At 41.6% G+C, this 62,063-nt stretch overlaps 2 protein-coding genes across 3 annotated transcripts; one reads left to right on the forward strand and one right to left on the reverse strand.

The window, feature by feature from the left end:
* The first annotated feature begins 10,895 nt into the window (after nucleotides 1-10,895).
* Nucleotides 10,896-44,912, forward strand: SMAD5 (SMAD family member 5). 2 transcript variants are annotated; one of them, XM_069484072.1, is made up of 7 exons: nucleotides 10,896-10,969; nucleotides 28,901-29,472; nucleotides 35,075-35,326; nucleotides 37,484-37,603; nucleotides 40,389-40,610; nucleotides 42,726-42,982; nucleotides 44,484-44,912. In XM_069484072.1, the coding sequence occupies exons 2-7, from the start codon at nucleotides 29,070-29,072 to the stop codon at nucleotides 44,625-44,627; spliced, it is 1,398 nt and encodes a 465-aa protein (XP_069340173.1). In that variant the 5' UTR covers nucleotides 10,896-10,969; nucleotides 28,901-29,069; the 3' UTR covers nucleotides 44,628-44,912. The 2 variants fall into 2 exon arrangements, with proteins under 2 accessions (XP_069340173.1, XP_069340174.1); XM_069484073.1 differs by having other exon boundaries at nucleotides 10,954-10,973.
* A 13,504-nt stretch (nucleotides 44,913-58,416) lies between these two features.
* SMIM32 (small integral membrane protein 32) lies at nucleotides 58,417-58,728 on the reverse strand. Its single transcript, XM_069483580.1, has one exon. The coding sequence runs from the start codon at nucleotides 58,726-58,728 to the stop codon at nucleotides 58,417-58,419; it is 312 nt and encodes a 103-aa protein (XP_069339681.1).
* Between the last annotated feature and the right edge of the window lie 3,335 nt (nucleotides 58,729-62,063).

Raw genomic sequence — 62,063 nt, forward strand, 5'->3', positions numbered from 1 at the left:
CGGCCTGAAGGCTGCTAAGAGTCTCCAAAGGCAGCAGCAAGAAACTGCTCAGCACACAAACCTGTGTTCAGCGTGTTTTCCTATGTTCGTTTAGCTGTGGGGCATTAGCCTCCTCATGAAACTACTCATGACATCCTAGTAGTTCTGCTGGGGTCTTTAAGATGAAATAGCACAGCTAGATGAAGACATGGCTTGTTTGCGAGTCAGTGGTAATTATCGGCACCCCAGGTGGTAAATCCTTCAGGAGTCAATGCAGGTGTGGGTGCTTAGGAGTCTGGGTGCCTCTAGTTACTCCTTTTGTGTGTGTGTGTGTGTGGCTATGTCAATGTTACAACAATAAGCAAGGCATGAGTGTGTCCATTTGCTCAAGGTTGGTTATGGAGCTCAAAAATGAATTCCAGGCATGTGATGATGAGGTGAGTAGAGGGAGGGAAAATTGCAGTTTAAAAAGTTTATCTCGGGCCGGGAGCGGTGGCTCACGCCTGTAATCCTAGCACTCTGGGAGGCCGAGGTGGGCGGATCGTTTGAGCTCAGGAGTTCGAGACCAGCCTGAGCAAGAGCGAGACCCCATCTCTACTAAAAATAGAAAGAAATTATATGGACAGCTAAAAATATATATAGAAAAAATTAGCCGGGCATGGTGGCGCATGCCTGTAGTCCCAGCTACTCGGGAGGCTGAGGCAAGAGGATCGCTTGAGCCCAGGAGTTTGAGGTTGCTGTGAGCTAGGCTGACGCCACGGCACTCACTCTAGCCTGGGCAACAGAGTGAGACTCTGTCTCAAAAAAAAAAAAAAAAAAGTTTATCTCGGCCAATGCTGAAGAACAAAGGGGTGTTTGGGGATCGTCTCAGGTAGTGAGACTAGAGATGAAGCGATTTATGTTCATTTCCCAGACTGGACTGCATAGCCCCTGCCCGGTTTTGCTCTCTGGAGTTCCCAGTGTCTAGCCCAGGGCTCGCCACGTAACAAGCACTCAACAAATGTTGAGTCAAACATTTGTTGAGTGAATAAATGAGTCAGAAAGGAAGTTGTAATCATGATAGCAGAGATCAGAATAGAGAACGGACTGAAGGAAGAGGTAGGGAAAGAGGTTCAAGGACGGAGGTGCGTGTGCTTTTCTGCTGATATCTTTATCTCTGAATATCCTTGTTTTCATGAATAAAATGGAATGTATGAGATAATTTCCTTACCGTTATAGCTCCCAGCATATGATAGAGACTTATCCAGCAATCATAATCAAGAAAAATAAGTATTTTATCTTATGTGAGAAATAGACTTCTTTCCTGTGGTCCTGAAAACCACGTTGTTTTTGCTCTGACCTCAGAGACATCACAGGCCGGACCACATTGGAGCTCAGACGTCGTACAAATTCTCATTTCTGGCAGAAGGACCCAGCAGGGGCTCCTTCTACTCTATCCGTGACACATTTGGAGCAGGGGACTTTGTTGACTTCTTACCTTGTTTTTAAAACATGTGAATATTGGTTTTTAGTATCCAGTGTGACAGTGCTCTGTAAAAGCAGAATTATGGAGGTGACACAGATGAGATCCACACTCCTGGGCTGCTTAGCACGGCCCCTCTGTGCCGCGGAAACCGTGCACGGCACGAGGGGCAGCCAGGGCTGACTTAGAGGAGCTTAACTGATTGGATTCATCACTTCAAATCGCTTCTAATGCGGCACATCAGTAATGCCCCCATATTGTAAACGATACGTCGCCAGAAGCATTAGTCACTGTACAAACAGAATGAATAGGTTTCACTACGCTTCAGGATAAACATGTCGGAACACTGAATCCATTCACTCAGGGCCTTTGGAGCCTGCTCAGGGCCTTTACCTGGCTGTTAGAATAAATAGAAAGTTTTATGGCCTGCTTGCTCTGTGTGACTTCACCATCACCCAGTGATACAGATCCAGGTTAGAAATCGCATTTTTACGCCTTGACACATTCATTTATTTATTCTCTTGCTTAGCAACCTATTGTTTTCCCAGCTTGGTTTACTGAGCATTATGGCTCCTTGACGATTCTCGTAAGATTCCTAAGAACCGTTGTTTTGGGGTGCAAAAGTTTAGCATGGTTCCGTGTTTCAATGAGAGTGAGTCAAGAGAACAGGTAGTATGTGTAGTGGTTAGAGCAAGAGTCTGGGGGTCAGACTCACCTGGATCTGAATTCTAGTTCCATCAGTGATTCTCTGTGGACACTCAGGGATTGGCTTCACTTCCCTGAGCTTCCGTTGCCTTATCTGTCAACCGGCTGTGAAACCCTCGCTCTCACCACCTCTGCATGGCACATCTCTTCCCCTTTGAATGCACCTTCCGGAAGGGCAAGCATCAAGAAAAGATCCTCTAGTGCATCAAGAAAAGATCCTCGAAGGTCAGCCAGGCCTCACGAAGGAGGAGGAGGAAGGAAAAATAGGACAGGCCGTGGAAAGGGACATCTCCTGCAGAGGTTACTGTGGAAAGCAAAGGTGTGTTGACCAGATGTGCTGCCCAGCGGGGAGGTGGGAGCAGTGGGGACAGCAAGAGACAAGTTTAATGGCAGGGGAAAGGAAGGCAGGAAGTGGGTGCCAGGAGAGGTTGGCAGGAACTGCGCTATGGAAAGCAGAGGATGCTGGATTCACAGAATGTGCGAAGGGAGGAGGGGGCTTCGTGTACAAAGTATTTCAAACAAATCCTGTTATATCCACCAATGATCAGCAAAGCATTTTGCAAACACCAGTTCTTAAGAAAAGACACCTTCCAAGGCAGGGTTAGAAACACTTTTGGGAGTTGTAAACTCACACAGGCTGTAGAAATTCACACATTCACAACAGCTAGATCCTTAATGGCTTGTGCCTTAATTTCTTCATTTATGAAAAGGAGGATGATGATGTTAGTAACAATAACCACAATGTAAGGTTACTGTGGCATTTCATAAAATATTTTAAGCATATTGCTCTGTAGTTTGCATAAAGTGCTTGGTCAATATTAGCTATGATAACCTATTTATATATGCATGGAGAGATGTCTGGCAAGATGTAACAGCAACTTATTTACCATGGTCACTTCTGATTCATGGGATTTCAAGTAATTTTTACCTTTTTTGGCCTTTTCTCTATAGTTTGCATTTTCTCAACAAACATGGATTATTTTTGTAAAAACTACAAAGCCGTTTTTTAAAAATGCAAACTCAGCATGAAACATTTCAGGAAATGTAGTTGAGGGGGACGCAGCTCTGCTTGTCACGGCCTTTTGAGCCATCGCACTGAACAGTGTCACCCTTCAGTGCTAAAGATCTCATTTCAAAAGAAGGTTTTTGTTCTACATTTTCATAATTAAATGGTCTGTTCCGAGTGGGAGCTTTGTACAAAATGAGGAGGTCCTTCACGTAAGAAGAGTCTCCTCCACTGAGAATGCCTGGGCTAACAGCTTTAAAATGACAGAGTTTAATTTTCAGTTTCCGGGTCTTCCATTTAGTGTTCAAGGATGTTGAAGACAGAAGACAACCACACATCCCCCAGGAGACTGTTAGCTTCACCAGGGTTGAGAAAGTACCACTTACCTGTGTATTTCCAGTGTTTGACACAGCTAGGCCCATGGTGGGTACTACATACGTATTTTTATGTTGAATGAATAAGTAATAGTAAATTTAAAGGCTGAGGCTCTGCTTGGGAGGTGGGGGGAGTCACACTCTATTACATACTGAAGTTGGATTGGGAAATTTAGAAAAATTAAATGGGAACAAAGTGATTTTAACTAGGAGCAAAAGTAAGACCAAAATGGAAGTAGAAAATTCACTGGCTCTGTATTGAGGATGTTCACCACGCCAGGCCCTGTTCTAAGCAATGAGGATTCAGTCGTGAAAAGGAGCTTAATTACAGTGGGGAATGCAGACTTTGATCAAGTCAAGACACGTGAGAAGAGAGTCCCGGCAGAGAAAGAGCTGGATGCTTTGGAAGTATATAACGGGGGGACCCAGTCTAGGCGTGGTGGGGTAGCAGATGTGGCCAGAGGAGGCCTTTGTAGGAAAGTGGCATTTACCCTGAGAACGAAGGTTAATAAGAAGGAGCAAGACAAGTCAAGTCAAGAGCGGTAGGCAAAGCATTTCAGATGTCTCCGAGGTGGAAAGAGAGAACAAACGAAGGAATTGCAAGTACAAAAATCCTAATTTGGGGGGGAGCTTGTGGCATATGAGGGACAGAAAGAAGGCCAGTGTGAGCAAGGCACATGGGAGAAATTGGCGATGGCAGGGACCACATCACTCAGGGCAGGACCATGGAGGGAGTTTGGATTTTATAGTAAATGCAATAGGAAGATCTTGAAAAACTCCCATGAGAGAGTGACCATAATCTTAAAATTTTCAACATGGGTGATAAAGGGAGTGGACGCAGAAGGGAGTCCACGGGAGAAATGACAGTGACCTGTACTAGGACCTGGGTCTGAGCATCTGTAGCTGGTAGCCATGGAGGAAAGTGGGTAGATTTGAGCTAAGGTTTGAAGGCAGAACCGATGAGACTCGGAGCTGGATTGAAACGGGAAGGGCAGCCCTCCCTAACCCTGACAGCCCCGTCTGAACAGCAGCCATCGTTCCTCTTCATCCCAGCACTCTCCCCTCTGACCTCTGTGTACGATTTTATTTTCCTTTTTCTACCAGATACTCCTTACCATGTGACATACTAAATTTTACATTTTTTTTCATATTTTTAAAAATTAGCTGTTTATTATAGCTTGGATTTTTTTCTGTTTAATGTTTTATTCCTGATGCCCAAGACATTCTTGATACATATTAGGTATTCAATAAATATTTATCACCTTATTGAATGAGGGAGTTAATAAATGAATAAATAAATGAGGGTGAGAGATGGGGTGAGTGAAGAATGCTTCGGTTGACTATTGCTTCATAACAGAGTCCAGAATCTCAGTGGTACACAACAAGAAACATTAATTTTTCTCACTCGTGTGTCCACGAACCCGCTGGGTAGCTGGGCTTCAGGCTGCAAGTGTGTTGGGCTAGGCTCCAGATTGTGGGCTGGGATCGGCTCTGCTCCATGCATGTTGTCATTGGATCCGTAGCTACCCGGAGTCTCTTCTTCTAACAGTAGAGATGGCAAAAACACGAAAGATCAAGCCAAACCATCAAGCACCTTTAAAGATTATGGTCATGTCATGTCTACTGGCCAAAGTCATCATGGCCAAATTCAATTTCAAAGGGACAGGGAAGCATATGCCACCTTCTCTAGTTGAAGACACTGCAAAGTCATATGGCAAAGGGTGTGAATGTATGATTCCACAACAGAGTGAAGATTTAGGAACAATAACCCAATCTACCAGAATGACTGCCAGGTATGGCTTGAGCAACCACATGGATGGAACGGCTATTTATTGACATGAGGAAGACTGGAGCAGGAACAGGTTGGGGAGGGAGAATGACAAATATGAGTTCAAATTGGGACCTGAGAAATCCAGTGAGACTGCCAGTGACAGACGTCACAAGCGGTAGAAGTGTCATTGGAAGGTCCGAGGAAGATCTTTAGAGCTTTATGTACAACTGGATTCAGAGACTCAAAAGATTTTGTCAGGGATTTGTCTTCGCTTCTGTTTCTCAGTTCTGCTTCTCTCTTTTGGCTTCGTTTCCAAGTGAACTCCCTCCACAAGTGGCAAGATGGCCTCTGGCAACCTCAAAGCCACCCTTAGCTTAGCAACGATAGTGACAAGGAGGACATTTCTCTCCCAACATGCACACAGCAATCTAAGGGATGATACATGTCATTTGCTTAGGTCCTATGCCTATCTATGAACCAATCATGGTGGCCTGGGTAACCTGGGCACTCTGATAACTCTCTTGGCTCATGGTGCCCATCGCTGGGGTGGGGTGTCGGATGCTGTGGTTAACATAGGAAGGGAATGGTACCACAAAGGAGGCAGGAGAAAGAGGACAGAAAGTATGAAGGTGGACAAAATCTGTAACTACTGCAATCCAGTGGAGATGTTAAGAAAATAGTTGAATTTAAATGTCTGGAGTTCATCAGCCAAGTCCAAGATGGAAACAGAAATCTGGGAATGTCTGTGTTAGATGGTACCAGAGGCCTGGGAGTGGATGAAATCACCTATTGGAATAAAAAGAGAAGAAGGCCTATAGTCCTATAACACATTATGTGTAACAAAGGAATTTGCTAAGAATATTTTTAGAAGTTGCTGGAGTATCAGAAGAATTCATGTTTTTCAAATGAACACCTGTATAGCACTTAATATGTGCCAGGTATTGTTCTAAGCACCTTGCAAGTCTCTATGCATTTAAACCGCAAAATAATTCTACTAAGTTGACACTACTGTTATCTCCATTTTACAGATGGGAAGACTGAGGCACAGATTGGTTAAGAAACTTATGCATGGTGACACAGGTAGTAAGTGAGATAGTTCCTGTTCAGACCAAGAAGCCTGGCTTCAGAGTTCTCATGATTAAGATTTCATGCTGTTAAAGGGCCTCCCAGAGAATGTGAAGGTTTTGTCTCTTTCTCCTCTCCCCAATTCCATAGCACTCCCAGAGTTTCACCTGCTGTTCTGGATTTGTGGTGGGGTACACATGTGATGTGGCTCATCTGAGACTACATCTCTGAGGATGAAAACTGAGAACGTAGAACCCTGGAGGTTAGGCACGTTAACTTGGAGTGTGTCTGCAGTCAGGAGAAACAGATGCTGTTTAAGTCAGGAAGAAACGAGTGTTCGCTGCAAGGCCTGCCTCAGAAAGCCTCTTTGTTTTATGACTCTGGGTGCAAGCAACCCTTTTAATTTTGTGTCTTGGATTCCAGCCATAGGAGGCCTTCTTTAATGTAGCAGATGGCTGGAGACAGGCAAGCCAGGTTCCTACACTCTACATCAAACTGCCTTCCCTAGAGAGGAGTCTCCTAATTAGGTTGCTCTGAAAAAGAAAAGAAAACAAAACAAAATGGACACATTAAACTTGCACCATGTGTAAGGAACCACTGTCTTAAGCATCTGCAAACATGTGGAGGTCAGGAAACCTTTTGAGAATCTGATGAAAGATACTGGCTTTTTCTGCAGAAAATTTATACGTAGGTATATACACAGAAATGTGCACATTAATTCCAGAGAGCTCATGAGTTCTCTGATATCCATCCCTGAAACTTCAAGGAGTCTGTGGCAGCCAGAGTCCTGTGCTTTGAGTGGAGGCAGCTGTCATTCTTTTACTTTAATTTTCTTTTTTCAATACATTAAGATCTCAATTTCTGAGTTATGAAAATAAAGGATCTGTGGATTACTAAGGAAGAATTTCACACCAGAACACCAAGATTTCACTGGAAAAAAAATCCTTTCAAATATTGGACAAAATTTAGCATATTCTCTAGTCAGCATGGAACCTTGGCTCGTTCTGTTAAAGTCTAACATGAAGGTTCTTCTGACAAACGTGAGGAAATTTTTCTCTCTGGATCATGGGGTGTGTCCCTGCACATCATTTCTTTGGAACCTCATGCTCCTCAAAACTTCTCGGTTGAGCTCTGGCTCCTGCACTGTTTCAACACTAGGAATCGAGGGCAGGGGGAAGTCTGCCGATTGAAGAACATACACAGAATTCTCAGAACTTGGAAAGGAAGCTCTATTGTTTCCAAGAACCCTGTCTGGAGGAGTCTTACAAATTTAGACATTTCTTCCTCTGATGTCCATTCACCGTGATTATCTGAGGAAGTAGAGGAGTCCTTGAGGTAGCTACCAGGACACTTTATGGGGCTTTGTGATGTCATTCACTGATGCCCCTACGCTGGGCGACTCTTCCTAACATCATCACGTTCTTCCGATTCTCCCAGTAGCACATGCGGTCGTCATTTAGGGAGAACCTTCTGAGCTACAGCGAAGTGTGGAGTTGAGACATTTATTAAGGATATTCAGATCAAAACCAATTTGTCTCAGTTGCCCTACATTTAAAAATAAAACCTAAAAAATATAGAAAGACTTTAAAAATTATTCCAATTCCTCATGTTCCATATATTGTTTATTGTCCCACCTTTCCTAAAAATCACCTCCTTTTTGGAACTGAAAAATTTAAGGTGGGAGTAGGTCATGGGCTAAATATTTAGGCTAATTCTCTACACCAAGTGAATAACTTAAACAATTGTTGGAAAAAGTCAAAGAATAGGCCCATTTCCTCCCTAACCATCAACCCAACTAAAGCAAAGCCATTTGGGATTTAAATCAGATTTCTCAACCTCAGCATTATTGACATTTTTGGGCTGAATAATTCTTGATAGATGGAGGATGTTCTGTGCATTCGTGTGTTGTAGGATGTCCAGCAGCCTCTCTGGCCTCTCCTCTCTAGATGCCAGTAGCACTTTCTCCCTAGTTGTGACAACTGAGAATATCTTCAGAGATTGCCAAATGTTTCCTAGGGGTGTAGTTACCCCTGGTTGAGAACTACTGGCCTAAATTACCCAGATATAGATTTCTCTAAAAGTAAAGTAAAGTGGGAGTATTGAAGCTGCTTTTATCTGATGTTCTTGATCAGGTGAAGGGCCAGACTGAAAAAGCAGTTTGTCTTTTTTGATATCCGCTAATGACTATGTCTATCTGTTCAGGTTATCCTGTTCTATATTTTTTCTTAGCTTCCATTTGATTGCCAAAAACAGAGACGTCCTTTTTCCATTCCTATGGCTCTGGCACAGTGTTCATTTGGTGTTTGATAATCTTTTTGACTATATAGATATTTAATGATCCCTCTGATTTTCTGTACCCTTTTAGGTATGGGTAATTTCTTAGTCCTTTGGAAGCCTTTTGCTGTGCTGCTAAAAATTTCCATTCCTCCTTTCCATATCATCATCTCTTCCAACTCAAGACCTAAGCTGAGCCCACATAGCATCTCAGAGAGTTGGGGTGTCTGGCTGATTGATCAGCATGTGGACACACAGTTCACGAAGGACAACTGTTGGCTTTGAGATGACATATGTGATTATGAAAAGGAATCCTGCAATCACAAATTGTTCTTACATATGTGCAGTGACTGCAAGACAGCAAACAATTTGTTTTGGGAAGGATTTTACTGGCTGTTTGAAGTGAGGAGTGACTCTAGTGTACAAAATATTTAAACCAAATTGTTATGTCCTGTAGTGTTCAACAAAGCACTCTGCAAACATCAGTTCTGAAAAAAAAAAGCATCCTCCAAGGCAGGGTTATAAGCACTTCGGGGAGTTGTAAACCCATGCAGGCTCCAGAAATATGTGCCTTCCAAGGGCTGGAAACTTCTGAATTAACAACAAATAATCAGTGAGTGTAACAAAGAGTTAAAGTACACAGACTTTGCTTTCACAAAGTTTATGATGTAGTAAAGAAGTTTAACATGTAGACCTGAGATTGCAAACTGATGGCCAGCAGGCTAAATCAAGACCATGGATTTGTTTTGTTTGGCATGTATATAGGGTTGGCCTCCAGAATGTCTATGAGAGGGAGGAAAAGAGGGTGTGTGTGTGGGAGACAGAGAGAAGTTGCTGAACAGATAAAGCTGAGATTTTTGCATAAAAATCCAAATTTTCAGCTTTTCTTGAAAAATTAGAGAATCTGCCAACACTAGGTCCTTATTTGCACGTTTCCCTGTGGCGACAGTTGGCTGCAGTATGATAGCAGTGCCCCCTTTGATCAGAGCGGGCACTCTCTGGTTCCCTACCCTGGCACACTTCACTCCCTCACTAGGCCTCTGTCATCGTTTGAGATGGTCACCCCTATTGCAGAGGTTTCTGTAACACTTGTTTAGTGTCTTCCTCGTGGAAGTCAAGTGCTGGATCCTGGAGCAAAATAGCAGCTGTGCTATTTGTGTGTCAGGTGAGATGCTCCCAAAATTGAGGTGACGGGGAATACTCAGAGTTAGATGTATTTTCAAGGTAGAGTTAATAGGGTTTCGTGATAGATTGGATTAGGGTGTCAAAGACGATTCCAAAATGACTCCAATTTTGATTTTTAGTTTATTTTAAAAGAAAATCTATAATGGAATATCGGAAAGCCAGTATTGACATTTTAAAGTAAAAGCAAAATTATTTGAAAGCTTTTTCTCACAAATACTTTCCAAATTGTGTGCCTTCTGTGGTACCAATATCATACTCTGGGAAATGCGTACAGTTTTGGGCATTTGGAGGAAAAAGCATTGAGAAGAGCCCTAGTTAGTAAGAAAAGAGAGTCCAGGAGATGGGGTGCAGGCAATTAGCCTACGGACAGCCTCTCCGCACCACAGCGGCCCCACCTGTCCAGGGGCCGAACCCCAGGGATCTCCCTCCCCGCAGGGGTGGAGGGGACGTGCGTGGGAACAGCTGGGGTTGCGCCCGGCGCGGGACTGTCCTAGAGCTGCGGGGCCGGCGCTCCCTCCACTTCCCAGGCCCGGGGCTCCAAGATCGCCCTACGGGAGGCTTCATGGCCGCATCTGGTAAGAAGCTGGGAGATGTTCAGAAACATGTTTTGAAGCTACTTTTGCACAGAAAGGACTCTCTCCATTCAAATTTATATTACAAATCAATAAAAGTAGCGAAGATGTCTTTATTTACATTGTACAGGTCAGAAAATCCCCAATTGTCCATATCGAGGACAATTACTTAATTTTATTATTTGAGTGCTGATTGGGTTACAGGAGGCTACGAGTGGCACTCGTGGTGGTGGTAGGAGTTGGCCGAATCCTACTTGCAGGCGGGGCCATCGAGGCAAAAGCCTCCGGCCGATCGGAAGTCAGAGTTTGCCGGCGCGGAGCCAAGCGCCGAAGTTTCCTTCAGCCGCCCGGGCAAGGCGGCGCTCCCCTCCGCCCCGCAGCGGTCACTCGGCCCCTGGCGCGCATGCGCCGCCCCAGCGGGCGTCCTCCCCGGCTGCTTCCTTCCCTCCCTCCCTCGTCATCCGGGTCCTGGGCGAGCGGGCGCCGTGCGCGTGTCCCGCGACCGCGCTGCTAATAAAGTTGCAGCGAGGGAAAGCGCAGCGACGGCGCCGGAGAGCGCGCCCGGGCGGCCCGTGAGTGAGTGAGGGTCCCCGGAGCGGGCGAGCGGGGCCGGGGGCTGCAGGCTCTCTGCCCGGACGGACTCGGGCCGAGGCCGGGGCGTTCCGCCGCGGGCGGAGCGGAAGCGATCCGGGGCCCGCGGGACGGGAGGTAGGCCGAGTCCTGGCCTGCGGGGTCCCGGCGGGCGGGGATGGTGCGGCCCGGCGGGCTGCGGAGGCCTCGCCTGCGGCCCAGGGCGTCCTGAGGCGGGGCCGGGGCTGGCCCTGGTCCCAGCCCCGCCGTTAGCGCCGGGACTGCGGAGGGAGGCGTTTGGGACGCCCCGGAGGGGATTCCCCGGCCCCTCTTCTGTCCCGAGGAGCAGTTTGCTCCCCCGTGCACCGCCCTCGACACACACCCCTGATAGGACCGCGGTGCTCGTCCGAGCCTGGTCGGCCGCAGGCTGCGCTGCAGAGCTGCGCACGGCGGGGTGAATCAGTGCCGCCGTCGCTTTGTGTTTCAGAGATAAGGATCCGCGCTTATCGGTGGGAATTACACTCCGGGCAGTTGCGACCTGCTACTGCTCACAGCTGGTCGTTAGACTCGGTTTCCGCCCCTTGCCGTGCCAGCTTTAACCGTTCCAGAGGTTTCTGCTTCGCGTAAACGTCTGTATGCTGCACGGAGAATGCCACGGCGGTAGCAGCGTCTTTTTGTTTTCACCACCTTCAGCTCCTGCCCGGGTCTGCACTTCGATATCGGTGCTCAAATCCATATTCCAGGCTCTTCCCCTCCTCCCCTTTTCCCCTCTTTTCCCTTTCAGCTGCCGCTGTTACGTGGAGTTTGGAGCCTAAGCTTTGAAAACTCCCATGTGGCGCCTGTCTTAAGTCTGAGCATGCTCAGTAGTCAAAACAGATTTGGGTTGCAAAAAGAACTCGGGCGAGGACAGTCGGGGTATTTGGACGTTTGCCCGTTTCCTAACCAAATGTTCCGATTCTGGGTTTGGTGGCACTGGAGAAGGGAGCTTAGGCCAGCCTGTAGGTGAGGAATGCCTGGACACCCCGGGCCAGATCTTTGTCTTGATTGTAAAGACAATGTTTCCGGACCAGCTGGAGGTCTAGAGAGTGGGGAAAACAGTTTTGGCTGCTTGTGCTTTTAAATGGGTGTGGTGCTAAGTGTATCTTGTTTACCTTATCTTTCTGTGGAAAAAGTTTTGAAGTCTGGTTGGGTTTGTCACATCAAGCCTGTTGCCTAGCACTACCAAAAGTGTTCTTATCTAGCAACAAAGACTGGATAGGTGGAGGTTGTGGCTTGGCCTCGCAGAAGTTGAGAGGAAAGGGCACTTGTGTTGCGTTTTTAAAAATTCTTTTGAAAAGCGAGAGTACTTTAACTTCCTTGGAGTACCTGAACTGTCCAGAGTGAGTGAGTTTTTAATTTTAATTTGAAAGCCGAAAGGTTGAAAACCTTTGTTCCAGTGGATTTAGTAACGTTTCAGATAGCTTGAAGTTTCTGCTGGGTGCCTGGGCAGTAGTCTGTTGTGGAGAAAACGGTATCTGCATTCAGTGTGACAGTTTCACGTTTATCGATCCGAATGTCATTATGAAATTAGGGTGTTTTAAAATCCGCAAGTGAGGAGCTACTTGGCGCATCTGTAACAGTAACTATTTTTTTCCTCTAAGGTGAACCCCCAAACTATAAAAATACAAAACAACTCAGAAGAAACACTTTAACAAACTTTAACCTTCATATAGGTTGTACATGTTATGTTTGGATTTTTAAAATTTAATTTTTATGATTGATTGCGTGATTGTCCCTATAACATCCTTCTTTCCTTCCCTCTCTACATTGCTGCTCTCTTAGTCCTTTTTTACATAACTGCTGTTATTTACGTGGGTATCTTTGTTACAAATATTCATTTATCTTTCTGTGCTTCCATTCTTTCCGATTATAGCTGAAATAGGCAATAAAAGTTAGATGAACCTTCACAACTGACTTTCATCTTAGGTTTTAAATGCATCCACGTGATACCTTCTACTTAAAGGAGGAAGAGAGAACTAGAAAAAAAGAATAAAATATTTTTGCAGGTTCTGTACAGATCTGGTAGTATTATCTGCTTGTCTGGTTCACTGTGGTAGGCGCCACAGAAATGGGTAGATTGCTATGTGTTGCATTTCTTTCCCCTCTGGCAAAGTCAGCTATTAATTTCAGTGGGAGACAGTGGCAGAATGTTGTTACTAATGAGGTTTGAATCAGATTGTTGTTTACTGTTGGTTATGTAACGTGCTGCTGGGAGTATTATTAAAAGTTGCATTCTGTAGCAAGGTAGAGGCAAGTCAGTTCTGCTTACCCTCTTCACTGGGTTTTGATTCTTGGCTGAACCTGAAGGCACATTAGACTACAACCATAATTATACCTGGGCAGGCTGTCTGTTTCCTGTTTTCATCATGAACCCAAACATTATGATTTGCAGTGATGATCTTTTTTGTCCTTTGCATTAAACAGAAGCTGTGTGTTTTCTCTCTCTACTGAAAACAGATTTGTAACTTGGTCAAATCAAAGATTTTAGTGTTTTGAAAACTAGGCAGTAAAATACCAAACAATTTTTCATTTCTTAGTACAGTAGCTTAAGTTGAAGTACCATTGAAAAAAATCTATTTGATATATGTTTTTTGTGTTATGTAAATTTTAATATTACCAATAGTTTGTAGAATCTTTGAATTAAGAAAACTCTTTTTGTTTACGACTTACCAGTGTTTATTATCACCAGATGTATATGTTGGTTGAGGCAATGAGCCACACATCTGGGTGAATTTCAGAGCTGACTTGAGTACACTTTAAGATACAGACATCTTTATTACTGTGGTTTGTCAGTCTTCTCTTTATTTCTAGAGGATCTGTGTTCCTTCTCTGTCTTTTTTTTTTTGTGCTCTGTACTAAGCACAAGGAAGAAGCCAAAAATAGTTGATTTCTTCAGATGTTACAGGCAGCTTATATCCTGTGGTTTGCCAGTCTGCCCATGAGGTCAAAGACACTGGAGAAGATTCCCTTTTAAAGTGACTCTAGTAGCCTGAGAATTCTTATCCCCCGCAGTGTGGATGTTGTAGAGAAAAGAGTATCTGGGAAGGTAGGACCTAAGAAAACTGGGGTGCCTAGATATAGGGTGCTTTGCACCAAAGATGATGAAGGACCCCAGGAAGCTGATCATGTCTTTTTCCACCTTGTTTTTCCCCTTCTGAAGTTAATAGAATAATAGTAACTGAAATTTTTAGTGTTGGATTATCCAAGTCATTGCCCCTCGCACACCCTTAACCTCTAAGCAGAACTCCGAATCTGCGAGGTGTGTCTACTAAATGGAAGGTCAAGACTTACAACTCTTTTGGAAGAATTGTTAAAAATTAAATTGTTGTTAGGACCAGCTAATTTCCCAATCTCATAGGTCACCTTCATATTCTAACAGCTTTTATTGTTTCACCACTTGGAAAAATGAGGTAATTATAGAGTTCTTAGGCTTTTCATGAATAGTCAGCTAGTTCTAGGCTCTTTATTTAGTTTGGGTTTATTTATTTATTTATTTATTTTGCTTTGGGCAGCTAGGTGGGAAGGTTTTGGCTCAGTTCTATTAGAGTGGTGCATACAGTGACTTTTCTTTCTCCTTTTTCTGTGTCCTAATTTGCTTGAGATAATATTTTGGAAGAAAGAGTTCATTATTAGGACAATTCTCTGTGTGCAATACTATAATTATAATTTACTTTTGGAAGCTAGTTGTTAAAGTGCATTTTGTGAGTAGGTTTTACTCTTGAATCCTTTGGCATCTCAGTTCCTGTCTATAATGAGTATATAATTTATAGACTGGTATTCTATGGAAATTCTCTGGAAAATGGTTTGACCTGTTGTAGTGAGATTTTAATTGGAATTTTCCTTTTGATATCCATATATATTGTTTTGTTATATTGAAAATAATAGAAAAAACCTCGTGTCCCCTTCCTAGCCTTTCTGTGAGAGTAGCAACTGGAGTCTTGGGAGGAGGCTCACATTTTTCAGATTTAACTATGATCTCAGAATATGGCTAGTACTTTCAAGGCAAGTTTTGTTTTGTTCTGTTTTGTTTTCATGGTATGTTAGGATCTGCCTAGCATCCTATCTGCTAGGCTAAGTAACTCGAGATCTAGTTATTCTGGTTTGTGTGTTTCCAGGAAGAGGGGTACTGCAGAAACATTTCAAAGCCTGTCTTCTGTTTTCTTCCCCTTTAATCACATCTTCATGCCCACTTAAATGAGTGTCTGCTTAACTGCTTGACCATTTCTCACTCGTTGGAGTTGAAAGTGTAAATTACATGAATGATGACTAGAGCGGAAAAGGTACTCAGAGCCATATTTATTCCCTTTTCTTCTGAGTAGAGAACTTGAACTTTGGAGTGCACATGAGCTGTCTGGAGAACATCTTCATAATGCGTTGGAGTATATGTTGTGTACACAGGTTAGTTCTTTGTGCTCCGGAGACAGATTTTACAGTAATGATTTGTTATCTGCACTTGATGATTTTATAATTTAAAGGAAAACAGTGTAAAGATTGACCAGGTCTTTATCTAATCCTGTGCCTACAAGCCTATACAAACATACTTGAACACATCTGGTAGGAATGTAAGAAATCTTGCAAGCTTGTTAGGGTGAGTGATACATCTAGATCAGGCTCTGCTTAATTGGAGAACTTTGAGGAGCACTCTTTAAGCAAACAGTGATTAAAAACTGTGAAACAAAAGTCTGGATGTGGGAGATAAAAAAGTAGAGAATTCCGTGGGCACAAAGAGAATAGCCAAGAAGATTATGCCATTAGAAGTGTCAGGGATCATAAGTTCAGCTCCTGAAAGGCTTTGAAATCCGCTATGAGAACTTCTGATGTCTTTGGAAATTGGGAGCCACAATTAATGAAAGTGGTGATTTAAGTGTTTCTCTAGGAAAATAATTTTGGTGCTCATGTGATTTTATCTTCTCTTTCTTATAGATGTTCCCATAAAGAATAGGATTTCTGAATCCAGAAAAGCTGTTGGCATACTTGCTTTTGGTTTCGTTCTTTTCTCTGCCTGCAATCATGGATGTGGCTTACAAGTTTTGTAGTAATTGTATACCTGGATCTAGGGTTGATTTGATGGTGATGATGGTTGTCTACTTTTGCTGACACTTGATGGTTACTAGTAGAACCACAGGGGTAAGATATTTTTGAAGCTTTACCATCACAAATTCCCCCACAAGTTACCCTTAGATGTATGCATGCCAGTGGCTTTCTTCCATTGCAGGTGATCTTGAGCACCTTGATTCCCAAACCTGCGGCATAGCCTGCGATTCTTGTTAGAAATGTCTGAGGTAGGGCCCTTCTCCTAAGCCTAATGAATCTGAATTTTGAGGGATGGTTCTGAGGAATTTGTTTCTTTAAAATTTCTGCCTGTAATTCTTTTTTATAAGTTTGGCTTAGATGATGGTGGATTGTGACCCATATGGGCATTTATTTATTTGCATGGGATGATGTCCTCAGGACATTTTGTTGTAGCTGGTGGCGTTGGGGAAAATTTGGGGATTGGTTTGCTTGTCTTTTATTTTGGATTGAAGCAGAAGGTGAAGGAGCTGTTTCTGTGAATTTACTTTAGAAGTCTGGATATGAGCAATCTGTCTTTCTGAGGGAGGATGTTGAGGGTGGTTTGTGTGGTGTGTTTATGAGAGTTGGTGAGGATGTCCTGCTTCAGTAGCTTGAGGTAAGCACAGGACCTTTGGTTTATTGAAATTACTGTGACTTCATTTGAAATGGAAGCCTTGTGAACTTAGCATTTTATTTGTACATTTAATGCATATAAAATTTAACTCCTGATCTTCCTTTAGCTTTCTTATCAGCATTTCCGAAATCAGTTGATGACAGACTCCATTATTCCAGTTGCCCCGGCTGACACCTTGGAATCACTATTGACTCCTCGTTCTCATACACTTTGTATCTCTTTCATCGGGAAACCTATTGTCTCTCATAGGTCCTCTACTTCTCAGCACCTCTCACCTCTGCGCTGCTATCACCCTGGTCTAAGCTGTCATCATCTCTCGCCTAGATTACTGCAAGTCTGAACTGGTCTCTGCTTCCACCCTTGCTGTCCACCCCTTCCCCCCTTTTATTCTCACCACACCAGCCAGAATAATTCCTTAATAATATAAATCTGAAAATACCATGTTTCCGCTCAGAGGTCTCCATTGGGTCCACATTGTACTTAGAGTACTGTAAAAGCTCAAGCCTGGGTATCTAGCACTAGCATTCTGGCTCTCTTACCTTTTTGACCCCATTCCTTACCTTCTTCTCCTTGTTTACTTCATTCTCAGACCACACTGGTCGTCCAGCTCCTTGCGTATGCCAGGCGTGCTCCCACCTCAGGATCTGCACACTGCCTGTTGCCTTTGCCTGGAGTAGTTTTCCCCCAGATATCTGCCTGGCTCAGTCTTATTTCCTTAAAATTTTGAGTCAGTTGCCACTTTCTCAGTGAGGCCCAGCTCAGCCACTCTGTTTAAAATTACACCTCTCCCCCAGGATTTCCCATCTACTATATTTTTCTCTATAATGTATAATAATAATATAATAATAGTAATAAATAGCGCTTTATTGTTCTCTATGGCACTTTTCACCTGAGAAACATGTTATTACTTATATTTTGTCTGTCTCCCTCTGCTGGAATGTAAGCTGCACGAGGACAAGTGTTTTGATCTCTTTTATTCACTTCTATATTCCCAGCTCCTAGAATGCTACCTCAATAAATATTCTTTTGAGTGAATGACTTGAATGAATTTACCAGGTTATTTCAACATGCATGGTACTCTTCCTTAAAGATTTCATTCTACAAGGAGAGACAAAAATCAAGTAAATGAACAAATTATGTCAAATCAGTTAATACAGTGAAGGAAATGAACATAGTATGGATTAGAGATTGGGGAGAATCTGCTTTGTGGGTTGATTGGGGAAGGCGTCTGGGATGTTAGCTAAAAATGAAACATGAATGATGAGAGAGCTTGAAATTAGTGGTTGAGGCTTGAGGAAAGTGATCTAGGCAGAAAATGACATTTATACAATCTTAGGTGTTAATATTAGTCATTAAATATGAAACGTCCCATTTCGAATCAAAAATGTAGTTTATATATCTCAAACAAGAAGCAGTACAATTAAAGTATGTGCTTAAACTATCGACACAGTTTTGCCATCTTAGCAGTAGTTTGTTTATGCCAGCAGCCAAGAAGCCTGGAGAGCAAGTGACTATGAAATCGTGAAACTTGTTTTCCACAGCTTGTTGAGAACTGAATGTTTCTAGAGTTTTGTTTCATTGTTTTGAGGAGCAGCATCTCATTTGTAGTAAAAGGACACACTGTGACAAGTGCTAGATACCTGGATTAGATGCCCTTTCTCGGTTTCTTTTCTGTGTCCCTGTAATGCCTTGAGCATATCTCATTGTACTTACATACAGTGAGAGAGTTTGGTGTCTATGGTGCTGTTTAACTCTGAAAGGAGAATATGTACCATTTGCATTTTCATTATTCCCTCTGCTCACTCATGTAGTATCTTTGTATGGGACTTAAAAAAAGGAATCCTCATTTATTTATTCCTCCACCCTTACATAGTTTTGGTAAACACTTGCATGTAGCACAGTGTCTGGTAGATCGTAGGTGCTTAATAAATCAGTGCATGTACCTTTATAAGTAGATATATCGTATGATAATAATTTCTGGTTTTGTGTTGACTTACGTAGAGTACTGTAGTTGTGAAATTATTTGCCCCTAGTTTCTGATTGATTTTTCTTAAATTAATTTCAACCTCTAAATTTGCATAACCCTAAATGTATTGGAGAGAATTCTTTTGAAGTATGAATGACTCTTGGTAATGTGAATATTCTCTTCAGTAGAGATTTACTATAGCTGAGGCACAGCTGCACTTTGGTTTTGAAATCTGTTTTTTCCTCTGACCCTACAAGAAATGTTTATTTTAAAAAGTACAGAATTGTGTAAAGCAGAAAATGAAAAGTACTTCTAACCCCACCCCCAGAGCTAATATCCTTTCACAAGATCTATGCACATTCTCTTTCGTTCATTAAACAAATATACGAGCGTATGTATCACTAGGCTTACAATGATGAGTGAAAACAGATATGGCTTTTCTCATGGAATTTACGTTCTTGTGGGGCCGACTGGACAGATATATGTAAAAATATAGTTATGGTAAGTGCTACAAAGTAGAGGTGTGTAATGCGGTAAGTTTATAAGAGGGGGATTTCACCTAGCCAGGGTGGTCTGGGAAAACTTCCCAGAAGGGATGCTTCAGCTGAAAGACAGGTGAGGGGTATGTCTTGTAATGTGATAGGTTCTTTTGTAATGCATGATAGCTCCTCATTTCATAGGGTTTTCACTTATGGCTGAGGTACCACTACATTTGTTTGGTTTTCTGAGTGACATTGTATGTTGTTCAATCGGTAGTTGCAGTTTTTCAAAAGAAATTTCAGGGAACCTCACACACAGAGGATCTTCTAAATTTTATTATCTTTGTTGATGTTATAGCTCTGAGGTCATTTTCCTAAGAAATGACAAAATATGTCAATAAAAGGGTATCATTAAGTCAGATCTTCATAAACTAGAGGTAAACTATAAAAGGTCAACATGATAGCAGGAAATGGGTTCATAATTGTTGAATCCCTGGTGTAAGAAGTAGCACAAATTCTTGTCTGCTAATGACTGCTAATGACTGGCCCTCTGTGCTTGCTGCATATATATTTTTTTTTTTTTTAGTCTCTATTTTATGCCCAGTCTCTGTTGGCTGTCGTGTGGGAATAAATCTAGAGTAAAACCAAGTGATGAGTTAAATGGCATATGAAACTCTTCTAGTGCCTTCTCTTTTTTCCCATTACTCTCTAAGATCTTTGAGATTGTGGACAGTGTCTTTTAAACCTGAGTTCTAGCGTGGAGTGTTCCTGGCATACACGAGTAGGCACCCAGTAAATTTTGGGCAATTATCTGTTGTCACAGACTCAACTCTCGCTTTATTCATATGATCCTCCAAATACACACATTTATGCCTTCCCTCTTGAGCTTAACTTTACGTGTTTTTTGGGTGTATGTCAGTGTGTGCTTCTTTACATCTCTACGCTATCACCTTCCTGCCCCATTTTGGCCATAACTGGAATTCCCCTTCTTTGGTAAATGATGTCCTATGTCTTCATTTTTTAGCTTCTAAACCTTGACCTTTCTAGCTTGGCCCCTGTTTCTATTCTAGTTGGTCACAAAGTCCTATTGATTGTTTATTTGTAATGTCCTTCATATCTCTTCCTTTTTTATCTCTTCTACAGTCACTACCCTGGTCTGTGTGCCACCAGCGTGGTTTGTGTACTCCGCTCGCAGTTGGCTTGCCGCCATGTTCTCCAACTTCCTTCTTTGCCCCTCTTGTTAGTTTCTTACTTGGTCATCTGCTGTTGCCATTTTGTTTTGAAATGCCTCTTAGAGCACATCTTTTGGTATGGATAGAACTCTACACTGCACATAGGATTCCTTCTAGAAGTCTGACTCCTCAGCCTTGCATTCATTCTTTCCCCGTTTGGCCTTCATTCTGTGGTGTTGCCTTTCCCTTTGATTCACAGTCAAGTTGGCTGATAGGTACCTCCCCACCTCCTCTGCCTCATTTGGCTTAGTGATACTTGGTTTTCCTTGTTCTTGTCCTTTCTTACTTAGTGGACGGTAAATTATAGATTGTCATATTCCTATTTGGCACTCAGTAATTTGGTAGTACATCAAAATTTGTGCAAATAATGATAAGCATTTATCTATACCTTATCCTTAAGGCTTTTATTCATTTAGGTGTAGTGTGTTTATGTTTGGCAGGAAGGAGTAGACTCTGTCCAAACTAGGTATTTTTACACTTTTGCTAACCCCCTCCACTTTTTGTCTGTTACTGGCTGCTTGCAGTATAGTTAATTCCTTAAGCAGTCTTGTTCACAAGTATATAATCTTTTCACTTTTTTCTTCTCCCAGTTTCCAATTATAATGGTATAATTCCACTTCCTTTCTGTTCATTTTGGTCCACTAAATAGATGTGAATTTGAAAGTGTTTGATCAACCAGATTTAATTATATTCATTCATACTGCAGTTTTGATGACAATTGTCGGACTCACCTAACACAAATTGTCCTGTATGTTTCCTAAAGGGATGTACATTTTGGGGGATTCTCTAGTTTTCAAGCTAGAAGTAGAAATTCCCTGAAAGGTGTCTTGGGTACTGTTCAGTTTAGTTCATGATTTTTGTTTCATTAAATTCTTGGTTAGCCCACTATGAATTATTGTAACAACACTGGGCTTTTAAAGAAAAAGGCTCAGTTTGGCACTGAGCATTCTAACAGATTGGTTTGATATGGCCTCAGTAAGAGCCAAAAAGAGCAGAATTTACCTTCTATTCCTGATTGTGTCATTGAAATAAGACTTTAACATTTATAAAAAACTGTTTAATAGCTTTTTATGGAGGTTTGTTGTAAAAGAAAATAACTTAATGATTTAAGTTCCTTGAAGCCTACTGATTTTTTTAGTTTTCTTAACAACTAAATATATCACCTCTTAATAATAACAAATATATGTTATTCCCAGTGATGTGCTTTAGAATAAGTGTGTTAGGTGGCTCAGGATGAGTGTGGCAGAGGTGCAAATAAAATCCACGCAGAAGCCGGGTTTTTGTCTGGGGCATTGTCTTAGGTATGCGGGCTGTGAATGTATTTTCCCTCGACTTGGTAGAGAACTCAGAGGTAAGCAAGCATGGAGCGCTTGAAAGTAGCAAAATATACAAATTACATACTCTGCGCTTAATGGCTGCTTCTTGAGACAGAAGGAAAGTTCATTCTCATCAGGTAGTTTGTCAAGTGTTTCCAAAACAACACTGAGGAATGTAGAAGCTGTGAGACAGGCAGGAAGAGGAGGCAAAGAAGAGTCAAAGGCAGGAGAACAAAAGAGGGAGAGAATGACACATACTGCTGGGAAGTGATGGGAGAACATCAGAAAGGACTTTGAGAGAGAAGAAAAGAAAAAGCTGCCATATTTCTTCTAAGATGTACAGTTCTTTTTTTTTACCTCAGAACATCTCTAAAATTGGGATGTCTTTTAATCGATGGCATCTGAATATTGCTTTTCGCCAAGTGGTAGTTTTGATGTAGCTGTCATTGTATGTGGGTGGCTCTGCCTTTGCTGTTTCTGTTGTCGTTTCAGTCTTGTTATGGGCAGTGTTGTAACTTCTCATGTTGAGTAATTGCAATTTAAAATGTTTTCTTGGTTATTGTTTTCAAATTGTCATTTATATCCTCTGGGAAGATCAAGCAAGCAGTATCAGAACTTGCAGGATGGGTGTCTGGCTTGAAAGACAATCCTAGAGCAATATTGAAATGCTTTTCATACCTACAGTCTCGATGGTAGAAGGATGATACTGTAAAGAAAAATTTTAAGTGATATTAATAAGAAAGCATTGTGCAGTAGTTTAATTTGCAGCTTTTTCTTCCTTCAGAGTTCATAAAAATGATGGTGTCTCTTAAAGGAGATGACTTTGTATATTTGTTGAAATAAAGCAGCCCAGCTGGTATATTTAAAATCCTCAGCCTGATATCAAAATTTTTTTGATTATTACAACAATAATAAGTAAAGTTGCCCTTTACTGAGTATGCACTATTCTGAGTTGTATTTATCTCATTGAATTCTCAGAACTTTTTAGGGCTATGGTTTCATGATACAAAACAGGAAAAATGGAGATTTTAGGTGTTTTAGATCCAGTAATGTCAAATCTTGCTGCTAATTCATGCACAGATTGAGATGGATTCACTTCTACTACAGCTTTCAGCTCACCCGCCTTGGTCTTGGGTCACACACATGGCTCAGTTTCAAAATTAAAATCAGCAGAATGGGACTTCTCAAACCATCAATGTACTGTGCGTTCATTAGCCACATCCTTCCCAAACACTTCGTTGATAATTTCGAGCTGTCTGTGCTGCATTGGTTCCACCACAGAACTCATGTTCGAAAATAACACGAATTTTTGACTTATCCATGGTTTCACAAACATTGCTCTAAAAAAAAAAAATTCGAAAGATAATCACAAACCAGAACGTGTGTTTGAAAGACTGAGGTTGTACCTTCACAATAAAAATAAAACTAGAAGTGTCACAGTGAAAATGAAACCACTTAAAAATGTAGACCCATATCTCATACTACCTGGTAAGTAAAAGGTCTGACTGGTATTTTATCTTGAAGGATGAAACTAAAATTTTGGGAAAACATCAGGTTATAGTAATTGTAAACATGCATTAATTGTTATAATGAACAAAGAATGAATCCAGTGTGAATGGATAGACTTAATTTTTCTCAGAAAATAATTTAGTAGCATGATATGACATCCTTCAGTTTGACATTTGTGGCATCAGCATTAAGAAGATTCCTTTTAAAAACTATTAAAATATATATATATTGATTTTCCCCCAAGGACCTCTGTTAATCTTCTGATGGTCAAATTACTCTTACATCCCACAAAGAATGGCTTGCTTAATGATTATTATAATAATGGTAGATTCCCCAAGCTCAGCCTTCCTCATTGATGCGTAAGGACCATATCACATTATTCCTGTGGGCCGTGGGGACAAAGAGAACCTCAAATATTGCTGACGCTTACACACTGCGTGCTGTACCATGAGCAATAAAGTCTCTGACCCAGGAGTCTCAAGTCCTTTGTCAGCATCCAGGAAACAGTAACAGACTAACTTATTTGCTTATAAGTAGGGTACAGTCAAGTCCTAGGTGCTACATTGTTTGCCATCAATTTTATAAACTTAGGAAATCTTGTAGTGTTTTGCAAAATTTGTAGTTTCATGGTTTATAAGCCATTATGGCAAGGGAGACATTGTGAATGGGGACTAATTTTATAAGTGATCAGTCACTAGTAAATTTTTAAAAGATTTTTAAAAATCTTTTAAAATTAAAAAAGATTTTTAAAAATTTAAGTGTATCATAAAGTATACACATCTTAAGTGTGTAGCTTGATGAACTTTCACATATATTTGTGAAATATGTATATGACACCCATAGATCAAAATGTAGAAATATATACAATTTTTAGCTCCCAAGAAGGCTCGTCAGTGACCCTTCTTAGTCCTCTGCTGACCTCTGATACCATAGTTTAGTTTTGCCTGTTTTTGAATGTCATTTAAATGGAATGATACAATATGTAATCTTTCTTTCCTTCAGTATTGTATTTATTAGATTCATCCATGTTTTACATGTATTAGTTTGTTCATTTTCATAGCTGTGAAGTATATCCATTATATGAATTTATTACCATTATTTACCCATTCTACTGTTGATGAATATTTGGGTTCCAATTTGGCACTATTATAAATAAAGTTGCTATGAACATGTACTTGTCTTTTGGTGGACATAGCACTCATTTCTGTTGGATATATACCTAGGAATGGAATTGCTGAGTTATAGGGATCTATGTTTAGTGTTAGGGGGATACTGTCAAAACAATTTTCCAAAGTGGTTGGGTTAATTTATAGTCTTACTAGCAATATATGAGATTTCTACTTCTGTATTGTCATGAACATTTTTTTTTTAAGTGTACCCATTCTGGTAGATAACGAGTGATATCTCAATGTGGTGGTTTTTGTTTTTGTTTTGCATTTGTCTGATAACTAAAGATGTTCAGCCCATTTTGCTATCTAATGGCCATTTTAATATCTTCCGTGACATGTTCAGATCTTTAGCCTATTCACTGGTGAATTTTTGTGATGAATTTTTCTTTCTTTTATAACTTTGTAAGTTGAGACTTAGGTAATGAGTACTTGGGTAATTTGCCCATACCCTGTTACTTATTTGGAAAGTATATGAAACATTTTTTGAAAGAATTCTATCAAATGTGCTTAAGTTTTTTAATCATTCCATATTTAAAGAGTTGAGTACAAGGTTTGTACCCCCTCCCTGGGCCAGTTTTAAAAAAATACTAGTGAGTGTGAGGTTTTTAAATCTGACACCCATTGTTCCTTCTGAAGCTAATCTGTTCAAGTTTATTTAATGGCATCCCCATTCACCAAAGTCACTCTTTGTTCACATTCTCTTTAAACTCTCTTGTATGTTTAATCTTTTGCAGTACCATTGTATAGTTCTTAGCCTGTCTTTTTAACAATTCATTATCTGTAATTCTTTCTCCTCTTTCTTTTTTTTTTTTTTTTTTTTTGAGACAGAGTCTCACTCTGTTGCCCAGGCTAGAGTGAGTGCCGTGGTGTCAGCCTAGCTCACAGCAACCTCAAACTCCTGAGCTCAAGCGATCCTCCTGTCTCAGCCTCCCGAGTAGCTGGGACTACAGGCATGCACCACCATGCCCGGCTAATTTTTTCTATATATATTTTTAGCTGTCCATATAATTTCTTTCTATTTTTAGTAGAGATGGGGTCTCGCTCTTGCTCAGGCTGGTCTCGAACTCCTGAGCTCAAACGATCCGCCCACCTCGGCCTCCCAGAGTGCTAGGATTACAGGCGTGAGCCACCGCGCCCGGCCTCCCCTCTTTCTTAACGTTGAATGTTTCCTAATATTTAGGCGTTTACTTGCTGTTCTTTTCACTCTGTTGAAAACCTGTTCTTTCTTATTGTTTCAGCTGTTTGTAAAAATCTTAAATCTGTTTCTCATCTTCACCTCGCTAAACTTGTATCTCCAGAAGTCATGACCTTTTCCCAATTTGAAGTTTACAGTCATCTCTATTGACAAAGCTACCTTCTGAATGTCCTGAATTCTGTTAGTTTTACTATCTTAGTCATGTGAGTTTAAAACTGAAGTTATCTCTAATTTCAAGGCACAGTTGATAGAAAAATCAATGACCGTTCATTAAACACACTCATAGTGTGTGGTACTGTGTATGGAATAGTGCCAGGTGCTGAAGACTTCCTCTTGGAAGGATTTTATACTGCATTTGGGAAGTGAAGGTATGTTCTTATTAATGTCTTATTAATTAGTTTTTATTATAAATAATCCATGATCATAGCTTCTTCAGAGAGGAGTGGTGAAGGAAGTCTTCACAAAAGGGGGTGGATTTGAGCTCATCATTAAGGATGACTAAGATTTCTCTTGGAAGACACAGATGGACAGAGGTGTAGGGATTTGGGCTGGATCAGAGGTGTGTATAGTGGTGGGTAAAGTTAGGTAGGACTAGATCTAGCCAGTCTCTAAGTCTTGACTCTTCTTTCTGAATTCTAATGATCATAATTGATGTTTGAATATCACACTTTAATTTGTAAAGTATGTGTTAGATATACATTATTATTTTATTACTCAAACATTTCAGTGACTTAGGGACCATCATCTCTGTTAAAGAACAATTAATAGGCTTTGAAAGAGTGATACCTAGTCTTGGTCCTATACCTAGTAAAGGACAGAATCTGATCTCCCTTCTGTTTACATATTACTCTTAAAAATTAAAAATAGTGATTTTTTTTGTTATGAAATATTTAAATACACAGAAAATAACATGTCTGTGTACCTTGACAGCTGATTTGCCATATTTGCTTCAAATCTTGTTTTAAAAAAAACACAGAGCTAAAGTTTTTTCCATCCTTCTTTCCCTGCTCACTAAAGACAACCAGTATTTAGTGTCCCGAGATTGGTGTGTATCATTTCCATACATATTTTTATTTTCTCATATTTGTAGATATCCATAAATAATATATTTTTAAGAATTTTATACAGATATTCTTAAAAAGGGTATGTATATTTTTGCAAATGGCTTTTTTCACTTATTTTACCGACTATTCTCGGTCCAGGGGATCTGGCAGTTGAGAGGGAAGATGAGACTACCTGCTTACTAACATTTCAGTGCAGAAAACATGCAGTAAATAAATACAGTCTATAATACGGTATCAGGTTAGGGTAAATGCCATGAAAGAAAATTGAACAGGGTGAGGAGATAGAGATTGATGTGGGAATGGAGTGTGTGTTGTTTTAGATAAAGTGGTCAGTGGTCTCCTCTTTCAGGAGATGACCTTTGAGCAACTAAATGAATTGAGAGAGTAAGCCATCTTAAGATCTGGGAGAAGGGAATTCCAGGGCAGGGAACATCAAGTTCATAGGCTTTGAGGTAGAAATGACCTTGATGTACTTGAGAAATGGAAAAGAAATCAAGTATGGTTAAGTGCAGAGTTAGCTGGAAGAATGGTTAAGCAATGGGTTAGGAAGAGAAGCCAAGGGCCAGGTCGTGTAGACCCTATAAAATAAAATCCAAATAAGTACTTTGGATTTTGAGTGAAACAGGAAGCCACTGGATGATTTTTGAGCAGGGAAATGAATGACATGATTTGACCTACTTATAGTACTACTCACACTGGAATTCTGAATAGCAGAAAGGAATGTGGAAGCTTTTTCTATACCGATATGGAAAGATCCAAAGATGTGTTGTGCATATATTTTTCTGTACCTTTTTTCAGTATGCAACTATTTATGTAAAAAAATACAATGTATTTTTTTTTATTTGCTTGTTCATTTATAAAATTTCTCTGGAAGAATATAAAAGACATATAAAAGGGATTACCTGTAAGAAGGGAACTGATGAGGGAGAAAAAAATGGAAAGAAAACAGACCACTGTATACATAGAGTTAGGGAAGACAAGGCATGTCCATACATAAAGAGCATATTAACTTCTGGGCACCCTTCGCCCCAGGGTTCCAGCCTAGCAGACTGGATAGCCACTAGTAGTTGATCAGCACTCAGAACAGTGCCTGGCACTTAGTAGGCTCTCAATAAGTATATTTTGAATGAATGAATCTGTTGATTCTTGAGATGAAACTTATTTGGTATAACTGTTTTTTTTTTTTTTTTTTAAGCCCCATCATGGCTGTTCACAGTACAGGGCACATAAGCAATCAATAATTATATTTTGAGTTTAACTCAGTTTTACTTTATGTTATTGTCTGGGTTTTAACTGAGCATATCTATTATTTTTTTGGGAAGATGCACCCCAGTCCAGAATAATCTTAATGCAAGAATTTGCTAGACTTTGTCAAAGGCTGAGCTTTAACAGTTTTTGGCGATTTTAGGCATAAGAAAGGAAGCATTTTTTCTTACTGACTCCCATTTTCTGAACATCATTCCTCCTGTTTCACTAGGTGCTTATTGTCTGTAGTTGGCTGTGTAGTGATCTCCAGGGGGATTTAACCTGCTCTTATCCAGTGGCCACTGCACATCACTTCCTCTTGTCATTGCCAAGAGCTTCTTAATGGTGCAGAATGGTAGTTTGCTTGGAGCAGGTTTAAAACATCACAGAAGCCAATAGGAATTATAAACTGACCTGGTTTGGGTCAGTTTATTCTCTTTAAATTTATTCAACATTCTTAGTTTTAAAAATATATACTGATAGTTACATGTGTTATGATTTATTCAAGGGTTTGGTACATGTTATACGGCCTTTAATACAGGTTGCGTTTGATAATGTGACTTGGATAGTATTATGGCCTTTGCCTAGACTTTCTAAGTCTGTGAAACACTTTAAAGAGAATAATGACCTTAAGGAAGAGCTAGATTTCTCTTAAGGTTTTTATTCAGATCAGGACATGTCATGTTCAGAACTGACATAGCGTGTAATATGGATTTCAGTGAAGAATAAGTACTTTAACAGTCAAATCTTAGAAGACTGTTGCAGGGCTCAATGGCCTGACCAAAGGCTGTTTTTTTGGATAATACATAGAAGGTAGAGCAACCTGGTTTTGCTTTGGTTATTGTTTGGCATTGCCAGTGACTTGAAAAAGAAGTGAGTGGTCATAGAGCTTTTAGAGAAAATTTCTCTGTTTTCTGTTTACTTTGTAATGTTTTTCTGCAGTTACATAAAAATAATATACTTTTCAGTTATATTGATTTAAATGTATGTAAATTGAATTGATTTAAATTAGAATCCTTTCCCCCTTTCTCTTTCAGGGCTTGAACCAATGAAAGAAGCATATGGCACTTGTGAAGATAGATGTTACTCCTCCCTTTTTAATTGGAACTTCTGCTTAGAACCTGTATATGACTTTTCACCTGTGATCTGTTCTTTCAGTAGCTGTTGACTTTGAGTTACAGGAAGGTCTCTGAAGATTTTTATCAAATGACGTCAATGGCCAGCTTGTTTTCTTTTACTAGTCCAGCAGTAAAGCGATTATTGGGCTGGAAACAAGGCGATGAGGAGGAGAAATGGGCAGAAAAGGCAGTCGATGCTTTGGTGAAAAAGCTAAAAAAGAAAAAGGGTGCCATGGAGGAACTGGAGAAAGCCTTGAGCAGTCCAGGACAACCGAGCAAATGTGTCACTATTCCCAGATCTTTAGATGGACGCCTGCAGGTGTCTCACAGAAAAGGCTTACCCCACGTTATCTATTGTCGAGTTTGGCGCTGGCCTGATTTGCAGAGTCATCATGAGCTAAAGCCATTGGATATTTGTGAATTTCCTTTTGGATCTAAGCAAAAAGAAGTTTGTATCAACCCATACCACTATAAGAGAGTGGAGAGTCCAGGTAGGTTTTACTCCCCTAAGAAGAATTAAAAAAAAAAAAGAAATTCTCTCTTCCTGATTTGCATGTAAGTGATTTAGTAATTAGAAGGTCTTATTAGCTTTGTATTTCCTTCTGAAAGATGTTAATCTTGGAAGTGATACTGGATTTTGAATATATCTTTTCATATGTAGGTGATACAATTCCCAAGTGGCTTCTTCTAACTCGTTGCTCACTGTAAGCTCCCATGTATCCACGCTGCCTTTCCTGTGGGTGACTTGTCTCTGTTTTACTTAAAGCCTAAGCTCCATGTGTGCACTATGTCCATTTCTTTTTGTCTGTTCAATGACTTTGTTCCTACAATTCTTATCCTTCTTTCTAGCATTAGATTTTCACTTTCTACCAGACTGTTTCTCACAGTATACAAACATATCATGATACTGCCCATCCTAAAATAAAAGTTACAAAAGAATTCCTCTCTTGATCTCATTCACACACTCCCACCTCCAATCTACTGCATTATTTCTGCTGATGCTTTCATAGGATTCTCCATTTTTATTATCTCCATATTTTTATTTCCCATTCTTTCTTGTCACCTCTCTAGTCTTTCTGTCCTACTATTTAACTTTTCAAGATCACTAGTGACTGCCTTCTTACAGACTCGAAGGGTCATTTCTCTGTCTTCATCTTACTTGCCTTCTCGGCAGCATTTGATACAGTTGCTCTTCCTTCCCGCTCAAAAGCTTTTTCTCTGTTTGGCTTCTAAGACAGTGTACTCTCCTCCTGATTCTTCTGCCTCACTGGCTGTTCTTACTCCATCCTTTTGCTGGCTTGTTCTCCCGTTCTTACAGAACTCAGTCCTTGGACCGTTTCTCCATCTATATTCTTTTCTTTATGTGCTCTCATGTCGTCACGTGTCTTAAAATCCTCTATAAGCTGATGCTCACACTTTCAACTCCAGAGTCAACTTTTCCCTTGAGTTTTATGCTTGTATATCTGGTTGCCTACTTGACATCTCCACTTGAATGTCTAATAAGCATATTAGATGTAATGTTTGTCTAAGCAGAACTTTTGACGTCTTTCCCACCAAATCATTTTTTTCTCCAGTTTTTTCTATTGAAGTAAATGGCACCAGCATTCATGTCACTAACTCCCTAAACTTAGAGGTCATCTTTTATTCTTCCCTCTTAAGTCCTGTATTTGAGGCATGAGCAAATGCTGTTTGCTGTACCTTCAAAATATATCTTGATACTATCACCTCTCACACCACTACTTTAGTACAGACCATCATCATCTCTCACCTTAAATAGTCTCCTCATAGGTCTCCCTGGCTCTCTTCTTTCCCTAACCCATTGTGTTTTCTACACAGCAGCCAGAGTGATTTTTAAAAAGCATAAATCATGTCAGTCCCTAATGAAAACATGTTAAAGGCTTTCTGTCACACTTAGAACAGATTTCTACAAGGCTCTACATGGCCTGCTCTCACACTTCTCTGTTCCTCGCCTTGCCATGTTCCTGCATCCAGGCTTTAGGTCTTGCTGTTTGCGCTACTTACTCTCCCCCCAGGAAAGGGGCACCCTTTTCACTCCTATTCAGTCCTTGCTCAAATACCTGCATCACTAGTCGACTCTATGTTAGATATCTATTTTGTTTATTGTTTATTGACTGACATGAGCAGGGCCTTCCTCTGTTTCATTCATTACTGCATCCCCAGTGGCTAGAATAGTATTGTTATCTGGCATTTAATAGATGTGGCTCAGTAAATATTTTTTATTGCATTTATTTGCAATGAATGAATTATCTAAGCTGAGATACTGGCTGGGTGCATCAGTTTTCTATTGCTGCATGGCAGATTACCACAAACTTAGTGGCTTAACACAACATGCATTTATTACCTCACAGTTTCTGTGGGTCAGGAATCTAGTCATAACTTGGGTCCTTTGCAAGGCTGTAATCGAGGTGTTGGTCAGGGCTGGGGTCTTATTAGAAGTTCAGTTTGGGGAGGGTTTGCTTCCAAGCTTATGTGATTGTTGGCAGAATTCAGTTCCTTGGAAGCTGTTGCGTTCTTGCTCGTTGTCACCTGGAGACTGCCTGCAGTTGCTCACCACCTGGCTTCCTCATAGGTCGTTCACATTCATGGCAGCTTCCTCAAAGCCAGTAAGGAAGAGAGGAAGAGAGGGTCTTCTTACAACAAGGGTGTTATATTTTTATGGAATATAATCACATACCTCCTGTCACCTTTGCCATATTTTTTGGTTAGAAGCAAGTCAACAGATCAGACTCAAAAGGAGGGGACTGATTACCCTGTGGCGTGAGTACCCAGGGGTGGGAATCCGGGCAGCCACCGTAGTCTGTCTGCCCCGCTGGGTTTCATATGGAGATACTGTAAGCCCAGCGTGGTCAGAAGACTTAAAACAATACTGAATGTGGAGACTAGAGAAAAGGGTAGCAGTGACTGTCCTGTCAGGGAAAGTTCAACCTAAGAGTTTCAGAGTGATATTTGACAGTAGATATGAGGTGATTCTCAATTTCTTATTGAGTCCAAGGAGAGCTATAGCCTGAAGGAATTGATGAAGAAAGGTGTGAGCATTTAATAGAAAAGTGTAGTGTGAAAAACTCCTAAGCTTGATACTTTCTGGGAGTAAGTCTAAGAATTTCGTGTATTCCCCCATAGATGGGGTGGCAAGTTACCTAACCCTTTCTGTGATTGAGTTTTCTCATCTGTAAAAAGGGAATTAGATTCATCAATGGATGGAAAAGTACTTGCTAAAACACTCACTGGCCCAAAATAAGTTTCAAATTAAATATCGATTCTGATAGAACACTACATTCTGGAAATAAAGCAATTGGGGAAGATGGCAGAGAGAAGATTTTCAAGGAAATACTACTAGAACAATTCCTAGAACTGAAAATTGAAGGGGCCCAGTGACTGAGTAATCAGAACAAGGGATAGAAAAAGACCCACATATGAAATTTTAGTAAATCACAGATAAAAGGAAGATTCTGAAAGTTTCCAGAGAGAAAAAACTGAACTTATACAAAGGATTAAGAATCAAAGTATTGGATTTCTCAAAGCAATTCTGGATTCTAAAAGGAAATGAAGCAGTGCCCTCAAAATCCAGAGGGAAAACGTTGTCTGGAATTCTACTTGCAGACAAAAAGTAAGATATTTTCATACATGCAAGAAATGAAAAAATTTTATCTTTCTTACCCTTTCTTAGGACACTAATAGAGGATGAGGTCCAGGAAATGGGATCCAATAGGAGGAGGGAAGAGAGGTCCGAGGACTTCAGAGTTGTGGGAGACTTAAACAATAAACTATATAGTTGGAACAGAGGAATGGAAGATCCAGGGGAAACATGGAGTCAATAAATTTTTTGGTGATTTGGGGCATCCAAAAGTAGTATTGACAGGCCATTGACAGATCTGTTGGAATTCTGGAAAGATCATTGGTATGTACTTAAAATTAAGCAAATGAAGGAACAAGGCATAGTTAACTTTGATAAAAGCACTTTTTCAGAAAAAATATAATCACAGTCCAGTTGACTCAGCAATGAATAATTTTATATATACAACATAAATACTGGATATCTATTTAACCAAAATTTTATATGTAACTTTATTGTGGGGAATGGAAGTGAGATAGAATAATTTTAAAAAGCTGCTTCATTTGCCATAAGAGCAAGTCTACAAATAATGTCTTGACAAATGAATAGTAGCAATATAAGTATATTATTTGGCAATACAGAAAGTAAATGTTACCAAAAATGGCTAAGGCGAGGTGCAATGGCTCAAGCCTGTAAGCCTAGCACTCTGGGAGGCTGTGGTGGGAGGATCGCTTGAGCTCAGGAGTTCTAGACCAGCCTATGCAAGAGTGAGACTCCATCTCTACTAAAAATAGAAAAATTAGCCAGGTGTTGTGTCATGTGCCTGTAGTCCCAGTTACTTGGGGGGCTGAGGCAGGATTGCTTGAGCCCAGGAGTTTGAGGTTGCAGTGAGCTATGATGACACCACTGCATTCTACCCTGGGCGACACAGCAAGACTCTGTCTAGAAACAAAAATAAAAACAAAAAAAACCCAAAACAAAAAATGGCTAAGAATTTAAATTTATCTATGGAAACAGTGTGGGAGGGGGCTAGAAATTGCTATTTTATTATGGTCTCTTATAGCTTCTGTCTTTTTGAACTGTCCACATATTTTGGATGAATATAAAATAATTTTTTAAAAATTATGTGCACAGATAATGTACAAGTAAGAGAGACACCAGTGATTTTTAACTATGCCTCTAAAAATAAATAAGTAAAGAAAGCCTTATGAGACTGAATTCCTACGTAGTTATTTCGCTAAGATTACTAGCCAGCTAAACGTAGAAATAAATTCTTGCTGTCTAATAGCCTACTCTCCAGGGGCAGCTGCCCCATCATTCTGTAAGGAGAACAGCAGTTGTTAACACACAGTAGAACAAAACAGTTGTAGTCAGATGTTAGCCACATATTTAAAATTCTTATTCAGTAGAATGAAAAGAAACAAAAATCAAACTGCAAATACTAACTTATAGAGCCTCTGATTCATTGTGTACATCCCTGCTTCAGGGAGGTGTAAAGTATGACCTAGGTAACTTAAAAACAAACTGATTTTGTTGATGTTGAGTGATAATCAGAATCAAAGTGAGATTTTCTAAAGTGAAACTACATTGACAAATATAGGAAAATTATAAACCAGATAAATTGTTTTATTGTTTGAAGACTCAGATTTGTTTCAGTTTAGGGAAAGGTAATCAGGTATTTGAATGTGATCATTTGGGTCTTTAGAGAAAGTGAACATTTGAATGAGGTTAAACTTTACCTCTAAAAAAAATACCTGTTAAAATGTTTAGATTTTTGTCATGTATGTTTTCATTATGGTCATATTTAGAAGACTGACTTTGATTGGAAGACTTCTACCTAGGGAATGTTACTATTTTCAGTAGAGAAAACCTTACTAAAGACCATAAAATATGAGAGATTTCAAACTAAGACAGGTGAAAGTACAGAATTGGAAATGTGGAGGTTTTCAGGACATTCACATAATAGACCCCAGCTTCACTCTCCAATCACACCTCCTTGTTCAGTGCTTGGGCCCACTGACTGGCCTTTCTCATCTCTACCTGAGGACATCTCCCTTCTCTACCTGAGGACATCTCCCTCCTCTACCTCTCCCCACCCCTGGCACTCCCGTGTGAAATCCTTCTGGTTCCTTAAGGTTCAGTCAGGTGTTGTTTTCCCACAATATTTTGTTTGATTCCTTGCTAGCTGGGGGTGCTCACCTCTGTTGAACTCCCATTGTGTTAAATTCTCGTATTGTGGTTGTTTTTTAATATGCCTTGTCTCCTGTAGAGCAGGAGTGGTATCTTTTCTGGGTTTTCTGTCTTCCAGAGTACCTTACACAGGCTAAATGCTGAAAAAGTTTTTGGTTTAGTTATTTTGTACATGTCGGTTCAGGGTTCTATAAAACAGCCCTTCTTAAAAGTAAGTTATTTTAATAGGTTTACAGTCTTGTGTGAATCCTTTCTACCAGCCACTTAATGTGGATGGGACATTTGCTTTACTCATTTTTGACGATTAACTTTTGATTTTTGTCTTTCAGTCTTACCTCCAGTGTTAGTGCCTCGTCATAATGAATTCAACCCACAGCACAGCCTTCTGGTTCAGTTCAGGAACCTGAGCCACAACGAACCGCACATGCCACAAAATGCCACATTTCCAGATTCTTTCCACCAGCCCAACAACACTCCTTTTCCCTTGTCTCCAAACAGCCCCTACCCCCCGTCCCCTGCCAGTAGCACCTACCCCAACTCCCCGGCAAGTTCTGGACCAGGAAGTCCGTTTCAGCTCCCAGGTAAGAATTTATTTTATTCATACAGAAAAAGAAAAGCCCTGAGAATCAGCAGTTGTTATTACTGGAGGCCCTCTGGGTGAAGTCTTACGTGTCAAGAGCTAGCTGTTGACTCTGTGTTCCTTAGATAATTGTTTGATTTCCAGAAGAGTTTGAATTTTATTTTGCCAAGTACCATATGTTTAAAAAATGAAGGTGGTCATATTTGACTTAAATATTTTCATATAATTTATAATACTAAGTACCATTTATTATCTTTTACATAATTGATACTGTGATAAAAACTATTGCATTAAATTTAATGTCAGAACTATGTGAGATATATATTCCTGTTTTATAGATAGAAAAAAAATTGATATCAACCCCAAAAGTTTAAGTTCCTTGCCTAAGATTGCAGATCTAATAAGTAGCGGTTCAGACTCAGGTTTGTCTGACTCTAAAGTCGTTGCTCTTTCAGCTTGACTACATTGCTTTTCAAATCATTTTAAACTTTGGAAGTTTAAAATGAACCCTGATTATCTTTAGTTAGATAACTGATGAACTGATTTGACTGGAGAAAATTAATAAGTAGATTTTGTAAAGTTTCTAAATTTTGTTAATGGCATGTCACATGAATGGATGCATCATTCTGTCACCATCAAGAAATATTTGAACACCTACTATTGTCTGGCAGAGTAATATGTAAGTATAGTAAGTCCTCACTTACCATTGTCAATAGGTTCTTGGAAACTACGACTTTAAATGAAACAACATGTGACAAAACCAATTTTACGATAGGCTAGTGGTTCATATAAATGAGCGTTAGGTTCTTAGGGCATGTTTCTGGTCACAGAAATATACAAACTTCTACATAAAGACCCAACACTTCTGATATTAAACATTGAAATAAATGTGAGCTATACATACATTTATGAAAGATTAATAAAAACAAGTAAGATAATTATTTACTCAGTTATTCCAGTTCAGGGTCGAGGGTGGCCAGAGCCTATCCAGGCAGCTCAGGGAACAAGGTGGGAACCAGCCCTGGGCAGGGCTCCGTCCCATGGCAGGGCGCACCCACACACACACCCCCCCCACGCTTACTCACTCTGAAACCATGTAGACATGCTAATTCGCCTCATGTGCATATCTCTGAGATGTGGGAGTACCAGAGAAAACCCACCCAGCCATGGGGAGACTGAAAACTCACACAGTAGTGGCCCTGGCTAGGAGATGATGATGATGATGATGATTTTCCTGATTGGTGTTATAATGAAATGACACTAAACAAAATGTTATTCAAGGACCTACCGTATATTCTTTGTGATTTCTCTACAGCAGCAAAATATAAATTGATGTAGTTTTTTTTGAAGGGGAATTAAATACCAACTGTTTAACTTGCTATTAGAAATTTGCTGAAAAACAAATTTTCATACTTTGTCTTAGATTCAGTGCTCATTGTAGCTCTGTCTCAAAGTATAGCCGGTATAAACCTTGGGATGAAAGACAAATTATATTCAATATTTGTAGTTAATGAGACAAAGAAGGATAGCAGTAGCTTTTGCAAAAATTTTCAGCCATGAGTGCTGGAACTGAAAAGATTTTCTGATTGACATTCAGTTTCCTAAGTGAATTACCTGGCCATTTAATAGGACACAATGGTCATTTTTGGATGTTGCGAAGAATTAGACAGTTGCTATTAGGGTTGATGGCAAATTTTGAAGGGGCATGATTTATCTTCTAGTTTTAAATGATAACATACACTACGTGATGATCTTGATAATTGATAAGTATCTCTATAGCATGTGTATACCCAAACTAGGATAATCTTTGTCCTTCAGATTGATTTGGAATAACTAGTTTCTTGGAGCATGTGCAAATAAAGACAAAATTTTTTACCTTGAATTCTATGTTAGTGAATTTTGGTAGTGATTCTAGTATCCTGGGTTACCAGGGATCTGGGCTAAATAAATATGGGCTTATCGTGGATTTTTAGTGGCGGTTAGGTGTGCCGTCTTTTCTCCTTTTCCCACAGCCTACATTTGTGTGTCTGATGTCATGAACCCTGCTGGTAATCTTAAGAATTTTTTAATTCTTTTAGAATAATAACTTTGATCAGGATGAAGATTTTAACTATTCTTTTGAGACTTTAACTTGGCGGTTTCATTTTCTTCCTCTTAGCTGATACACCTCCTCCTGCCTATATGCCTCCCGATGATCAAATGGGTCAAGATAATTCCCAGCCGATGGATACGAGCAATAACATGATTCCGCAGATTATGCCCAGTATATCCAGCAGAGGTAGGAGAAGTACTCGTATTTATGTTGTTTTTAACTGCTTGGCCACTTCTTTAAAAACAACTTTATTGAGGTATAATTTATATACTATAAAATCTACCTATTTTTAAGTGTATGATTCAGTGATTTTGGTAAATGTATAAAATTTTGCACCACAATCTTGTTTTAGAACATTTCCATAACTTTAGAGAGACTCCTGTGCCTATTAGCAGTCTATCCCCATTCCCACCCCCAGCTCTGCTTACCTTCTAACGTGTTTTCTGTGTCTGTGGATTTGTCTTCTCGGAACATTTCACATGGCATCGTTTAGGGTTCATCCAAGTTGTAGCATGTACCAGTACTTTATTCCTTTTTATTGCTAAACAGTATTCTGTTGTATGACTATATCACATTTTGTGTGTCCATTCACCAATTGATGCACATTTGAATTGTTTAAAGGTTTATGAACATTTGCATACATGTTTTTGTGTGGCCATTACTTTTATTTCTAAGAGTGGAATTGATGAGTTATATGGTAAATTTAACTATTTAAGAAAAACTGCAGAGCTTCTCCAAAGTGGTAATACCACTTTACATTCTCGCCAACAAAGTGCGAGGGTTCCAGTTTCTTCACATCCTCCTAACATTGTTATTGTCTCTTTTTAATTATAGCCATTCTAGTGGGTATGAAGTGCTTATTATGGTTTTAATTTGCATTTCCCGAATGAGCAATAATATTGAGCATTTTAAAACCTATTTATAAAAATAAAATGTACTTATTAACCATTTATGTATTTTCTTTGGTAAAATATTTATTTTAAATATTTTGCCCATTAGGTTGTTTGTTGTCCTATTGAGTTGTAAGAGTTCTTTATATATTCTGGATATGAGTCCTTTTTCAGCTGTATGATTTGTAGACATTTTCTCTCAGTCTGTGGATTTCTTTTCGTGTTCTTGGAGTCTTTTGAAGAACAATAGCTTTAAGTTTTTAAGTCCAGTTTATCAGTTTTTTCTTTTCTGGATTATGCTTTTGGTGATGCATCTAAGAAATTTTTGTTTATCCCAAGGCCAGGAAAATACTCTTGTTTTCTTCTAGAAGTTTTATAGTTTTAACTCTTATATTTAGATCTATGATTTTTTTGGGGGGTTAAGTTTTGTGTGTAGTATATGCCAAATGTCTAAATTAATTTTTTTGCACGTAGAAATCTAGTTGGTTCCAGCACCTTTTGTTGAAAAGAGTATCATTTCTCCATTGAATTGGCATCTTTGCTAGAAAACAGTTGACTATAAATGTGAGGGTTTATTTCAGGACTCTCTGTTTTATTCATTGGTCTATATAGCTATGCTTCATAGTCTTGGTTACTAAAGCTTTACTATAAGGTTTTTTCCCCCCAATTTTTTTTTGTGGTAAAATGTACATAATATAAAATTTCTCATCTTAACTGTTTTTAAGTATACAGTTCAGTGGCATTTAATACATTCATAATTTTGTGTGACTGTTACGACCATATATCTCCATAACTCTTTTCACCTTATAAAACTGAAACTTAAATCCATTAAATAAAAACACCCTCTTCTCCCGTCCCCCTAGCCCTTGGCAACCACCTTCTTCTTTCTGTCTCTGATTTCGACTACTTTGTGTACTTCGTATAAGTGGAATCATACAGTAGTTGTCTTTTTGTGACTGGCTAATTTCACTTAGCATACTCTCCTCAGGGTTCATCTGTGTTGTAGGATATGTCAGAATTTCGTTTCTTTTTAAGGCTGAATAATATTTTATTCTGTGTGTACACCACATTTGTTTATCCATTTGTCCATTGATGGACACTTGAGTTGCTTTCACTTTTTGGCTATTGTGAATAATGCTGGTATGGACATGGGTGTACAAATATCTCTTCAAGACCCTGTTTTCAGTTCTTTTGGATATATACTTAGAAGTGAAGTTGCTGGATTATTTGGTAATTCAGTTTTTTAGTTCATCTTTTTATTTAGAATAATTTTACAGATACTAATAAAGTCTTTGAAAATGCTAAAAAAGTTGTTTCAAATTTAACCCAAATTAGTTTCTGCTAAAAAAGAAAAATCAAAATGTGTTGTTGCTACTATGTTCTGAATTATGTCCTCATGATGAGATTATGGTGATTATACTTCAACAATAACAACAGAAAAAGTCCTTATCCTTTAGAGATACATACCCGAAGTATTTACAGATAAAATTATAAGAAGACAGAAATTATAAGAAAAAGTTCTACTTTCCACAAAACTCTACAACATGAATATAATGCAGCCAAATTCTTTGCCACTTTATAACAAAGATAGGTTCTTCTCTGTTTTTCCTTAGAAGATGAAGGGAGTTGGATCTTTCTCGTAAGAGCATGCCCTGAGGAAAGGCTGTGTGACCACACCGCAATAGGGCAGCTGTCTCCCAGCCAGGAAGTGGCCTCCACAGAATAGGCTGGCACCTTGGACTTCCAGCCTCCAGAACTGTCAGAAATAAATTTCTGTTGTTTAAGCGACTCAGTTTATGGTATTTTGTTACAGCAGTCTGAGGAAGCTGAGACAGTTGCCTATCCTTGCATTTCTATAATTTTTTAAATTGTCATATTCAAGTCTATTTCTACTGTCTGTTTTTTGACTGTAGACTCAAAGCTAGGAAGGGCAGTGAGTGAGACTTGACTGAAATATCTGAAAATTTTCTTTCTCATGTAGTGCTTGGGTTGGGTTAAAGGGTGGACACAAAACACATAAAGAAGTCTGGATTTTCTGATACTCATTTATGAAATTTTTTTCCTGTCTGGTTTGTTCACAGATGTTCAGCCTGTTGCCTATGAAGAGCCCAAACATTGGTGTTCAATTGTCTACTATGAATTAAACAACCGTGTTGGGGAAGCTTTTCATGCATCTTCTACTAGTGTTTTAGTAGATGGATTCACAGATCCTTCGAATAACAAAAGTAGATTCTGCTTGGGGTTGTTGTCAAATGTTAATCGTAATTCGACAATTGAAAACACTAGGCGACATATTGGAAAAGGTAATCATGTCATTTCCCTGTATTTAATTGAATTCAGTCATTTGTTGTACTTGCTGTGTACCATGCATTGTGTAAGGTAGCTAGAAGCATACAAAGAAGCTGAAGGTGTGGCCCCTGCCCACAGTTGCAGATAGTGAAAAATGTATTACTCAAATAAAGACATAAATAAAGAAACAAAGTTTTTCCTTATCCAGCTTAGTTTTTCTTCCTAGTGCTAAGGGTCTGAAATCGTATTACTACTTCCTTGGTTTTTTGAATGGTACGTTGACTGGAATAAGCTATACAGGAATTTGCCTTGTTCGCAAAAACATCCTCAGTAGCTAGAACAGTGCCTGGGTCATGGTAAATACACAACAGATATTTGTGGAATGGTGTATTTGAATGCTGGTGAAAGATTAGAATTTTATAATTATGGTATTTGTGGAGTATTTTAGGTTGAGATGACTTGTAAGAATTACCATGATGTTGGAGGAGCAGAGTTAGAAGTGGGAAATCCAACATGAATGACATTAAGACTTTAGTGGCTTTACCACCCCCCTTTTAAATTCAGGTAACAAGGTTCTGTTTACAGTTCATCCTCCAAAATAGTTGCCACAACAAACAAGGCCCTTTTCACACTGCAGTGAAATGTCAGAGACTCAGCATCTAGTGGTCAGGAAGGAAACCCATCCCAGGTAGAGGGTATGGCCTGTTTCTGGAGAAGTTTTGTTTTTCTCCCTTGTTTCTTTCTGCTTCTTTGACTTGAGAGAGTCTTGGTCCAAAATAGGAACTAAAGGTAAATAAACATAATTGTGATAGGATTTCATACAGAAAAAAAGAAAGTCAGGAAAATACTATGGCCAAAAATAAGTTCAAAACAAAGTTTTCATCCTCTTTTGACTTTACTGCCACCTTGCCATGATTGTTTTTAGGTAAAATGCCTCACTTCTCTATATTGACTCCCCCAACACACACACTAAAGTAGAAATAATTTAAGGAAACTCTGGTAAATTTTGAAATTCTGCAATTCCTTTTTTTCCCAGTATATGGTTCTGGGGCCCTTTCTTTCATGACTTGTTTTTATTTGCTCCGAAACAAAACAAGTCTGTGAGTCACTGTGCAGAGGTATCTGTATAGACGGATGGTGCTAAAAAGCAGTAGTGACAAGTAGTGCAAAGTTGCCCGTTGGTGGACAGTTAAATAAATTATGTATATTCATTCTAGAATTATATGCAGCATTTAAAATATATATGCAGTGGCAGATTTATATTTTGGAGCAAAGTCTCCAGGATCTATTCAGTTAAAAGAGCAAGTTTTTGGTTAATAGTGTGTTAAAAAACAAAACAAAACCACACACACACACATATGCGCTTATACACAAAGTCACACAAAAATGTTATGTAGGGACATATATATGTAATTAAGTGGATATACACCAAACTGACAGCAGTTTCTGCCTCTGAAGAGGAAAAGCGAATGAGCTGATGGAGGGATATGTTGGGAAAATACTTCATGACTTCAGCTTTCATAATATAATTTGAATTTTATATTGAACCTATTTTCACGTATTATTTATATATATTTTAAATGTCAAAAAAAAATTTTAAAGGAAAGTAAAATAAATCTGCCATTTAAAAGCTCTTCTTGTGACCTGAAATAACATATGTAACTTTGGGGGATTTTTTCTTTGTTTTTGTTTTGTTTTGTTTTGTTTTTAGTGTTGCCGTCTTCTTCCTTAACAGAAAGAGTGCGTAAAATCTGCCAAAGACTGTGATAGTTGATGCCACCAGTCATTCATTTGAAAGGACTTATCAAAAGGAGATACCTTTTTTTATAGCTACCTCTTTCTCTCATAGAGATGATAAGTGATTGTTGGAAAAGGGAAAAAAACCTAAGAACCCATAACCTAATATGCTGCCAACTTGAGGCTTTACTCTTATTTGAATATCATTTTAGCTTTAGGCAGACATTCCCTCTTACTCATCTTTAGCAGCAGAAGGCCACCTAGTGGTAGCTTCTATCTAAAGGCTGTTGGGAGTTTGCTATGGATTCGTGGGTTTCTTGGTTGCAGCGGACGTCTTCGGTTTCCTTACAGTGCTTTGTTAAACTGACTCTTGTGACGCCTGTCTTTTTAAGGTGTTCATCTGTACTATGTCGGCGGGGAGGTGTACGCGGAGTGCCTCAGCGACAGCAGCATATTTGTGCAGAGTAGGAACTGCAACTTCCATCACGGCTTTCATCCCACTACTGTCTGTAAGATTCCCAGCAGCTGTAGCCTCAAAATTTTTAACAATCAGGAGTTTGCTCAGCTTCTGGCTCAGTCTGTCAACCATGGGTTTGAGGCAGTATATGAGCTCACCAAAATGTGTACCATTCGGATGAGTTTTGTCAAGGTGAGTGGGTTGTGACCTGTAAGGTAATTTGAGTAACTCTAAGTATGTATATTATGTCTTTGGGTTATAACAGAAAAAAATTCTTTGTTAAATGAAAGGTGATAGTTACTTTTGACCTGGTTTAACAGGTGTTTAAATGAAATTCTTGAATTTATAATTTTAATCACTTGGTTGGTCTAAGATTTCATTTTGTAGTCCAGACATTATAAAATTCATGATTGATACTGATTTTTTTTTTTTTTGAGACAGAGTCTCACTCTGTTGCCCAGGCTAGAGTGAGTGCCGTGGCGTCAGCCTAGCTCACAGCAACCTCAAACTCCTGGGCTCAAGCAATCCTCCTGCCTCAGCCTCCCGAGTAGCTGGGACTACAGGCATGCGCCACCATGCCTGGCTAATTTTTTCTACATATATTTTTAGCTGTCCATATAATTTCTTTCTATTTTTTGTAGAGGTGGGGTCTCGCTCTTGCTCAGGCTGGTCTCGAACTCCTGAGCTCAAAGGATCCGCCCACCTCGGCCTCCCAGAGTGCTAGGATTACAGGCGTGAGCCACCGCGCCCGGCCGATACTGATTTTGATACTGAATAGGGGCCGAGTTAAAAGCATTTAATGTCAATATTGCTTTTTGAGTTCTTTAGCTTTAACAGTTTTGATTATTATTAGATTCCATTAGGATGGCTTAACAGAATTCTTTAGAGTACTAAAATTATTTTACTTGTATCTAAACTCTGTTATTAAGGATTTGCAAAGTTCAAAGAACTTTTCAAGTTTATCAGTGACTCTCTTGGTCTTATTTTGTTGACACATCAAAGATTATGGTTTATGAAAAAAATTTGGAAAGAATTTTAGTCATACATTTAAGCACCCTGTAACTATATCCACATGGGCCTTAAGGATTTAGTCTGAGAAGAGCAACTGTTAAATGCTGCGTGTGGGTTTTTCTTTCTGGCGTTGAGTACCACGGTCCAGCTTCGTTAATCTCCACTCCCCCATCTTCCCCACTCCTCTCCTCTCCACCGGCCAGGAGTACCGTAACAAGTAAAACTGAGAACTTAATAAATCCAGGAAAATACAAGTAACTTGAAAACCAAAAATTTTTGGTAACAAAATCTGACATGAACTTACATGAGGCGATTTGTGGGTTTTATTTATCTCATTAAGTGAGACTGTATCTCTCTGCAGAAATATTAATGTTCTAATCATGAGATACTATACTGTATTACCTTTATAAAGTTAAAAAAATTCTGAAACATCCGGACTTAATGGTTTCTATTGAGGGAATTATATGTTATTTAAAAATTCATGTATCTTTGAAAAATGTAGCTATTGTCTTGTTTTTAATTCCATGGTAAGGCTAAGGTTGGTTTTGTGATAGTTATTCCCTTCAAATACCTTCTGTATATCTCTACTGTTGAAGTATCTTTTTGTTTTATGGTAAAATTGGTTTATACTGGTTGACAATTTAAAGAGGGATTTTTTTGTGATCTCTGTTCGTTTTCGCAGGGCTGGGGAGCAGAATATCACCGTCAGGATGTTACCAGCACCCCATGCTGGATTGAAATCCATCTTCATGGGCCTCTTCAGTGGCTGGATAAAGTCCTCACTCAGATGGGCTCCCCTCTGAACCCCATATCTTCTGTTTCATAGTGCAGAAGTATTCTTTTCAATTATATTATTAGTGGACTTGTTTTAATTTTAGAGAAACTTTGAGTACAGATACTGTGAGCTTACATGGAAAAGAGATATTACAGCTTATTTTTTTTCTACATAATTGTGACCAATACATTTGTATTTTGTGATGAATCTACATTTGTTTGTATTGATGTTCATGTGATTAACTCTCAAAAGTGTTGTGAAAGATGCAGAGTAAGTATTATGCCCCAGTTCAGAAAGTTTGGTATTGATTTTAAACTGGAACATGCTTTTACTGTATTGTCCTAACAATTTTTTATTTGCTGAATTTTTTGGAAAAAGTAATGTATCCCGTGATGAAAAATTATAATAGTGTTTAGGAGGGTATACACAATGAAAAGGAATCTTCCCGCCTAGTCTCTGTTCTTGGTCTTCCCAAAGCTGTGCTTTTACCAGTTTCTTTGTCCCACCAGCTTAAAAAAAAAAAAAAAGTATAATTCATTGTTTTGCGAAAGTATATGGTAGGGGCTTAAAAGAAACTATAAAAAAATCTTGTATTTGAAGGAACACTATGCACTGCTTTAACAAGTAGTGTTCAGTAAAAGCAAAGTGATAGTTTTCTAGGTGACATCATAAAATTGACATTTAATACAGATAAATGTTTGTCAGTGTAATGTGACTTCATGCTATATATCTTTTGTAAAACATTTCCTTTTTAAAAAACTTATGCAAATAACTGATCTCAAGTATGTCATTTACTCAAAATTTGTCATGAGTACTACTTTGTAGCTAGTGACAGTATGTGCACGGCCTTCTTTGGTTGGCTATGTTTGCTGCTTTTGGACAATGTTGCAAGAACTCTAATTTTGACATGCATTAATCTTTTATTTTGCACTTTTATGGGTGATAATTTTTAGCATAACGTTTGGTAAAACACACTCAAGTGACTTGGACTTAGATGCTAATCCTTACTTCCTTGGTACCCCTTTTGTATTAACAACGCAGTTGATAGATTACAGTTGTAGGAAGTTATGCTTTTCTAGTTTTTGTTTTATTTTAAGCCTAGATTATAAGACTGTTATTCTATAGCTCCAAATCAAGGTGCCTTTTTAATTCTCTGTAGTTTTATGGGTGTTATTAATGTTGGAAAATCATGTGCTTAATCCCATTGCTCTTACTTGCATCAGCCTCCCTAGGCAAGGCCCCATGCACTGTGGCCACAGGGGTCTTCAGCTGGGCCCCAAGGATGAGGCTGCTGGCCGGATACTTCTGGCCGGATGTTGGGATAGCTGATTTTAAGACATTCATGCATCACAGAATGCAGACTGTTTTCTTACTTACCATCGATGCTCTTTTTCCATTTTTTTAGTATCTACCTGGATGCTAGTCTCCCAGAGTACAATCTTCAGAGAGGAAAGACATGAAAACTCTGAAACATCCCTTTAATCATTCATACCTTTGGCTTTGGGTAAAGGACACTCGACTAGTTTGTCTGGGGAACAGCCAAGTGGACACTTTTGACATGAAAATGAAGAAATTATTTTTTAAAAAAAATACATGAATCTAATTTACCTGTCAGCAGAAACTTAATTTTCTGGTGCCTTTTGAAAGTACATGGAGCCATGTCATTCTTCTGTTTAAAATGTTAGTTTGGTTTGACTTTCCACTTTGCTCTTTCTGTTTTTATGAGGAAAAAAAAAAGTACATTTTTTAAGGAAAGGATTATACAATTCCTTTTGTTTTATGTGTCATTATTTATTGCTTTGTCAGCGTGCAGCCAATGGATGGTCTTAGCTCTTTCAGATGAAGTGCCGCTTGTGTGTTTCAGCTTGCGTTCTTTGCTGGATAAAAGAAACACTCTGACAGTCACCTCAGTCTTAAACGTAAGTGTTACACAGCGTGCGTCCTGAGTCTTCCGGAGTTGTGTCGGCCCTATGAGAAAGAACTGTCGTCGTAGTGACGGAACTTAGGTCTTTTCATCATTCTTTAATTTACCAGGCTCATGGCACAACCGTTGGAAGAAAGTTGTAGGAAAAAATCACTTCCGTTAAATGACAAGTACATGTAATCAACTTCAGTGGGCTGTGGTAAACTAGTGGAAACTATTGTCTTATTGGTGTTTTCAAATGAGAGTTAATTAAAAATTGTTTTTATTTGGGGTCATCATGTCACAGCCTTTAGAGTTAGCAAGATTTTACGTGATTGGCCTTTTCTTTGTTTTCTCTAAGTCATTGTGTCTCATGGGTGATAGTACTAACACTATTAACCATTAAGAGTTTCATAGAGAAGTATACGCCTGCAGTATTTCCTAAAAACTGTCACCTCCAGACCCTTCGACTTTAAATGAAAATACAGTCTAGCTTCTCTTATAATCCCTAAGGATGCCCATATATCTACATATAGAAAATAAAATTTGCTATGAGATTAAACAAAACACTAAAATTCTGGCCAGTGAAAAAAAAGCACCTCTGAACAAAACCGCTTCAGAAAATTACAGTTCTAAGTTTTTATTTATTTTACAGAATGGTTTATAGTAAAAGTTGTGAGAACATCAGCACCACAAGAAAAATCACATATTATAGCATGTACAACATTAATTTATGCCAGCTGAAAAGACAAAATCTAAAAACAATAAAATTGCAACCAATTTGGTAAATGCAAAAAGCAGGATAGAATCAAATCTCAGTAATGAATTAAAGCGGCAAAAAGATGTTTATTGGATAAAAGCAGGATATAATAGGTGCATTTGCCCAACATCTCTACATGAAGAGTATTATGGTCAGGTTGGTGTGGCCTGGCTAACATTATGGAATGTAAACTAGTAGGCATGTTATTAATCTACTGAAATGGACACTTTTTTTTAGAGAGAGAATTCAAGGAAGACATCATTCAAAATGTCAAATATATGTGTCAGACTATAAATCATTTTTCACATTTTATTGTTGCTATATCAGAAAACTGTGGTAATAGAATTGGCTAGGTTTCTGTGGTGAAATCCAGAGTAAGATTACCAGATAGACAGTTCAATAAGCCACATCTAATAGTACAGAAGGAGGCTATAGCTGTTTTGTACTTTTCATGACATTTGATAGATATCCTTTTAGGATGTAAAGTGATCAATAAATATTCAGATCTGAAATCTGTTGCCCAGATAAGAACTGGTACTCATGTTATAAAACCCGCCATATTACCTGTAGGTCCCTGTGGGAAGCAGTTCCTTCCTCTGCAGTAGTGTTCTGTTGGAAGAGAAAGTTTGTACGATAAATGAAATCCTCCCAACAGCAGAGAAACTCTAAAAAGTTTGATAGTACCTGTAAAAGTGCTGTACTTCTATTATAGGGAGATCTAATATACCAGTTTAGATCCATTTCTTTACACTTTTTCTAATCATTTACTTAATATGACTTTGGATCATTATCACCTTTCCCACTCAAAATATACACCCTTTTTACTTTCCGAGGAAGGAAGAATCTTTTGATAGTTACTGAGTTCAACCTCCAGTGATGACTTTTGGATCTATTAACTTTTAAGAGGGTTAAAGCCCTTATTTGTCTTATTAGTTAAATCCTCAGTGTCTCCGGTATGAATCTAAATGTGTCATCATTGTACCCATCAGCTAGATAAGCAGGCATCTTTTAAGGTAGCAGATAATCTGGTGGTTTTAGAAGTGTTTGATGATTTTTATGGGAGTTTCCTAAGTGGTGGTCTGTAGGTGGTCTCAGACGTTATTAGGGCAGCTTTTTGAGGATAATCTCAGGTTTGATGCCTGTTTCCCCCAGAGCAGCAGCATTTTCCTCACTGTTGCAGGTGAGATTCTTGGGAGTTTTTCTTATCACAAAAGATGCATGTATCAAAAGTGAGAATTCAAGGCATTTCTTCTGCATAAACGAAGAATTACACCTGCAGGACAGAAACTTGGACAGTTCTTTGGAATTCACTGGATTACAGGACACAGTTTACTATGTCCTGATTACAGGAGGTAGTATTTATCAAGCCTTTGTTATACTGGCTGATTCATAATGGAATCTTACCTCCTAAAAAACAACTGTGTTATAATTGAAGTAACACCCTGAAATTGGACGGTTTACCAAAACCAATGGAAGGGAGCTCACACCTCAGTTTTGTTTTTGTGTTTAAGTAAGGAAGCGTGCTGTAATTTGCTGTAGCAGTTGCTGTAAAACAAGTGATGAGTTATTTCATTGAAAAGATCCAGTCCTAGGGCAGGTTTCTTTGGTCATTCCTGGCAGAGTAAAAAGGGTTTGTGTGGTTCTTGTCTAAATAACTCAGTTCTTAAAATTCTTAAAATCATCATAAGCCTTTATCCTTTAAGGATTTGTTCAAAGATGAGGGTTTTTAAAAAGTTCATAATTTTGTGTACAGGTAGATTTTTTCACCCATTAATAGTGCCTTCTTAATGCAAGCTGGTGTTAGCTATAACAAACTCCAGTGAGGCCAAAGAATCCCAAGTTCTTTGTAAAAAAGAAATCTTTTAGGGTCAAGTTTTCTTCTCTAATCCCATTGGAGGTGCTGCTGCTTTGATTTATTCATAAAGTATTTTAACTGTGGGGATTCTTGAAGATAATGGTTGGGCAAGTGAGATTTTCTTTTTAACATGGTTGGTTAAAGTTGCATTTTGAAATTCACTTATTTAAAATTGGAGAGGATCGTAATGTTTGTATTTACTTGCCCATATTCTCTTAAAAATATTTCACACACAGATGATAAAGACCACGCCAGTGGCTGCACTATAGGTCTGCTTCTTATTTGTACTTGTTCTGCTTCTGTTTATGTTGTAGAAAATGAAATTCTAGCAACATGCTTCAATTCTGTTATCTTTTTGATACTTATAAATAAAAATGTATTAGGTTTTACTATACTGTGCTTTTCAAAGCCATAACTCTTAAGAACTTTGTTTTTGCATATTGTTTGCTAATACTTTATTTTAATAAACCTCAAAACCTGTTTACCGTGTCTTTTTTTTTTTTTGTACTGTTTTGACTTACGTTTTCATCAAGTAGAGTTTAGAATGAGGGAGGAGATGATCGGTTGCTGGGACCTGCTGAGTAGCCAGTCTGTTTTTGAGCTACTGATAGAAAGTGAATGCACCATGCCTTCCACGCAGCATGAGGTTTGCTCAGAACGGTCAATATTTTTTCCATTCTCTTTGTACAGGAAATGCTGTTTCTGTTTTGTTCATTTGTTTTGTTTTGGGCCTGGAATCTGTGGTTTTTGAGTCTAACCACCAATTTCCCTTCTCTACATCCCACTGTCTATAAATGAGGGGACTTGACTGGGTGATCGGGAGGAGAATTAGCAGAACTGGTCCTGTAGTCTGCCTGCCCGCGTTTGAGTCCTGGGCCTCATGGTTCTGTGCCCTTAGGCAAGTTGCTTAACTACTCTGTGCCTCAGTTTCCTGATCTGTAAAGTAAAGGTCTACTTCATTTGAGGGGAGATTATTGGTGAAATAATGTATATAAAGTACTTAGAACAGTACCTAGCATATAAAAACTCATATTTTTAAATTACTATTATCTTTTACATTTCTGCTAATTTTTTGATTGAGAGTATTTCTGATGCTACTTGACATTGGTAGATCAACCCTTGATTATCCACTTTGCAAATTTGCCATATTTTAAAACATTTTTTGTCTTCTCCTTTTTTGAAAAAAATTTAAATCACAGACTCACTTTTTATCATTGCCTCTGTGGTGTACAACTTTACTATCCTCTGAATTGCATATACAAGAAGTGCAGACTCATTCTAATTAGGAATGATGGTGCAAATTCATGTGCCCTGGCTAGAAAAGTAGAAAAACCAAAACTAAATATTCTAACCCAAAAGAATAAATATAAAAGCTCTTATGTTTCTCTTTAGAGAAAAGACTTCCTTAAAAGAATCCATTTCTGTGAATCAGTTCCTTCATATGTGTTTTTATTTAAGAGGCATTTAGTAAGGCATTTTTTAACAACTTCACTGGCTGTTATAGAAGCTATTTTTAAAAATGCACCTTAGTCCTAGCAGAAGACTTCAGTGAACACTGAAGCTGTTGACGTCTTTCAGATTTAAGATAATTAGTTTTCAAATTGCCGTAGCCAAAACAGTTCAGATGATGAGGGGCAGAGACAGTGGCTAATACTATTATATGTTATGGCAGTTTTGATGCATTTCATCATGTTTTATAAACATTTATAAGAAGGCTGTCAGACTGGGCAGTACTTATAAGAAAGTACTTATTTAGAGCTCTATAGTGTGTGGGTAAAAGAAGCATTTTTAAAAGCCCCTCCCCCATTGAACATTTTAAATGTTGCTATGATTTTTGTTGAATTTATAAGTCTATCTTTAATAAACTTTTTGCAAAAACAAAAAATCTTGTGTTCTATCTAAATCACTTTTTTGTTGTATTTTTAAAAAGAGTGGGACTATGTGGAAAATTTAAAGAAGAGCTGTTGGCAGCTTGCCTAACCATTTCCATGTTAAAGCGTGTTGGATGAGAGGTGGGAAGGGGGGTTTAGGCTGGTGGGTAAAACTCTTGTATTATCCGTATTGTATCAAGTGGGTGGTGCCTCTTACTGAGAGGTATATCCTGAGGCGTTTATTGGTGTGTGGAGATGGATATTGAAAAACTTCTTATACTTTGTCTTAATCTTTTACCCCTTCCCCATCTAATAAATCTCCCCCATTATCTCATTTTAAGGAATACTTTTATCTGAGAAAAATGCGGAGGTTTTCAACAGTACAGGAAAGTATAAACTAAAATCCAAAAGCAATGGCCAACGACTAAACGTTTATGCTTGCCCTTCCAGCCTGTTCTGGTAGTCGCTCTACATTGATGCTCTGCTTTCTTTGACTAATATTTTGCTGATTATGGATGCAGCTCTAGCTTCTTTTTTTGAGAGGATTCTCAGAGAAATTGGTTTGGTTCCAAAGTGTTTCTTGAATTTTGTATACCCAAGAAAGCTTTTCATTCTCCATAGTATTTATGACCATCCAACATACTATATACTTTATTTCTTTCCCCTGTTTAGTGTCTGTCTCATCTTATGGGAATGTAAATCTTTGTGAGATCAGACCTATGTTCCCACTGCCAGAGCAGTTCTTGATACATTGTAAGTAAGCATGCTAGTATTTGTTGAATGAATGAGAATACTAAAGCAAGATGGGATTGTTTTTAATACTGGAATTCACGTTTTAAATAATGTAATAAGATAATTCTTCGTTGAATTGATTGTACGTCAGCATTTTATTATATCTCTTTGTTACGTGCCTCATGACAGAAGAAAGGGGAAACTCAACTAAGAAATTAGAGCACTGATACCTATCTTTCTCTTTGAATTTTGGACCTTTGCCTCAAAGTTATCAGATTCCTGGAATTGTTGCTTAGAGAACCTACAAAATTAACAGTCAAGTTGTAGTTTTAACCTGTTGACATTTAATATTTTCCCAGAGAGAGTAGAAAGAGCATGGTTCCCTTGATGTGTTTGACAGGAGAAAATAATCTGAAAGGGTGTACTTTTATTTTAGAGCTTACAGAGGTGGGGGTTTTAGAACCTTGTAGTTTGATTTTGTTAGAGGAATGTAGAAATAATAAGGCTGCCAAGATGATGTTCATATGAAAAGAAGGTCCTTTCCTTTTGTCTGTTTAATAACTGTTGGAAGTTTACCCATTCTCCCTTTCTTTAGTTACAGAACACCTGTGTCCAGCTGGACACATTTCCCAGCTTCCCTTTCAGCTAGGTATGGTCATGTGACTAAGTTCTGGCCAATAGGGTAGGAGCAGGAGTGATAGGTGCCACTTCTGCATTATGCCTGGAGGAGGAATATACTCCTTGCTCCTTTCCTCTTCTCAACGGCTGGAATGCAGATACGATGGCAGGAACCAGAGTAGCCACCTTGAAGTGGACATGGGAGCTGAGGGGGGAGGGTGACAGTGCTGTGCTACCCCTGCGAGATTACTGAGAGAAACTTGGGGGGTGCACGTGGCTGTTTTTTGTTACAACAGCTTAGACTGTAACCTAATTAATACTAATTTGCTCATTCAGTTCCCCTCACCGAACCTTCATGGAGCGCTCACTCCAAGTCAAGCTTCAGACCAGGCAGTAGGGCAGCTCCGGCAGCACCGTCTGGTGTCGCGTGGTGCTTGCGTGCCAGGCAGGGGAGCTAGAGCCACAGTTCTGGTCTCGTGGAAAGTGAGGCTGTAGCATAGTGTAGAGTATTTGATTCCTACCTAGTTAGGTTAATCTGATCAGTTTGGGAGGGTGGAGAAGCACGAACCCAGAATGAGGGAGACTTTAAAATACAGACTCTGTTTCTGATTTCTGAGTATTTGTATTTTTCCTGGCCCTGAGCAGTATCAGCTTGTTCATTGATTAGACTAATATTTGAGGGCCTGCTAGATGTCTGGCTGAGGATAAACAGTGCATGAAACAAAAATTCTTTCCCTTGAGGATCTTCGATTGTGGTTGATGGAGATACCAAATGTGGTAAATAAAATAGTGTTTACTGGTACGTTCTAAAGAGAAAAAATAAAGCAGGAAAGGGAGACACGGGGTGAGAGGAAGAAGGGGCGTTGAAGTTTTAGATCTACTAGCCAGAGAAGGTCTTACTGAGAAGCCATTAAAGGCTAGGAAGAGATGAGGAAGTTGGTATGTGAAGTAGTGGTTTAACTGATTCTTATTTAAGGCAATTCAGAAGGCATATGAATGACGTTGTAACAATCTGCTTTCCTGCAGGAAAAGGAGTAATTCAAGCAGAAATAGCTAACGGTACAAACTTGTAAATTGCGTGTTCTTTGGTCTCTGCAAGAATAATTGAGGTGTTACATGGATGGAGACAAGAAATGTTAGTTGGGAACAACTCTGGGGATCAGCACCCCCAGGAAACTGGCCAGCTGGAGGACCAATCGATAAAGGAGAGTTGGACTCAGTACTTCATCTGATAAAAGTTTAGTTTAAGGCAGAAAACCAAAGGAGACATGTTCAGATGAGAACACACAGGCAAATTTACCTTAACTTCTATATTTCATTCAACGACTTCTATATTTCATTCAACAAATATTTATTGAGTGCCTGTTTTGTGTTTAAAACTATGCTGGGCATTGGGAGTACAGCACTGACCAGACAGACGTCCCTCACCTTACACAACTTACATGTTAGAAGTGGGAAGAGGCAGTAGGTGCCTAATTATGCAGTCATTTAACAGCTGCGATGAGCGAGGTGATCTGGGACTGTGATAGGATAATCTTATCTGAGGACTCAGGCAAATCCTTATCGAGGAAGAAAGATTTGAGACTTGGATGAGAAGGCATCAGCCAGAGGAAGGAGGAGAGACAAACAGTTTAGGCGAGGGACCTTAGGGATTGACAGGCCACTGTGACTAGGAGGCGTGTGGGGAGATGAGGCTGGAGAGGCTGGTAGGGCCAGACGATTTGAGGCCTTGTTAGGGTTTTGTTTTTAATCCTAAGAGCAAGAAGAAGCCAGTGGATGTGTGTATTGAATGAAGACAGACAAAAGTGGATGCAGGGCTCTGAGTTAGGTGGTGATGGTGGAGACGGAGGGGAGTGGATGGAACAGAGAGGTGTCTAGGGGGTGACGGATTGCATGTGGGAGGATGAAGATGAGTTTGGGGTCAAGAATGACCACCATGTTTTTTTATTCCTTTGGGTAACCATGTGCTGGCACAATCTATAGAGATGGGGAGGACTGAAGGAGGACCTAATTTAGACAGGAAACTGATGAGTTTTAGGCTTGTTGAGGTTGAAGTTTCCTATGAGATACCCCAATGGAGGTGTTGAGTGAGCTCGGGGATAATATGGAGAGAGTATGAAATGTGACTGAAGCCATGAGTGTGGTGAGTAGCTTCGGGAGAAAGTGCAGAGCTGAGAAAAGACCCAGAATGGCTGCCCTCCAACTCTGGGCATGGCTCCCGGGAGGTGCAGACCTCTTCATTGTTTTGTGATGTACATGCCTGGAAAAGGGCTGCACGTCGCTCACAGAAGGCCCTTTGTACTGCTGCTGGCACGTCTCAGATGTCATCCTGGTTAGTGATGATAGCATTTACTACATATCAAACACGAGCCAACCACTTTACCTAGAGTGTCTCACTCAGTGTTGAAAATTCTAAACAGCAGGTATTATTATAATCTCCGTTTTACAGAGGAGGAAATTGAAGTTATCAGAATTCAGATGCGTGATCAAGGCTTAGAGTAGATGAGCAAGCTTGGGCTCCAGGACTCGGGCTCTTGGTCACCACTGTGCTGCCTCTCCCTGGTTCCTAGTATCTGTCTGCATCCACCTCCCCACCCCAATCTCCACCCCCTTAACCTCCATCAAAAATGTCTTTTCCTCAACCTCTGGCCGGCTCCCAGCGGCTGTTAGGGCAGAGGAGCCCGTATACCCAGGACATGGGCTCTATTGCTGCTTTCAGCCTGCCACGCCCAGCTCTCCAAAGGGGGTTCCAAGGCATCTTGGAATTGGTGGGATAGTAACAGGTGGGAGGATGTGTGTGTACAGATCTACCTCCCAGGTGTCCAGCTGTCTTTGCTTGGGCTGCCATAACCAAATACCATGGCCTGGTGGCTTAAGCAACAGAAATTTATTTTCTCACAGTTTGTAAACTAGAAGTCCGAGATCAAGGTCCCAGCTGACTCGGTTTCTTATGAGGGACCTCTTCCTGTTGGCAGATGACCATCTCCTTGCTGTGTCCTCACATGATCTTTGGTTAGTGCATGTATGTGGTGAGAGTTCGAGCTCTCTGGGGTCTCATAAGGACACTAATCCTATCAGATCCAGGCCCCAACCTTACGATTCCATGTAACTTTACTTCCTTACTTCACACACAGCCACTCTGGCAGTTAGGGCTTCAACAGATGAATTTTGGGATGACACATGCATTTAGTGTACACCATCTAAACGTGCAATCACTATATTATAGTCCACTTTACACATAAGTAGAGGGTGAACATGAACTTGGCCACATCCCTGCTGCCCAGGGGAGAATCTGAGGCTGGATCCGGCATGAAGAAAGAACCTGTTACTGCTCAGCCAGTAGTCCAGCACTGTCCTAGAAAAGGGTGCACAGTCACTCAGGGTCACAGTGCTGGCAGCTGGTACCCTTACTGACCCTGAGTGCTTTCTAGATTCCAGCTCCATACTGGCTCACTTATCCTGAAATTTATTCCAGAAGTATCCATTCATTTGAAGTGGACAAACCTGTGGCTTAGGTGGCTGAGGCTGCTGCAACCCTGTGGAGACATCAGAGAGATGCTTTCCAAATCGTGTCCATCTTAGCACTTTTTGGCTTTAACCCCTTGATGCCTTGGACCAATATCGTAATAAAGGATCCCAAGGGCCTCCTGGATCACTTTGTAGCTGATTCTGGCCTAGGAACTACAGGTGGCTTCTAAGCCAGTCCTCTACTCATGTTCTCCCCTGAAGAAACTGACTAGTCCTTGCATTTGCTTGTGGCCACAGAAGATGGCGGGCCCTAGTGAGAGCACATCCTGTTGGTGGGTCAGTTTCTTCCATGCAGTGCTGCCTCAAGCCCATAGCTCAGTGATAAAAATAGCTAACATTTGGGTGCTCACTTTGTACGAACATTGTGCTAGCATATTACATTGGTTATACTATGATTCAACCTTGTAGAACGAGGTGGTGTGACACCGATTTTACTGATGAGGAAACAGGCTCAAATAGGTTAAGCAATTTGCACAAGGTCACACAGCTGGTGAGAGGTGGAGCTGGGATTTAAAGCCAGACAGGTGGCGTCCAGAGGTTGGCCTTCTGACCACTCTGCATACAACCTTTAGATCTGGCGGTTGGGACCTGTGGTGGAGGAAGACTCTGCCTCTACATTGCATCTCCTACTCCTCTCAACCCCCCAGGCCAAGGGTAAGGGGTCCCCTGTATCAACAGCGTGTGACTTCGGTCTGCCAGCCAGGGGCTCTCGGAGTTCTCATATTATTCCCATCTAGTCCTCGCTGCAACCAAGGTTTGTGCAGATCAGCTGGGTTACACTTGCTGTAGGCTGGAGAGGTTTAGCAACATTTCCAAAGACTAAAATGCCCTGTGAGGTGATCATAGAATTGGCACCACTGGGGCCTGGCTGGTGTTAATTCTGGGAGGCAGAGGTAATCAAGCCCAGGGAGGTTTTCCGGGTTTTTATGTCTCCCCTCTAATGTTCCTGGGACAGGAACCTGGAGGGAGTCTTGGGTGCTGGTTGAGAAGTGGTTGGCTGGGCTGGGACTCGGGAGCAGTGGCCAGTCTCTTCCTCAGCCTCAGTTTGGCCTCGGGAACCAGTTTCGGTGTCTGACAACCTTAGAAATGTAGACTTCCCTGCCTGTATGCATTTGGCCAGGGGCAAGAGTCCATAGCTTTCTTCAGATTCTCAAAGCCTGAGTGACCCCCACATGGTTTAGAATGACTGGATTAGATAAAGAGTCAAGTTCTCTTTTAGTCGAACCTTCTCTAAGCTCTAGTGCCCCATTGAGCTAGGTGACTCCTGCAACTATTTTAAACCCCTACAGAAAAGACTCCCTAGAATTAGGTTAACTTTGGTTAAAGTTATCACAAACTTTTCTGTGCCCTCTCCAGTTCTTTGAAATCATTCTCACCTAGCTGCGTTTATTTATCCACTTCTTCCCTGCGGGTTCTCCAGGGCTGGTCTCCTGCCTGCTTTGGGAAGAGCTGAGCAGCTGCCCCACCACCTGGCCTCAGGCTCTTCCTTCCCCAGGTGGTTCTGGTCCAGGGATGGGTCTTGAGAGGTTTCGGGCCCAGGAGGCTCTGAGAGCAACGGGGAGGATGCAGGTGGAAGGAGCTGCACCCCAGAGAGGTCCCCACGGACCCCTGTTAATGGGAATGTATTCAGCAGGCTGGGCAGCAGTTTTCCCTGGAGACCGCCCTGCAGAAACTTCTAGAGTAATTCACTAACCCCAGGGGAAGCTGCAGAGCAGGGAGTATCAGCTGCCCTGGGCCTATGAGGGAAGCAGGTCGCGCTTGGGTCTTGCCCTGTGAAGGATCAACCTGCCCGCATCCCCTTTTCCAAAGCGGCGCAACCAATGACCAGAGCGTTCTCGGCACTGGATCTAATTCGGTGAGTTTTTATTGCAGAAATGCGGCCAGTGGAGACGTGAGATGCGGGTCCCCGACGGCAGGGGGCTGCAGGTGGGACCCTGCGCCTCTCCACCGCCCACCCACCGCCCATGCCCGCAGAGGGAACTGGGCCCTTGGACCTGGACGGGACCCACTGAAACCCCGCAGCCCGTCATCTCGCCGAGGGATGCGGCCCCCGAGGCCATCATTCCAAAGTGTAGCTGAGTTCACGCTCGGATCCTATGTGTTCCTCGTTGCCAAGGAGCAAAGAGAGGCGGTAGCTGCCGTGGGGAGGCAGCCACAGAGCCAGGGAGTCCAGACCGGCAGCTCCAGGCTAGCTGGGCGCTCGGGCCGCCTGCCCCTTCCGTGTGCAGAGGAAAGAAGTCAGCAGGTGGCCAGCAGGGCTCTTGCTCCCGGCGGGCGCGCGTCTTTCAGGAAGGTTTCCCCCCTGGACCTGCTGACAGGGGAAGGAAGACCCAGCCAGGGGTCAGAACCACGGCACCTCCAGGTACTGGGATAGGGACCCTACGCAGCGTCCCAACACCTCAGTCCCCCTTTACTCTCAGGTTGCTGCTGTAGGTCGGGAAGGGGTTTGGGGTCAGGGCGCGGTGTTCCCAGGGGCCAGCGACCCCGCTGTCAAGCCCACCCTGCCGCGCTCATGCCGGCTGCTCTTGGCAGGGCCAGGACAGGGTGCCCGACGACCCTGGCTCAGCCCGACGCTACACCGGCCGCGTCTTCCAGGGCGCGCGGGCGTCGCGCAGCGAGCGGTCGTGGGGCAGCGCGGCGAAGGCCGAGTGGCGCAGCTGGCAGCCGATGAAGAGGACGACGAGCGCCACGGAGAGCAGCAGCAGGAAGAAAAGCAGCAGGTAGGTGGGCAGGTCGGGCTTTGTGGCCGCGCCGTCCCGCATGCCGCGCGCGGTGGCCAGCTCTAGGGGCAAAGCGCCCTCTGCCTTGACTGTGGCTCCCGGGGCCAGAGCGCTGCCTACCGCCGCCTCGGGGCCGCCCGTGGCGTTGAATACGTCGCCGTACATGGCCCGCGGGTCCCGCCGACCCCGGCTGGGACCGCCTCACTTCGCCTCGCGGAGACTGGCGCGACCTGGCGCCTCCATGGCGCGTCCCTCCGCCCTGCTGCACGCGAATGACCGAGAGTCGTTGCCTTCGGGCCAGCTGGGGCCGCAGAGACCCAGGGACGCGTCCGCGCTCAGCTGCCTTCCCGCCGGGCGGCGGACCCCAGCGCTGGAGCTGGACAGCTCCGTGCCCGCGCCACTCGGGCTGTCCCCGTTTCTCGCCGTCGCGTTGCCACCAGGATAAAGGTCCCGAGTCACTGAGTGGTCTCGCAGCTCTACAGCCGCCCTCTCAGCTCGGACCCCCAGCTCCGGTGAGCCCGGGCGCCGGGGCGTCTCTGGGCTGCAACGGCGGCGAGAGGTGCCGGGCGGTGCGGCCCCAACCCGGGGTCCCCGCTCGGCGGCCGGTCGCAGAGTGCACGGACAGCGGGTGGTCGGGAGTCCTCTGCGTCCTCCGGCGCCGCAGCCACCGCAGTGTCTCGGAGCGGTCCTGCAGCCTTGGGTCCCTGTCGAGACGCCCGGTGTGCGGCAAGCTCGTCCCCACTCGCTCCGGCTGCTGCGCTCCGGTCTCGAGCAGGAGACTGAGCTCTAAGGCAGCTCCGAGCGCGCTCGGTCCGGGCGGGGGTGGGGGCAGGGGCGGGCCTGGCGGCGGCTCCTTGGGGACCGGCTGCCAGCCAATGAGGGCCCGGGAGGACTCGGCTGCCACTGCCCCAGCCCGGCCTCACATCACTCACGGACAGAGGGACATGCAGAGGGGGTGGAGGAAGCCACCCGGGGTCACGGAAAGACTGACAAAGACACAGTTACAGACCTGTGCGCAGAGCCACACAGAACAGGCACAGTTGTGGTGAGCAGACCGCCTCGGAGATCAGGCTCGGCGGAGCATGGACACCTCCTTTCGTTCTTCTTGACATTCTCCCTCTAGGCACAGCCTGGCTGCTCCCAGCCCCGGCTGGCTGCGGGGTGTCGCAGGCAGGGCACACCGGGAGGCCCTGGGAAAAGGCAGAAGCCTCCCAGACAAGCGCGGTTCAGCTGGGGCTGGTTCCACCGGCCCAGTGTCCTCCCCAGCTGTGTCCTGGTGGTACACGTGCGTCTCCCGCACCGTGAGCAGTGTGCTCAGCTCCCCTTTGTCTGTTCTGCTCAGACGCAGAAGGGCAGGAGGAGGACATGGCGCTGGCAGCCAGTTGGACTTCTGGGGGGCAGGGGTCTCATTTTCCAGTAGTCCACACTCCTCCCTTCCTCTGAGAAGCCTTTCAAGTGCCCCAGACTGGAATGGGAACCTCCTCCTCAGCAAGCACCTCCCGCCCAGGACCCTCCCTGTCCAGCGGGCCGAATTAGGAGGAGGTGAGTGAGACGCGCAGGTCGCAGAAATGAAAGCGATGCTGGCTCTCGGGGCCTGCAAGTGCAGGGGGGAGTAGATGCCTCCTTCAATTTTGCACCCTAGATGCCTCCCGCCTCCCCCAGTCCCAGCACTGTTGTCTGGTCGCTTGTCTGAGACCCTCACAGGATCACCTAAGTTCACATCTGTGCCTCTGTCCCCACTCCTCTTCCTCCATCAAGGAGTGCAGTGTGTGGGCAGGGCTTGGGGACCTGGCTGAATGAGCTGGCAGAAAGATGAGTTATTCCCCCTCTTCACTTCACCTCGTACCTGGCCAGAGGCCCGGCGAGAGCACCCGAGTGTGCACGGCAGACCCGGCCAGAGCTCATCCCTACGGATCCCTGCTCTGCCCGGCAGAGACACCTCTGCAGGCCTTTTGTCTGACTTCGCAATTGTGTCCCCAGCCCTGACTCTACAGAGTGACGGCTGAGTGAGGTGCAAAACTGCCCAGAGAGGCCGTCTTCAGTGTTTCCCACTTAGTCCCACAGATGGGCCTGTGGGGGCCTCCCTGGGACAGGAGGGGGCTGTGTGCAGGGCAGGACTGGCAGGACTCAGCGCTGCCCATCCGCCCCGTCCCCATCCCAGACAGAGCCCGCCGTGGTCAGGGAGTTGCTCAGTGCACTCCACGGGCACAGGCCCCTGGGGCGCTGTGCTTGGAGGCTGCCAGGCCAGCACCACGTTTTCCAGATGGGAAAGCCGGCTCTGACAGGGGCCAGGGCTTATCCGTGTTAGCACAGGACAGCGACCGCGTATCAGTGATGTAGCCGCAGCGACAGCGGGCCGCCCAGGAGAGAGGCAGGAGTGCCTTTCTCTGAAGACCTGACCTATTTCGGACAGCAGTTTTCTCAGCCAGCAGGATCCTAAAGGGCGTTATGTGAGAGCAGAGCAGTCCTGCCCCCCCGGCACGGTCAGCCCTGGGGGGCTCAGCGTGTGGGATGCAATGGGGGGGGGTGTCACCCAGGTGAAGCCCCCGCTGTCAGTGACTTCCTGGGCCCTGGTAAGGCTCGAATACAGGACTTGAGTAGCTCATTGTGGGGCTTGGCCTGGCATTTCCTCCTGGGCCCCGTGTGGGGCGTGGCATGGCTTGCTCCCCCCACTTCCTCTCAGCTCCACCCCAGTCACTGGGTATAAGCCCAGATGGGGGGCTTCCGGCCACCACCTGGGCAGCTCAGCTGGGTACCCTGGGTAGAACCTGCGGCAGGCCCAGGCCTTTGGGCTGTAAGTGAGGGGTGACGGTAGGTGATTTCTGGTCCTGCCCTGGAAAGGTGCTGTGCAGCAGGGAGACTGCAAAGGGTTCCGTGTAGGTGGAGGATCCCTGCAGCTCCAAGGCTCATGGTGGGGGGTGGGGAAGTCTCTGAACCTGGGGTCGCTGACACTGTTCCTTCCTTCCCCCCAGCTGCTGCTGCTCATGCCATCCTGCATTTTATAGAGGTTAAATGACACATGCAAGGTCTCCTGCGTGTGATTGGAGGAGCTGGGCCTTGAACCTGAGGAGCCAGAGTCTATGCACTTAGCCACTATAACGAATTGCCTCCAGTGGCAGAGCTGTTCTAGTAGCTTCCATTCGTGGCCCTCCTACCACAAGCTGAGCACTGGGCTGGCGCTTCAGCATTACTATCGGTCCCCACGGCAACCTGTGATCCGCACTGCTATCCTACCTCCCCGCCCCCCTCTTCCCAAGGAGGCAGCTATAACCCCAAGAAGTAGTGTCACTTGCCAAGATCACACAGCTGGGTGCAGGACAGCCTCGAACTCTGCAGCCTGTGCCTTCCACTCACTCTCAAGCTGCTTTTTCTAATGAGAAACTCACAAAGGGTGTGTGGCCAACCTGCCCTTCCTTTTGGTGAAGTTGGAGGAGGTATCTTGCCCTCTTTTGGGGGGCTCTTCAGTCCCGAAGTAGGGAGAGCACTGTTTCTTTTTTGAA

The sequence above is a fragment of the Eulemur rufifrons genome, chromosome 10 (assembly GCF_041146395.1).
Source record: "Eulemur rufifrons isolate Redbay chromosome 10, OSU_ERuf_1, whole genome shotgun sequence".
In the NCBI taxonomy this organism is placed as follows: Eukaryota; Metazoa; Chordata; class Mammalia; order Primates; family Lemuridae; genus Eulemur; species Eulemur rufifrons.

Coding starts and splice junctions, on each gene's coding strand:
- SMAD5 (XM_069484072.1), top strand. CDS start 29,070: ATGACGTCAATGGCCAGCTTGTTTTCTTTTACTAGTCCAGCAGTAAAG. Junction 35,327..37,483: donor AAGTCCGTTTCAGCTCCCAG/GTAAGAATTTAT, acceptor TCTTCCTCTTAG/CTGATACACCTCCTCCTGCC. Junction 37,604..40,388: donor GCCCAGTATATCCAGCAGAG/GTAGGAGAAGTA, acceptor GTTTGTTCACAG/ATGTTCAGCCTGTTGCCTAT.
- SMIM32 (XM_069483580.1), bottom strand. CDS start 58,728: ATGTACGGCGACGTATTCAACGCCACGGGCGGCCCCGAGGCGGCGGTA.